Raw genomic sequence first — 72,089 nt, 5'->3', positions numbered from 1 at the left:
GAAGTTGAGTTCTTGTCTACGAAACAGATGAAACAGCTAGAACGTGACGGGATTCTGATGTATTCTTTAATGGCATATTTGTCGTTAGAAAATCAAGTTGTGATTGACAGGTTGCCTGTGGTGAATAAATTTCAAGAAGTGTTTCCTGATGAGATTCCTGATGTGCCACCAGAGAGGGAGGTTGAATTTTCAATTGACCTTATTCCAGGAACAAAGCCGGTGTCGATGGCACCTTATCGTATGTCAGCTTCTGAGTTAGCTGAATTGAAGAAACAGTTGGAGGACTTGCTTGATAAGAAGTTTGTAAGACCAAGTGTCTCACCTTGGGGAGCGCCGGTATTGTTGGTAAAGAAGAAGGATGGTAGTATGAGGTTGTGCATTGATTACCGTCAGTTGAACAAAGTTACGATAAAGAATAGGTATCCACTTCCGAGAATTGATGACTTAATGGATCAATTGGTGGGTGCAAAGGTGTTCAGCAAGATTGACTTGAGGTCTGGTTACCATCAGATTAAGGTGAAGGATGAGAATATGCAGAAGACGGCCTTTAGGACACGATATGGTCATTACGAATACAAGGTGATGCCTTTCGGTGTTACTAATGCGCCTGGAGTGTTCATGGAGTATATGAACCGAATTTTCCATGCTTTTCTGGATAAATTTGTTGTTGTGTTTATTGATGACATCTTGATTTATTCTAAGACTGAAGAGGAGCATGCAGAGCATCTGAATATTGTATTGCAAGTATTGAAAGAAAAGAGGTTGTATGCTAAGTTGTCGAAATGTGAGTTCTGGTTAAGTGAAGTGAGTTTTCTGGGTCACATTATTTCTGGCAGTGGTATTGCAGTTGATCCATCGAAAGTTGATGCAGTATCACAATGGGAGACTCCAAAGTCAGTAACTGAAATCAGAAGCTTTTTGGGTTTGGCTGGTTATTACCGTAGGTTCATAGAAGGTTTTTCAAAGTTGGCACTTCTGTTGACTCAGTTGACCTGTAAGGGTAAGTCTTTTGTGTGGGATGCTCAGTGTGAGAGTAGTTTCAATGAGTTGAAGCGAAGATTGACGACTGCTCCTATTTTGATTTTGATTGACGACTGCACCAGAAGAACCGTTTGTTGTTTACTGTGATGCATCTAAGCTGGGCTTAGGTGGTGTTTTGATGCAAGATGGTAAGGTGGTAGCATATGCTTCTAGGCAGTTGAGGATACATGAGAAGAATTATCCTACGCATGATCTGGAGTTGGCTGCGGTGGTGTTTGTTTTAAAAATTTGGAGGCATTATTTGTACGGTTTCAGATTTGAAGTGTTCAGTGATCATAAAAGCTTGAAATATTTATTTGATCAGAAGGAATTGAACATGAGGCAGAGAAGATGGTTAGAGCTGCTGAAGGATTATGATTTTGGCTTGAATTACCATCCTGGTAAAGCCAATGTGGTTGCTGATGCGTTGAGCAGGAAAACATTACATATGTCTGCTTTGATGGTGAAGGAATTTGAATTGCTAGAACAGTTTAGAGACTTGAGCCTTGTTTGTGAGTTGACACCTCAGAGTGTTCAGTTGCGGATGCTGAAGATTAATAATGATTTCTTGAATAGCATCCGAGAAGCTCAGCAAGTGGATTTGAAGTTTGTTGATTTGGTGACTACTGGTAATGACACTGAGGATAGTGACTTCAAGGTTGATGATCAGGGTGTTCTGAGGTTCAGAGGAAGAATTTGTATTCCTGACAATGATGAGTTGAAAAAGTTGATTTTAGAATAAAGTCACAAGAGTAGTTTGAGTATTCACCCGGGGGCTACAAAAATGTACCATGATTTGAAGAAGCTGTTTTGGTGGTCCGGTTTGAAACGTGACGTAGCTCATTTTGTATATGCATGCTTGACTTGTCAGAAGTCTAAGGTTGAGCATCAGAAGCCTGCATGGTTGTTGACACCGTTGGATGTACCGGAGTCGAAGTGGGACAGTATTTCTATGGATTTCGTGACGAGTTTACCAAACACTCCGAGAGGGCATGATGCAATTTGGGTTATTGTCGACAGGTTGACGAAGTCGGCACATTTCATTCCAATTAATATCAGTTATCCGGTAGCACAGTTGGTAGAGATTTATGTTCATAGCATTGTGAAGCTACATGGAGTACCGTCGAGTATTGTGTCAGATAGGGATCCGAGGTTTACCTCTAGGTTCTGGAAGAGTTTGCAGGACGCTTTGGGTTCGAAGTTGAGGTTGAGTTCGGCTTATCATCCTCAGACAGATGGTCAGTCTGAGAGGACGATCCAATCGTTGGAGGATTTGTTGAGAGTGTGTGTGCTTGAGCAAGGTGGAGCTTGGGATAGTCACCTACCGCTGATAGAGTTCACATACAATAACAGTTACCATTCGAGTATAGGTATGGCACCGTTCGAAGCTTTGTATGGTAGGAGGTGTAGGACTCCTTTATGCTGGTTTGAGTCAGGAGAGAGTGTGGTGTTGGGACCGAACTTGGTTCATGAGACTACTAAGAAAGTCAAGATGATAAGGGAAAAGATGAAAGCGTCGCAGAGTCGACAGAAGAGTTACCATGACAAGCGGAGAAAGTCCCTAGAGTTTCAGGAGGGTGATCATGTTTTTCTGAGGGTCACTCCTATGACGGGTGTAGGACGTGCATTGAAGTCGAGGAAGTTGACTCCAAAGTTCATTGGTCCGTATCAGATTTCAGAGAGGGTTGGAATAGTGGCTTATAGAGTTGGTTTGCCACCACATCTTTCGAACTTGCATGATGTGTTTCATGTGTCACAACTTCAGAAGTATGTAGCAGATCCTTCACATGTTATTCCAAGGGATGATGTATAGGTTAGAGACAACCTGACAGTTGAGACTTTACCGGTGAAGATTGATGATCAGAAAGTGAAGAGGTTGAGAGGCAAGGAGATACCTCTTGTGAGAGTCGTTTGGGATGGAGCGACTAGTGAAAGTTTGACTTGGGAGCTGGAGAGTAAGATGCGGGAGTCGTACCCGGAGTTGTTTGATTGATGTAAGATTTCGAGGACGAAATTCTGTAATTTGGGGAGAGTTGTAACACTCTAGTCGTTGTTTTAATTATTTTAATTTGTGTAGAGTCTTATATGTGATTTTAAATAATATTTGTGGGTATGTGGTGTGATATATTTTATTATATGGTTGGTTTTAATATTAATTTGATTAGGAGAGAAACAATTATTATTTTCGAGTTTGGGGAGTTAATTAGAATTTATTAAAATTAATGGGGAGTTAAGTGAAATAATGGGAAGTTGAGAAGGAAGTTAAGAAAATAAGAAAAGAGTCAGAAAGCAGTTTACGTGAAAACTGTCAGTTTTGGGAGAAAGGGAGAGAAGAGCAAGTAGAGCCAAGATTTGATTTTGCTGTGCATTTCTTCTGCAATTTTAAGATAAGGGTGAGGTTTGCTTCAGTAGTATAGATGTTAATTTCTGATTTTGAGTTTAACAGGTTTTTGGTGAGAATTGGGAACTATGGGTTTTTGTGATGAAATGATGATTTTGGGGTAGAGATTGTTGTTCTGATGTTAGAATTAGCTTTTGGTTGTAGACAACACTTAGTTTTGCATCTGTAAATTAATTTGGGGAGTGAATTGAGGAAAAATGGGATTTTTGGGAAAAACCTGTTTTCTGCCCGTACAAAAGTTCATCGCTCGCCTCGGGAGTAGCTTGTGCTCGCCACGCGAGTGAGCAACTTCATGGCTCGCCTCGCGAGCAAAACAACTCGCTGTGGCGAGTAACCCAGTTTAAAACTTGATTTTCAAATTGTTGTTATAAGATGTATTTTGGTTAGTTTAATGTACCTAAATGATTTTAGAGAGGACTGGAGCAAGTTTTAGATTAAAAAGATGAATAGGGAGCTTAGAATTGAAGTTTGAGTGAGAAAAATGTCAAAACTTCCGAGAGCACCATATTTTCGCTCGCCTCGTGTTCGCCATGGCGAGCAACCCATTTTCTGAGTTCGCCATAGCGAGCAGATGTGCTCGCGAGGCGAGTTACCTAGTTTTTGTATGCTGATTGTTATTATATGAATGGTGATGATTGATGTTGATGTTTGAGCATAATTGTGATTAATTGTGCATCTTCCTGGATTGCTTGGATTACTGTTTGATGATGTTGTTGATGGCTGTAATGTATGTTATATTTATTAAATCATACATGTTGTATAAATTCGGAGTCATATGAAAATGTATGCATGGTCAAGTTGTATGTAGATATACACAAGTGGGTCCATAGCATATGCATAAACAGCGGGAGGATTCGTGTCCTGGAGCACTAGTTGTTCACAGCGGTGAGGGTAACTTGAAAATGTTATATTTTATTGTTGTGAATCTCACCCCTTCTGCTTGAAAATGTTGCCCTTCCTATGGGTAACTTGCAGGTGATCCTGAGTAGTCGGTGGTGGCTCAATTGTCGTGTCTATGGCTCTGATACATTCGGGATGGGTCTTCTTTGTTTGTTTTCATTCCTTATGTATCACATTTTTAGATTATATGGATGTAGCCCTTTGTTTAATTGTTGGATTTAATGTTGAGGCTTTTATGCCAAGATTTCTATTGGAGAATTATTATGTTGGATGTTGTGGTTATTTAATGTTGATGATGGATTTTAATGTTGAAAATATTCCGCTGCAAATTGATGTTGGCTTATGAATAAGTTTTATTAAATAGTACTTCCTCCGTCCCTAAATATAGGAGCCTTTTGCCAAAATTGCGGAGATTAAGAAAGTTAGTTGTAGTATTAAATTTGTATATAATTACTATTGTTTTTACAATTTTATCCTTAAAAGAGAGAGTAAATTTATGTTTTCAATATAATATTTATTGTTGATTGAAGAAAAAAAGCAAAATAAATAAGGGTATGTTGGTAAAGAAATAATTAATGTACTTGGAAACACCAAAGGGGTCTTATAAAAAGGGACAAATTATTTTTTCAAAAGGGTCTTATAATTAGGAACGGAGGTAGTATTATTTTCTATTTAAGAAATTTTGAAATGTAGTGTAGCATGCCTGTTTGGTGAATTACTCTGATGAATATTTTATATTTAAGTCCCCCATTCGTTAAAAATGATCCAAGGCATGACCTAGGGTTCTTGATGAGTCAATAATTATATGTTTTAGTTTAATATTTAGTTTTGTTTTAATTAGATTTAAGTTTATTTTATTTTAATATTATTTCCTTTTTGAGCTATTTTACTTCAATTGCATATTATTATATTTCAGGAATGAATATTTGATGGATTGAGTCTTGGAGCAAAAGAAAGGGGTTTTGAAGCTGATTCGATGCAAAAATACGAAGATTCGGAAGCTTTTATATTTCAAGTCAGAAGCTTGGCACGGCCCGTGCTAGGCTTGGCACGGCCGTGACACCTCCCAGAGCCACTTTTGCTGCTTTTGCTTAGTTTTTAAGCTACTCTATTTAGTTTTACCATAAAGCCCTTTGCTTGTGGAACATTCTAGTGATGTAATTGCTTAGATTTTAAGTCGAATGTAACCTATAAATAGAGTAGCTAGCCATCACAAATATTCATCTTTTCTTTGGAATTCAATAAGTGACAATTGTCTTTCTAATAAAAGTTCTTTTCTTTTACTTCCTTCTCATTTACTTTTATGCTTTCTCTCTTCTTCTCCATGTCTACGATGAACATGAGTGAGTAGACTTCTTCTTGTCTTGGGATTGTTGGATAAGTCTAAATGGCATAATCCTAATCAAAACAAGCTTTTAAACCTTAATCTTATGTAACCCTAATCTCTAATCTAAATTCACCGCTTTAACATGAATTAACCATTATCAAACCGTGGAAACGAAAGTGGAGGGTTTGATAATAATTGTTAATCCATCATCTCAAATATCAATTCATAAAAAAAAAAAGTGGAGCTTTGATATTCGAACAAGTGAATTTAGACAAAGATTGTAAAGGCAGCGAAATAGTCTTTACAATCTTTGAGACATATAGTTTCGAACTTCAAGGATTCTAAATTGTGATCAAGTCAGCGAAATAGGCTTGGTTGCAACTTAGGACCAAAATCTAATAGTAATCAAGTCAGCGAAATAGGCTTGGTTGCTGGAGGAACAAAAGAGAAACTTTCTTTAGAAGTTAGGTCTAACATAAGGTTATAAGTTTACAAGCTTGGTTTGTGAAGGACTTGTCAGTTAGATGAACCAATGATCCCAAGGCTCCTTTTATTTTACTACTTCGATAGAACCGTACACTTGCGGTTATATCCCATCAGCTCTAACACATCGAATACACTCGTTTCGCGACATTTGAATAAGTTATAAAATTGTTTAAAAGCGGTTTTCTCAAGATGACAAGTTTTCAACAACAACCACAATTCAATTATTCTCAATAGCTCAATTCAACAACAACAACTCAATCATAACTCATACCCAAGCCATGAAATGATATCAACAATAACAACTAACCACAACCAAGATTAATCATCATGAATTCAACCACAAATCAACAACAACATGTCATAATTCATCAATTGAGCATAATTCATGAACATACAATTTCATCATCCATAATTCAATTATCAACAAATTAACATACCCAAACATATCTATAAAAACAAGAGCACGAATTTCAACAAGCAAGTTCACAATAAGCACTTATGCATAGAATTAGAGAAGAGGCTACAACTAATAGATTATGATTGAAATCTAGTCCCCTTACCACAATAAGCAATTATCCTAGCAAAAGTTTCAATTAGAGAAGAAGCTACAACTAAGAGATTATGATTGAAATCTAGTTCCCTTACCTAAATAAGCAATAATCCTAGCAAAAGCTTCAATTTAGCTCCTAGAATCTCTATCACCTCTTAGTTCTTCAAGCTTCTCTCTTCAAACCCTCTTCTCTTCCTCTCTCTACCTCTTCTTGAAATCTTACAAAATGAATGTGAACCCTAATTCTCTTAATGACTAAGGTTTAAATAGTGTCCACACTAATGGGCTTATACCTTAAAAGTCTAATGGGCTTAAAACTCTTATAAACTAACTCCCGAAGTTTCTATTCACTTACAGTTAGAAGTTATCGAATAATTACCAGTTCAAAGCTAATTATCACTACCGAATAGTAACTTAGTAAAAATAATGGTTCCCACTTGAAACACTAAAAATAACTCTCACCATGAATTTACTAATTTACCCTCGCTCGCTAAATGATCAAAATACCCATCAGTCCAAAATGACTATTATACCCCTCTAACACCGAAAACCACTAATCCTAACCCAAAATACACATAGAGGAAATTAATCACATATAAACATATATTAAATCAATTAAAAAATAAAATCGAAAATCAGGTTGTTACACCGGATATGTCTACGCAAAATTGCATAGACTAATCCTTTAAATTTGGTAGTATTGTAATCATTGACAAACTTCTTCATCAAGAGTTAACAGAGTTAACATTGTTTAGTCCCTTTAAAATAAAATAATTATTGTTATGGGAAAATTGATTTCTTTATTTCTTTTTATTTATCTAAAATATTAGATATTTTTTGTTTTGGTTTGTAACATTCATTTTAAGGCAAATAAATGATATTCATTTTGTCTTCGTCAGCTTAATTCAATTGATAGAGACATTACATAATATATGTATATGTCGGAGTTCGAACCACCGATCTCCTATTTATTCACTTTAAAATATGAATTTTTAATCACTACGTAAAAAACATTAAGAGTCGCATCACCCATCATAATATGACACCATAAACATTGTTTTCATTGTTTTTAAAAAATCATTCTTTCAAACTTGGCTTCAATTATCTCTAGCACAATAATTATTACATATATTCCATTTACTTAATAGCAAATTAATATAAACATAAATAAACACATGAATCTTTAAAAGCAAAACACTTAAAAACATAATGCTTTTTGGATTTATTTCAACTTCTATTATGATAAAATGTGGTACCTCAATTGATTCTTTCCTTACTGATATGAATTGCTACGTACATGATTTTCATTGCATGGTATCTAAATTTCGTTGTTCCTCATAACTTGTTTTCTCATATGAATTGTTGGATGGGGGAGGAGAGGGGTAAGGCATTATGTAAAGGTTTTGGTTAGTGTGGCATGCGACTATATGGGTCATTTGGTGTGCGCAGAATAACAAGGTGTTTAATAATATCTTAAAGGGGGGAGAAGAATTGGTAGAGGAAGTGAACGTTCTCTCTTGGACTTGGAATCTACATCGGCTGAAAACATCTTCATGTATGTTCTAAGAATGGTTTTGGGATCCGGGAAGTTGTCTCAAGAGGTAATGCTTTGGAGTTTGGAAGCAAGTTCATGTTGCTGTCAGCATGCTAGGCACTGCTTGTTTTCTATTGTATGATGTTTTGATGTTTGGAAGTTTAAGCATTTTGCTTCCTGTATTGCTGTCAACATGTTTTGTCTGCTTGTTTTATGTTTTTTTACGGCTCTGTACTGCTATTGTTCCTAATAGAATTACGAAATTTGAGAAAAATGGAGTAAGCTTGAGATTTGTTTGTAATAGGAAAAGTCCATAGAAAATTCGTAAAATCATCTATAAACAAAATATAGTAACGATGGCTACCAGAACTTAGTGTTGGTGATGTCTAAAGATCACTATGCACAATATCAAATGGCAATAAAGTTTGTGAAAAAGACTCATAAAATGGATGTTTTACTTGTTTTCCAAGTTGACATGACTGACAAATAAAATTGTTCTAAAACTTATTATAGACAATAAAATTATTGCGATGAAGAGAATTCAAAATAGATGCTCCGTGATGTCCTAAGTGATTATGCCACAAATTATTGGATAAAGTGACGAAAGTGGACGAGGTTGTGCTTTGAGTGGATGGTCTTGAAGTAAGAGTATAAATTTTACCCGAGCTATTACATCTCATTAACGGTATCCATGTCTAAAAATCATTCACAAAAAAAACCAAAGGGATTAAACTCAACAATATTCATTATCAATGGTAAATTTGCACACATAGATAAGATTTTTAATTAATTTGGGTGCATGCAGAAGATTTTTCAAGGTTAGGGGAGTATGGGAATTCGTTAGTGATAGACAATTGGCTTAATCTCAATAATTCCAGTATGTAATTAAATAGGATATATAAAGGTTATTTTGATTTGCCACTAGGCAGTTGATTTGTTTGATTGCATAAAAGTAACAGCTGAAAAATAAAGATTGGTTGTAAAGAATAAGAGAGATATAGGCTTAAATGCTCTTTTGGTCCCTTAACTATTTAATTGGTATCACTTTGGTCCCTTAACTAAAAAAAAGATTGTTTGAGGATTTTAAGTTTTTTTTAGTCTCGTTTTCGTCCCTTCTATTAGGTTTCTGTTAGTTTCAATAAAAAACGTTAAGTGTGGACACGTGTCACCTTGTCATTGGCTCTGAAATTATTTTTTTTACAAAAAAAAATTAAATTTTTATTAAATATATTTTTTTGTTTTTTTGTAAAAAATTCCTAGAACCAATGACAAGGTGACACGTGTTAACTCTGGGACACGTGTCACTTTGTCATTGGCTTTGGGATTTTTTTTTTAAAATAATAATTTTTTTTTTGTAAAAAAAAAAAAACGCAGAGCAAATGACAAGGTGACACGTGTCCAGGAATTAACTTTTTTTAAAACCCTAATGGAAACCTAACAGAAGGGACCAAAACGAGACTAAAAAAAACTTAAAATCCTCAAACAATCTTTTTTTTAGTTAAGGGACCAAAGCGATACCAATTAAATAGTTAAAGGATGAAAAGAGCATTTAAGTCAGAGAGATATGAGATCAGATCTTTCGAATCATCTATGTTCCCCTAATTGGTATACTGCACCTATTTTTATGAATGATTCTCTAGTTCCACGATAGTTAACAAAATAGTCGTAATCAATCCCTTGAGTTAGGACCCTCTTCTCAAACTGCAGGCCCTAATTCCTTAGGTGGTCTAATAATCTTTGAAGGTTTAAGCACATTAACCTAGTATCACTAACAAATGATTATCAATTGATGAAGTATAAGTTGTTAAATGTTTTTGATGAATTATATGCTTATTATTATTATTGAATGTGAAATCTCACCCCTTCTGCTTGGAAATGTTGCTCTTCGTATGAGTAACTTGCAGGTGATCGAGATTAAGTTGTTGTAGTTGCTGTCGTGAGTGGTTTCCTCCTCACGTGTGTCTCTAGGTGCTCTGATATGTAACGGGATGGAACTTTGTTGCATGTTTTTCTATTCCTTATGTATTGCTTAGGATTTTACATGACTATGTTTTAGATTGGATTTTATGAGACGTTATGATGAGGCCTTTGTGCCAAAGACTATCTAGATGTTGAAATAAATTCCGCTGCAAAGCATTGAATATTTTGTTATTGAATTTTGATGGATAATTAGTTAATTATTCCGTTTACGATTTTTAAGAAAAGAAGTGTAGCATTTCGTTTATGTGGAAAACTCTGATTATTTTTATGAAATTTTTATGTTGGGAAATGATGAGATAAAACCGCAAGTGCACGGTCCTATCGAAGTAGTAAAAATAGAGTATCGTTCCGACAGGGAGTTATGAATTCAATTATCTTTAGATAATGATTAGACTGAATATTTATAAGGTAGAAATTTTTGGGTTTTTTAATTAAAAGTAAATAATAAAAGAAAAGATAAAAGCCTTGGGATTATTGGTTCATCTAAATGACAAGTCCTTCACAAACCAAACTATAAGCTTATAACTTTATGTTAGACCTAATTTCTCAAGACAGTTTCTCTTTTGTTCCTCTAGCAACCAAGCCTATTTTGCTGACTTGATTACTATGAGATTTTGGTTCCTCTAACAACCAAGCCTATTTCGCTGACTTGATCATTATTAGTTCCCTTGAAGATCGAAACTATATGTCTCAAAGATTTCAAAGACTATTTCGCTGCCTTTGAAACCCTTGTCTAAATTCACTTGTTCGAATATCAAAGCTCCACTTTCGTTTTATGAATTGATATTTGAGATGATGGATAAACAATTATTAAACCCTCCACTTTCGTTTCCACAATTTGATAATGGTTGATCCATGTTAAAGCGGTGAATTTAGATAAGAAATTAGGGTTACATAAGATTAAGGCTTAGAGCTTGGTTTGATTAGGATTATGTCATTTAGACTTATCCAACAATCCCAAGACAAAGAGAAGTCTACTCACTAATGTTCATCGTAGACAAGGAGAAGAAGAGAGAAAGCATAAAAGTAAATAACAAGAAAGTAAATGAACTTTTATTAGAAAGACAATTGTCACCTATTGCGTTCCAAGAAAAGATGAATATTTGTGATGGCTAGCTACTCTATTTATAGTTTACATTCGACTTAAAATCTAAGCAATCACTAGAATGTTCCACAAGTAAACTAAAACAGAGTAGCTTAAAATCTAAGCAAAAGCAGCAAAAGTTGTTCTGGGAGGTGGCACGGCCGTGCCAAGCTTCTGACTTTAGGGAGATATATTTTTGTCTCCGAATCTTCATATTTTCGTACCGAATCAGCTCCAAAACCCCTTTCTTTTGCTCCAAGACTCAATCCATCAAATATTCGTTTCTAAAATATAACAATATGCAATTGTAGTAAAATAGCTCGAAAAGGAAATAATACTAATATAAAATAAACTTAAATCTAATTAAAACTAAACTAAATAACATATAAAAATATATAATAAATGACTCATCAGGAAAACGGGGTGTTACAGGAACAAGAGGAGCAAAGGGTTAGAGAGAAGAGGACTTGAAGAATCAAGGGTGAAAGAGAGCTAGGAGCAAAATTGAAGCCTAAGCTAGGGAGATTAACCTACTAAGGTAAGGGGGTTAGAATTCATCATAATCAGTTATTGCAATTTTCAATTATTTGTATGAAAAGTGCTTAATTGGATGAATTAATTAATTGTTCATAAATGATGTAATTCGTGCTCTAATTATGATGCCATGTTTAGATGTATGAAGTTATGAATAATTGAATTGTTGTTGGTTGAATTACATGTTCAAAGTATGAAAAATGGGTATGTGTTGAAAATATGCTCAATTGGTGAATTATGCATTGTTGTTGATGAATTGTGGAAAGTTTCATGATCAATTGTTGTTGTTGTTGTTAAGTCATGTTGTTGATGATAATTCATGGTTTGGGTTGCATGATTCATGATTTTGTTATGGAGAAATGAGACGTTGTTGGTGTGATGGGATAAAACCGCAAGTGCACGGTTCTATCGAAGTAGTAAAAATAGAGTATCGTTCCGACAGGAAGTTAGGAATTCAATTAACTTTAGATAATGATTAGACTAAAGGTTTATAAGGTAGAAAAGTTTGGGTTTTTAATTAAAATCAAATAATAAAAGAAAAGATAAAAGCCTTGGGATTATTGGTTCATCTAAATGACAAGTCCTTCACAAACCAAACTATAAGCTTATAACTTTATGTTAGACCTAATTTCTCAAGACAATTTCTCTTTTGTTCCTCTAGCAACCAAGCCTATTTCGCTGACTTGATTACTATGAGATTTTGGTTCCTCTAACAACCAAGCCTATTTCGCTGACTTGATCATTATTAGTTCCCTTGAAGATCGAAACTATATGTCTCAAATATTTCAAAGACTATTTCGCTGCCTTTGAAATCCTTGTCTAAATTCACTTGTTCGAATATCAAAGCTCCACTTTCGTTTTATGAATTGATATTTGAGATGATGGATAAACAATTATCAAACCTTCCACTTTCGTTTCCACAATTTGATAATGGTTGATCCATGTTAAAGCGGTGAATTTAGATAAGAAATTAGGGTTACATAAGATTAAGGCTTAGAGCTTGGTTTGATTAGGATTATGTCATTTAGACTTATCCAACAATCCCAAGACAAGAAGAAGTCTACTCACTAATGTTCATCGTAGACAAGGAGGAGAAGAAGAGAGAAAGCATAAAAGTAAATAACAAGAAAGTAAAAGAACTTTTATTAGAAAGACAATTGTCACATATTGTATTCCAAAAAAGATGAATATTTGTGATGGCTAGCTACTCTATTTATAGTTTACATTCGACTTAAAATCTAAGCAATCACTAGAATGTTCTACAAGTAAACTAAAACAGAGTAGCTTAAAATCTAAGCAAAAGCAGCAAAAGTAGTTCTGGAGTGTGGCACGGCCGTGCCAAGCCTAGCACGGGCCGTGCCAAGCTTCTGACTTTGGGGGAGATATATTTTGTCTCCAAATCTTCGTATTTTCGTACCGAATCAACTCCAAATCCCTTTCTTTTGCTCCAAGACTCAATCCATCAAATATCCGTTCCTGAAATATAACAATATGGAATTAAAGTAAAATAGTTCAAAAAAGGAAATAATATAAATATAAAATAAACTTAAATCTAATTAAAACGAAACTAAATAACATATTAAAATAGATAATAAATGACTCATCATGGTGTTTTGATGAAAATGGTGAATTGGTCCAATTGTCAAGTGTTTTCAAGTTTGATAGAATCTTGTGAGTCTTTCTAGTCATATTGACCTATAAACATGTTCTGGAAACACATTTGGGCAATGAGGGATCAAAATTGAGGATTTTGGGTGAAAAGAGGTCCAAACCCGTAACATTTTCTGCAAAATTGTGAACGTTCGCTTAGAAGTTCGCTTAAGCGATCTGGTAAGCGAACATTCATACTGATTTTTCTGGGTAGGTCGCTTAAGCGACCAGTTAGCGTGCTGGTAAGCGAAGTTTTCTGGTTGCTACTCGAACTCGTTCGCTTAAGCGAACATGTGGTCGCTTAAGCGAACTGGTGAGCGATCCGTCAACGGCCAGAAAGCGTGCAAGGTGGGTTGCTTCTGTAACTCGTTCGCTTAAGTGAACCAGGGGGTCGCTTAAGCGAACAGGTCCAGTTTTCAGCCACTTTGATCCTTGTTCTAGGTCTTTGGGGGCCAATCCGAGCTTTGTAAAATGATCCTTTAAACATGTTTAACTACTGTTAATCTCCTAAAACCTACTCGAACAATGATTTGGTTGCCTAAACTTGAAATTCTTAAATTGAGTCTTAACTTGGGAAGTTTTGGAACTTTAGACTTTTGTCGAAAACAAACTTTTGAAAACATTGGAACTTATAAGTTGAACCTACAGACTTAGGTAAAACTTATAAGAGTGTTAAACATCTTAATAATGTAAAAAGTGATATTTCGGGTGGAAATGTGAAAGGTTATGAAATGGGGTTTTTCGTATGAACTTAGGTTGTTCTTGGATTAATGTTTAATGGTCCGGAGGCAACTTAAATTCATGACTACATAAATGATTAAGGTTGTTTGAGAACTTTCAACTTGTCTATGTTGTTTGGTCTTGGGAATTATCAATGTTAGCCGTTTGCCACTTGACACGGTTTTTGGTCGTAAATGTTTCTTGAACCAATTGTCTTAAGAATCGTGGTGACCATTTTTACATAACTAAGTGAAGTTGTATGAATGAATGATTGTATTTTGGATATGATATTTATCATGAGATGTGTATGCTATCTTACTTAGGATGTAAGAAATGCTTGAATTGGTGAAACTATATGTGATAGTTGATGTTGAATAACATTGTTGATTATTGATGATCATGTTGATGTGGTGATGATGAATGCTATGATTTAATTGTGTATGGACATGTTTTCTTGATAATGCAAATGATGTGGAGATGAACAATATAATTGGGTGTTGTCCTATATATTGTGGTGGAAATTGTGATTGTTGTCGCATTATCGAGTCTTGTTACATGTCCATGCATCATAGTCGTGTTGAGATTGTAGTTGTAAAAGGGTTGAACTCTTTTACTTCGGAGATTATGTAAGACGGGTGTGAAATCTTACATACGATGTTTTTGTTGCGTCGAAGGTGACGACCTTGAGGTGATCCGGTACCACATGCATTTATGTGTCAATAAGTGCATATCATGACATGAGTCTTATTTGGAAATGTGATTGGTGATTGGTGATTGTCTATGAATAACTGTGGATTGATGATTATTCATGATATATGTGATAAGTGATTGGTGATTGTGTATGAATAATGGTGTATTGATATTTGTTCATGACACATGTGATTGGTGATTATTGATGTCAGATATTGGGGTTCGATGTAAGTATATGTATGAGAATATTATTATTGATCAAGTGCATGATGTTTGAATTGAAATATTCATGTTAATTGTTATTTGAATTATGATGATGTAATACTTATCCCTAGTGGTTTTGACCGCCTACCTGTATGTATGGATGGGTAGACGCTGTGCAGGGATAGTTGCTTGGTTAGTCTTCATTCTCCGATATCGGTGTTTAGAGTTTAGTCGGCTCTGATCTAGGCTTCGTGGTGTCGGTCTAGATTACCTTTTATTTTGGACTTTTGTTATGTTTGGAGATTACCCATATGTTGGGATTTTGAGATGCATCTATGTTGATGTAATTATTGATTCATGCCATGTATATTTGGATTACTCTGGTTTATATTCCGCTGCGACTGTTGAAGTTATATACATGTTTGTGGTTTTGAATTTTTGTATGATGACGTAGCCTCTACTTCTTGAATAAATGTATTATTCGCATGTTTAATTGCATTAATAGAAATAGGAGTGTTGCACACAACATCCACAACCCACTGGCTCTTGTCATTGAAGATCGTAATCCTCACCAAGTATAGCAAGTATATACGGACAGCCTGGTCCCGCAACCTCTCCACCTCCTAAGTCACACCATACTCGGCCTCCAAATCCCTCTGCTCCTTCAAACACTCCTTGAAGATCCCCTCCAAGTAGGCAAATCGGCAATGTGCACCTTTGATCTTTTCGACCTCTTTAAGAGCATCACCCGTACTAGACCCCAAGTACTCCTCCATCAATTCCACCGCCGCATCCCGTGATATGGACCCTTAGGACAGGAGCATGCCGTCAATGGGGAGATGCAGCAAACAGGCCACATCATCAAGTGTGAATGTCATCTCCCCAAATGGAAGGTGGAAGCTGGAAGTCTACTCGTGCCACCTCTCCACAAAGGCACAAATCAGACCATGGTCAATCATGTTGTAGCTGGTATCCTGGAGCCAACCAAGGCCGATGCCATGCAATCTGTTCTCCCACCACCGTGCAGCGATGATAGGTTTGGTTTCTTTATCATGCGTCGCTACTATCTTCTTTCTGTTGATGATGCATATTAATTTTCCACGCCACTGCAAATAAGTAAAATTAATAAAGTGAGTATAAACTCATGGCTTCACAAACAGATTTAACATTACATAAACACGCTGTTTCACAATTATCAACATAATTTTCACACAGATTAACATTAATTAAGTGAGTTTAAAGTGAATTTAACATTAATAACTACCTCGCCAACAGCCGCCTTCCTGGCCACGTCCACATGGTACTTCCACAGCAGACCAGTCTCGTGTGGGCCACCGGGATAGTCATCTAGTGGCTCAGGGTCCACCACTTTCTCCTTCTTCTTTCGCCTTTGTCGTGGCTCGGCATCTTCCATCTCCTCGTCCATAGCCTGCAACTCCTCCTCAAGCTCCTGCTCCTCCATATGTTGCAAGCCCACATCAGGTTGCTCTTGCTGCAAGTCCATATACTCTTGCTGCACCGGCTGATGCTCGACATCAGCACGGTGTCCTCTAGCACCCCGACGCCTCAGAGGAACACCACCTTCATCCTCCAGCTGTTGGCTACGCGCTCTCCTTCGAGAAGCATGTCCTTCCTCTCTTATGCGCCGAGTATTAGAGGTTGAACTTTCTGTAACATTCAAATTAGGGTAATCAAACATCACAATCAAACAACACAATCAAACAGCAAAAAGCAGAAGCAAAAAAAACATTTTGGGTTTGTCCGGATTTCAAATTTCGGACATCAACAATCCAATCCGGATTAAGAAATCCGAATTGCACCCGACCAGAATTCCAAAAAAAAAAATCAACCAAATTAACCATGCAAATGTACAGAAATCGAACTTACCTTCCATGATGTTTGACCAGGGTTGAAATGCGGTGCTTTTGAGCAACAAAACTCCAAATTTGGACAAGATTTGTGGTGTTTGGAATTTGGGATAATGTAGAGAGAGAGAGAGAGAGAATGGTGAAAGTGAAACATTAAAACTGTAAAAATAGGGGGTGAAGTTCCTTTGATACTTCGCAATTGTCCGGATTTTATATTTCGGAATTCGTATGCATGTTCCGGATTATATAAACTGAAGGGCATGTTGGTAATTTGAATAGGGCGCGCGAGAAGGCCAAAGGATGGGAAAAAGTAAATCTCTTTTTCTGTTTAAGAATTATACTATAAAAGCACATGAGACACTCAGTTGCGGAGGGCCTAATTTTTTTTTAGTTTTAGTTTTATTTTATTATTTCTAAAGAACCCTAGCTACCGCACAGTTTTAGAATTTCAAAACCTAGCCACCGTACAATATAGTTTACCTGCAGTATAATTTCAATTTCAGTTTTGTTTGGGGATTTTCTTTTAAATTCAACCGCTACTATTGTTACTACTTTGCTGTTAGTACTTTAATTTAAATTCCAATTCATTCAATTGAGTTTCATTATTTTATCTTGCTATATTGCTACTTTCTTTTGTAGCATAAATATTTTTTTTCCATTAACTTGATTTCAATCTTCGGTTTGGTTCCATAAGTAATAAAAGATCCGTTTAGATCCCTTAACTTTATTTAAAGTATCAGTTTGGTTTTTTCTATTAATTTAAAGTTTTTTGAATTAAGTTAACAAAAATAATCAAACTGATGTTTTAAATAAAGTTAAGGGATCTAAACGGATCTTTTATTACTTATAGAACTAAACCGATACTTGAAATCAAGTTAAACGATCAAAAGAGCATTTATGCCTTCTTTCTTTTTTATGATTATTGGATTTCGATGCATGAATTTGCTGCTATCAAGTTTTAGATTCTATCTATTTTCCCATTAATTCACGCTGCCTCTTTCCAATTTGTTGTTGCTTATTTTCACTGTGTCATATCAATTCAATTGCCGCCGTGTCACTGTTCAGCTCTAGTTACAGATGCAAAGAATTGATGCATGCCGTGGCCGCTTATTTCTTCTTTGTTTAAAGTTTCCAACTTTTCACAGGTTCGGTTCTTTCGTTATTTATTTGTTTTCTCTTTAACTAGTTACAATGAAGCACAGGTTGCGTTATTTTTTTAAATTTAGTTTCGAAGAAGACATCTTATAAATTTTAGAAAATTGTTGTCCTTTATAAATGTGAAAATCAAAGCTGCTTAAACCAAAATTTTGCAACACAGAGTCTAAAGCACTACATAAAAAATAACATAACAACTATTATATATCTTATCTTATCTTATTATTCCTTAAAGTTAACCCGAACGCAAAAATTTTCTCTAGATTTAACCTAACTTCTTTGCTTAATTTTACTGTATTAACCCTATTAAATTATCCCTATTTAATTTAATCAAAATGTCAATGTTAATTGTTAGAGAAATCAAAATAAACAAATCGCTCCTAATTTTTCTCCATAATTCTACTAAACAAATTAAATTAACCCTAGATTTAATTTATGCAAAATGTCATCTCTTATTTATAAACATTAACCCGTGACGCAATATTAACACTAGATTTAACCTAATTTTTTCGTGTGACTTTACTATATTAATCCTAGATTTAATTTATGCAAAATGTCATCTCTTATTTCTAAATGTTAACCCGTGATGCAATATTAACCCTGGATTTAACCTATTTTTTCGCGTGACTTTACTATATTAACCCTAAATTTAATTTATGCAAAATCTCATCTCTAATTTTAACCTAATTTTTCCCTCCACACTTTTGCATTTAATGTTTATCTAAAGTAAAATAAAAGTATGTTCCCAATTATATGTTGTTTTTTTGGAAAGGAATAACCGTTAACCCGTCTCGCTATACTTAACATAATTTGTTACTTATAAATGTTAACTCGTCTTGCCATACTTAACCTATTTTATTTCTTAAAGTAAACCTGAACGCAAAATTTTGCCCTAGATTTAACCTAACTTCCTTGCTTAATTTTACTGTATTAACCCTATTAAATTATCCCTATTTAATTTAATCAAAAATGTTAATGTTAATTGTTAGAGAAATCAAAATAAACAAATCGCTCCTAATTTTTCTCCATAATTTTACTAAACAAATTAAATTAACCCTAGCTTTAATTTATGCAAAATGTCATCTCTTATTTATAAACATTAACCCGTGACGCAATATTAACACTAGATTTAACCTAATTTTTTCGTGTGACTTTACTATATTAACCCTAGATTTAATTTATGCAAAATGTCATCTCTTATTTCTAAATGTTAACCCGTGATGCAATATTAACCCTGGATTTAACCTATTTTTTCGCGTGACTTTACTATATTAACCTTAAATTTAATTTATGCAAAATCTCATCTCTAATTTTAACCTAATTTTTCCCTCCACACTTTTGCATTTAATGTTTATCTAAAGTAAAATAAAAGTATGTTCCCAATTATATGTTATTTTTTTGGAAAGGAATAACCGTTAACCCGTCTCGCTATACTTAACATAATTTGTTACTTATAAATGTTAACTCGTCTTGCCATACTTAACCTATTTTATTTCTTAAAGTAAACCTGAACGCAAAATTTTGCCCTAGATTTAACCTAACTTCCTTGCTTAATTTTACTGTATTAACCCTATTAAATTATCCCTATTTAATTTAATCAAAAATGTTAATGTTAATTGTTAGAGAAATCAAAATAAACAAATCGCTCCTAATTTTTCTCCATAATTTTACTAAACAAATTAAATTAACCCTAGATTTAATTTATGCAAAATGTCATCTCTTATTTATAAACATTAACCCGTGACGCAATATTAACACTAGATTTAACCTAATTTTTTCTTGTGACTTTACTATATTAACCCTAGATTTAATTTATGCAAAATGTCATCTCTTATTTCTAAATGTTAACCCGTGATGCAATATTAACCCTGGATTTAACCTATTTTTTCGCGTGACTTTACTATATTAACCCTAAATTTAATTTATGCAAAATCTCATCTCTAATTTTAACCTAATTTTTCCCTCCACACGTTTGCATTTAATGTTTATCTAAAGTAAAATAAAAGTATGTTCCCAATTATATGTTGTTTTTTTGGAAAGGAATAACCGTTAACCCGTCTCGCTATACTTAACATAATTTGTTACTTATAAATGTTAACTCGTCTTGCCATACTTAACCTATTTTATTTCTTAAAGTAAACCTGAACGCAAAATTTTGCCCTAGATTTAACCTAACTTCCTTGCTTAATTTGACTGTATTAACCCTATTTAATTAACCCTGTTTAATTTAATCAAAATGTTAACGTTAATTGTTAGGAAAATCAAAATAAACAAATCGCTCCTAATTTTTCTCTTTAAATTTACTAAACAAATTATATTAACCTTTGATTTAATTTATGCAAAATGACATCTCTTATTTCTAAATGTTAACCCGTGATGCAATATTAACCCTAGATTTAACCTAATTTTTTCATGTGACTTTACAATAGTAACCCTAGATTTAATTTATGCAAAATATCATCTCTTATTTCTAAATGTTAACCCTTTATGCAATATTAACCATAGATTTAACGTATTTTTTAGCGTGACTTTACTATATTAACCATAGATTTAATTTATGCAAAATGTCAGCTCTAATTTTAACCTAATTTTTTCCTCCAGACTTTTACATTTAATGTTTATCTAAGGTAAAATAATAACCTTAGATAATCATGGCATAAAATAAATTCTTCGAAAGAAAAGATGTTAAAACAACGGAACATTGTGATTCATCATAAAATATGTATGAGCTGACTAAGTTTATAAATTCAACAATTGGCCTAACTTAAGACAGATTGGAAAAATCGTTGTACGAAGTACATTGAGAAGAAGCCGAACTCTGACTTAAGTTCTGACTGATGTTTTGACTCTAAGCTTGAAAAGTGTTAAGGTCACGACAACAATTCAAGAAAAATGGTCAAAAAACAATCAAATCAGATTGTGAAATAATAATTTACTCTAACACTGTATTGTGAAATCATAATGCAAACTTACTAAGTCTTAAACTTCTCAACAACCGGAAAATGTAGGTTGATGAGCAGCCTCGAACCTGACCAATTGTTACATATATTTGGGTTGTCATTGACTACAAAATGGAAGCAAAGAACTCAAGGTAAATAAATGGTAAATGATAAACCTACGAAATATTTTTCCCATTTGCTAAAACAATTGATATGAACATGGTTGTACTCTAACCAATTCATACCTAGAATCACATCCATACCGCTCAAAGGTAGACAAACTAAATCCATTTCAAAATCACGACCAAACATAGACAAAGGACATCGCAAACATACGAGAGAAGTAGTCACCGAACCCTTAGCTGGAGTTTCGACAACCATCTCTCCATTCATATCAGACAAATCAAGACCCAAAGCAGAAACACAATCGAAAGCAATAAAGCAATGCGTAGCACCAGTATCAATAATAGCAACTAAAGGAGTATTATTAATATAGCAAGTACCTCTGATCAAACGATCCTCGTTCTCTGTCTGAGTACCAGCCAGAGCAAAAATTCGTCCCGTAGTAGGCGCCCTCTTCGGCTGCTTGCATTGGGAACCAATATGACCCTCTTCGTTGCAATTGAAGCACACAATATCATTAAGCTTGCAATCAGCTATTATATGACCCTTCTTGCCACACCGGACACATTTCTTTATCTCTTCTGGACAAACATTGCTCTTGTGGCCTTTCTCACCACAATTGAAACAAACAATCTCCGCAGGAGCATCCTTCTTTTTAGGCCGCCTATCATCGACCATTCTCTGTTTGCCCTTATCAGCAGGGGCACTATAGGGCTTAGGGCGACTCTGCTGGTCCTTAGTCTTCCTCTCATTCACAACCTTGTAATGAGCCTTGGTATCCTCCTCATAAATTCTGCAGCTATTAACCAAATCAGGAAAAACTCGGATCTGTTGGTATCTGATCGCCCTCTTAATGTCAGGCCTCAAACCATTCTTGAACTTGATGCATTTCGAGAACTCAGCAGTCTCAGCAGTATAGTGTGGATAGAACTTTGCCAACTCCACGAACTTGGCAGCATACTCGATCACAGACATGTTTCCTTGCTTCAGCTCAAGGAATTCGATCTCTTTCTTCCCGCGAACATCTTCCGGAAAGTATCTTCTCATGAACTCTCTCCTGAACACAGCCCAAGTCATAGTAGCTCCATCTTGCTCAAGGTTAGGAAGTAGACTAATCCACCAATCATCAGCTTCCTCAGCTAAAAGATGCGTACCGAATCGCACTTTCTGGACCTCAGTGCACTGCATCACTCGAAAAATCCTTTCGATCTCCTTAAGCCACGTCTGGGCTCCATCAGGGTCATATCTTCCTGTGAAAGTTGGAGGATGATTCCTCATGAAGGTCTCCAACATCCTGGTCTTAGCATTCACACCAGCATTCGCGTTAGGTTGTTGTCCCACAGCTTGGGCAACAACTTGTAGAGCAGCAGCTAACGCAGCATCGTTCCTTCCAGCCACTTCTGATATTCTACAACAAGTAGCAACAACAACATAAGATAGTAATACAAATATTATTAAGACTCGACAAGACTCTTCTAATTGACCAGACGAACCGACCTGCTCTGATACCAATTGTAACACCCCGTTTTCCCAATATGAAAATTTCTAAACATTTATGAGAGTAAACAACATAAATAAACGGGATATCACATTCAAACATAATCCAAATCAGTTAAATAACAATTTAAGAAAATAACTTAAACATTGCATCTTTGATAAACAGTTATCAAGTAATCACAGCATTCAATCATCATCAATAACATAACATCTTAGACTCGACAAATGCGACAATGCAACTTAGACACTCTTTATGCATGTGGTACCAATCGTCATCATAGTATTAATATACTTTAATCGTGTAGAGGACAAAGCTCCGATCGTGGTGAGGCAAAGCTCAAATCGTGGTGAGGACATAGCTCAATGTATGCTAATGCATGGACTCTATCAACAAAACACCTTAATCATCAAATCACTTATACATCCAATAATTTGGAGTTCATCATCAACTTATTCAGACTCATGCAACTTAGTTAAATAACAATTGCAGCATAATCAGATCACATCAAGCTTAATAACAATTCATTTTCAACTATTTCTTGATCATTCAATAATAATTCAAGTAAATGCAATCAATCAATAAATCACTATATAATCACTTAGCATTTCATAAAAACTTCACAGTTCTCAGTTAATATCTTAAGTAGGTCTCATTAGTACCTAAGGTTCCTTTCCTAACCAATCCAAACAACTCAGGTCTCACAATCCTCAAATGCACTCAGTTCTGGAAGTGCTCGCGAGGCGAGAGCATCTGCTCGCCATGGCGAGTACAAGCCAGATTCCCAACTAAGGTTGTTCCAGGTTCAATCTTGTTCTAAAACATTCTCTAATCTTTAGTAGACACCTAAAGGTACTCAAAGGCATCTCAGGTTCAACTCAAAAATCAAAAACTCAGAATTCGACATGCTCTCTGGTCAAGCTCGCTATGGCGAGTAGGGTTGCTCGTTGTGGCGAGCTACAACAAGTAACTCGCGAGGCGAAGGGTTATGGCTCGCGTGGCGAGCGATGAACATTCATCACTCGCGAGGCGAGGATCATTGCTCGCTATGGCGAGCGATGAACTTAGGCTCGGGCAGAATGCAGTTTCATAAAAATTTCATGATCTCACATGGTTCTAAGCCTAATTTCAATTTCAGAATTCATCCTAAACATATTCTAAGGTTATAGGATGGTTTCTACATCAATCTAATCAAGTTTTACCGTTTGATCATCAATTTTAGGGATTTGACCTAATTTCAAAACTTTTCTAAATTAATCCTAACTTTGTCAATTAATCATCAGAATTATAACAATGAACATTACTGAATTATTAGTCTCACCCTTACCTTGTATGAAGAAATCGCAGCTTTCCCTAGGTGATTCTCTCTTCTCTGGCTTTTTCTCCCTTTTCTCCAAAAACAGTCGTACGTACTAACTTTTCTAAAACTAGGTCTTTCTCTTTTATACCTCTTCCTAAAATCTTATCTTATCTCACTTTCTCCTCCAAAACTCTCTAAAATCTCAAAACAGCCCTCAACTAAATATTTTATTTTCTTTTCAAATCTTATTTTATTTAACAATAAAAAAAGTCTCATAATCTTATCAAATCATCAAAATCATTCAAATCATCTAAATCAACAAAACTCACACATATATTATATAAATATAATATAATTGCCTAAACTCGATTAAATAAATAATTAAACGAAAGTGGGCGTTACAATAATCACAGCATAAAATAAATTCTTCGAAAGAAAAGATGTTAAAACAACGGAACATTGTGATTCATCATAAAATATGTATGGGCTGACTAAGTTTATAAATTCAACAATTGGCCTAACTTGAGACAAATTGGAAAAATCGTTGTACGAAGTACATTGAGAAGAAGCCGAACTCTAACTTAAGTTCTGACTGATGCTTTGACTCTAAGCTTGAGAAGTGTTAAGGTCACGATAACAATTCAAGAAACATGGTCAAAAAACAATCAAATCAGATTGTGAAATAATAATTTACTCTAACACTGTATTGTGAAATCATAATGCAAACTTACTAAGTCTTAAACTTCTCAACAACCGGATAATGTAGGTTGATGAGCAGCCTCGAACCTGACCAATTGTTACATATATTTGGGTTGTCATTGACTACAAAATGGAAGCAAAGAACTCAAGGTAAATAGATGGTAAATGATAAAGTTACGAAATATTTTCCCATAGTGTTACATCAACTATATTTTCACTGCATAAGGAAAGACATTTTTCAGGTCGTTATCAAACTTATACAAAATCCTATCATCTTATGCTGACAAATAAGAAAATATTACCTTTTATCTTTCAACACAATGTTCGTACACAGTTTCTTTCTAGTCCCAATTGGTGTCTTGACAATCTCATGAAGAAGCCCGATGATTTCTCAAAAAAATTACTATTATAAATGTTGGAATTTATACTATATGATATTATATTTGTTGGTGTCATAGAAACATATATGTTTAGTTTTTTTGAATAAGAAAAAGATATTGAAATATAATATTAAAAAATAAAGAAAAGGTTCCCAGCTTGAGTTGAAAAGAGGTGTTTGTGAAATAAATTGTGGAGAAGTACTTTTTTAAAGTAACATTCAACAACTTCTGGTCAAAGCTCATTCCATTCAATTTTATGCGTTCAAAAAATGTTCTTTTTTTAGTACGTACTTAATTGATATTGTGTTTGGCCTAAATTCTCCTTAAAAATGTAGAGAAGTTTGAAAAAAGTCGAGTCAAACGATACCTTAATCTCCCACAACGGCAATGTCGAAGCAACTGAATTTGAGAGAAAAAATTGAAAAATAGTTAAAAATATAAAAATTGGAAAATAATTAAAAGTTATTAAAAATATAAAAATTAGAAAATAATTAAAAAAATTGGTTAGGATATTTGTGAGGTTGTGATGATTAAACAATATTGAAATTAAATATAAAAGTGATAAAAAGATAATAAAATTTCTTTGAAAAAAAGATAAAATTAAATGGAACCTCCTTAAAAACTTAAATGGAACGGTTGAAAAAAATAAAGTTAAATGGAAGAAAAAAATATATTGAAATATAATATTAAAAAATAAAGAAAAGGTTCTCAGCATGAGTTGAAAATAGGTGTTTGTGAAATAAGTTATCGAGAAGTAATTTTTTAAAGTAACATTCAACAGCTTCTGATCAAAGCTCTTTCCATTCAATTTTATGCGTTAAAAAAATGTTCTTTTTTTAGTAAGTACTTAATTGATATTGTGTTTGACCTAACTTCTCCTTAAAATGTAGAGAAGTTTGAAAAAAGTCGGGTCAAACGATACATTAATCTCCCACAACGGCAATGTAGAAGCAACTGAGTTTGGGAGAAAAAATTGAAAAATAGTTAAAAATATAAAAATTGAAAAATAATTAAAAAAATTGGTTAGGGGCAAAAATGGAAATTCATAGGCAACTTAAAAAAAAAAAAAAAAAAAACTTAACCAATTAGTAATTTACCAAATTGCCCCTTATAGGGGCAAAATGGTAAATTCAATGGACATTTCTTTTAATATAAGTATATAGATACGAATTCTGCAGAAGTAATTTTAATGTATAATTTAATCATGTTTGAGTAGTCCAAAATGAAAGGACCGCCGTACTGACGGACCTCGTGTAATTGTGCGCCCTTTTTAATGTAGCGAGAATAAAATGCATTTGTTTTGAAAATTCTGTTTTGCAATTTAAAAAGTCTACTATGAAAGTAGAGACACAGAGATATCGTTTACGCGTCGAAAGAGCGAAAACGATATCGACTTACAAAACTCAGATTTTTAATTGAAAAGGTTAATGCGAAAGCACTTCTTTTAATTTTAACTAAGAATTTATTAAATTAAGAAAAGGGATTTTTTAAGCATGTAATTATACAATACGAAAGTAGGGAGTTACGCTTTTAAAAATTCCGACATGTATTGTGAAAGCAAATGGTGTCTCTTGTTCAAAATTTTCTACAAACGTTTAATTTTTCTCGTTGCTATTTAATTAGCGCAAAGTTACTCGAGTGACGAAGGTTGACGGAAACCATCGTTTTAGTCTCTACCCTTTAATTAATTAACTAAAATTTATTTTTATTTTCTGCGCATTACCAAACTAGTTTGATTTCTCCTTAGATAAACAAAGTAACAACGAAAAACGGTACTTGTTAAATTGGTCTCTGTGGATACGATACTTTTTATACTAAAACCGACACAGCCGTACACTTGCGGCCCTGTCACTTATCAATAGCAAAACGCGGGGGCAAAGAGTTATCTTTAGCATTTACAATTTGTCGAAGGTATAAATTTCTTTGATTATATGTCCAAATAAAGGCACGTGCTAAAAATATAAGCTTGTTGAGTGAAAATAAAAATAGCACAAGCAATTAAAGTTCGACAAGAAACAAATATTCGACTTTGGATTAACCAAATAGTATGAGACATAGCTGAAACATTACAAAATGGGACATTGTTATGTTACAAAGTAGAGCATAACAAAACCAGAATAGTAAATTTGAAAAGACCAACTATTGGGCCAAAATACACCAAGTCGAAAATCCAAAATGGTCAAATCAAGTTGTGTTCATTCAACACATAACAAAATAGTTTTTCAGACCTTTACAACAAAAAGTCGAGATCAAAAAAGGGAAAGTGCTCTAAAAACCAGGCGAGTTCGACATCAAGACGGCAACTGAGACAGATATTGACCATGTCATAATCTTCATCTGCACCTAGAGATGGCAGATGAGCATTGCGGATCGTATTGCTCAGCACGCAAGCCCCGTCGGAAGGACAAGTGAATCTATAAATCAAATCAGGGGGCATTAACCGCAACTCATGTTGACTCCAATCAAAGAGAAGGCCATCAGCGCTAATGACGTCCCTACAATGAGCAAGACGTTGTCGAACAAAAAGCTCATTGAAGAGGAACAAAATGTCATCCCTGTTGAAACCCTCACTGGCCAACACCCTCAGCATGATCAGAAAATATGTGGCTTCATCCGACTCTGCGAAGAAGGCATTTCTCAACACAAATCGAATCCTTGGTAAGTTGGGATGGGATGGATGAAGCATCTGGGCCGCTCTAACGATGCAGAAAAGCGCATGGCCACTGAGGGTGAGTTATTGCATGAACCTCCTATGTCCCACGTTAGGCGAAGGAATGGTAAGAAGGTGTAAACGGTCAGCAGACACAGCCCTAAGAACCTCAACGTCTTTAGATAGTTGGCGGTGGAGCATTGCAGATGCCCTAAAAGACAACAACCCTCTACTGCTCGAAGCAGCAATCTTTTTGGAAATAAAGAGTTGGTGTTCCAAGGGGAATACTTCCATGGGTTGAAATTGGTGCGTTTTCCTTACAAGAAAAGGGAAGATATGAAGAAAAAGAAGGTTTGGTGAAAAGTAAGTAAAGGAACGAAGCTTCTTATAATAACAAACTCGTTTGATGAAGCGATCTCCTCATCTCCTCCTTCCATAAATTGCCACGAGTACAAAAGAAGGTAAAAGTGCTTTGATATAGTGGATAATTAATGGTCTTGGGAGACAAAAATCTTGGAAATCTTGTGAAGAAAGGAACAATGTTGGTGAGCATTGAGAGTTGTGAAAGGGTGCACCTAAAGAAGTTAAATCAATTACAAATGGCGCCCTAGAGCCATAAATAGACTTCTAGGCGGTTTAAGTAAAAAGACGTGGCCCCTCGAAAGCCTAAAATGATCAAAGAAAAAAAAACTGAAAAGATCATTTATGGAAGGTAATGAGTGGGATGATGTCATCGTTTCAAAATAACTCGAGGCATTATTAATAAATGTCAGTTCTCCTCTGGATAATGTTTCATCGAAAATGGCATTTTTGGGGGCATCTTGGTAGCCTGTAATTTCGACAGGCTCATTTAATATGGTCAACATTTGGTTGACCTTTAACTTTGCAGGAATCGAAGGATTTCTCATTTCAAATTGAGGATTTTGAAAGGATGGTAAGCCTAGCGCACATAGTCAGAAGTTCGACAGAGCAAGGCTGAAAGAGGGATCGCATCGAAGTCAAGTATTCAAGGCAAGAAAACATGATTTCAAGCTCAAGAGTGGTTCCCTTAGTGGAAATGTGGGGACAAGCGATTGTCCAAGATGGAGAAATTGTTGATCATGGGATTAGTGTTTTGCTAGTTATTTTATTTGGGTATAAATAAGAGTTTCCAAGTCGGAAAATGGGTCGCAAATCATTTATTGAATTCTACAACACTCAAACTATCGGTGTCTAAGGAAACGAGTTATATAGAATGTATGTAAACTGATTTGCAGACCACTTTACTTTTAATGCAATGCATTTTACCTTTTCCTTTAAGTTTATGCGTTTAAACTTTTACTCTTTCCTTTGATTTTGTCTTGCTTTTACTTGCAATCTCAAACCTGTCAAGAGACAGTGTCTTTTTATTTCAAAACTCGTCCTTCTCTCTAAGTAACCTGAGTGCATCTCGTGGCCTTTTTAAAACCGTTTTCGATCAAAACATTTGCACAACATGTCTTGAGATTTCTAGTTCGGTCTCGCTTGTAATAATCAGAACTAGCCCGTTGTTTGCTGAAAACACCGGTAAACAATATTATGCGTAATTGATGAGTTATTTAATGAAGTGTAATTGATGAATTATTTGACTAAGTGTAATATGAAAATTATTTGGTGTGGTGATTATTTGAAGCTGATTTATACAATGAAGATGATTATATGATGATGTGGTTATTTAATGATGTGTATCTAATTATGTGGAGATATTGTGAGATTCTAAGATGTGAAACTAAATGAGTTATATGATGATGTGAATATTGGATGATGGTAACATACCTCTCTTATCAAAAATATTTGACGATGATGTTATTTATAGATGTGATGATATGATGATGTGTTGATATGTTGTATTTAATGATGGTGCTATTTAAAGATGTGTATTGTCGAGTCATTGAATGATGTGCATTGTTGAGTCTTTACTTGTGTTCATGCATTCATGGTCAGTCCTATTTCAGGATGTTGTATTTGACGATGGTGTGGACAAAATCAGTAACATACCTCTGATGTCCAAAATATTTGAAGATAGTGATAGGTTTGGTACCACATGCATATAGAGTCGAGTTAGTGACATTGCATACATAACTGCAAGTATATTTGAAGTTGTTAAATTTGATGATGTATTATACGGCGATGTGAATATTTAAAGATGTGTGATCTGACGATGTTAATATTTGAATATGTGTGATCTGAAGATGTAAATATTTAACTACGTGTGATTTAAATGTGTTGTTTAAAGATTTATAACTATTTAAAGATGTGATATTCTTCTATTTTAGTCATGCGTGAATGATGTGTATTTAGCTAAATATCAACTCGAAGTTCATAATTGCTATTGATATTTGCATATTATTGTAAGATATTGATTGATAGCAATGTCCACCTTTCCATTCCATTATGTCTTGTCTTATATCTACGGCCCCTACCCACAAACTATTGTAACTAAATAATTTTCGTTTCACTATTTTCTTCTGGGTAGCAATGTCCCATCCACTATTTTCTACTTTTGCTTTTTTATTTTGTTTTTTACAAACTCCCTCCATTATATTGATTACCTTTGAGATTTAATGAGTATTGTCAAGCAGTTGAGGAACTGGAATTTCAGTATTTTAAAGTGAATAAATTAAAAATTTAAAGTTTGAACAGTAACATTTATATATTATAATGTATTATCCTTAACAACTGAGTTATGTTTACAAATACTTAAGATTTAAACTTTTTTTTGCCATATTGTGACAATTTAACTTCTTACAGTAAACTTTGAGAAATTAAATGCATAGTGTCTAAGATTTTTCTACTTGATTTCCTATTATGTGACAATAAAACACTTGTTAATATTTTATATGTAGCTCCTGCTTTTTTCTAAAAACATTATTTTATCTAACAAAAATATATTTCATTAACAAACTACCTTTCTTCAAGAAAAACTAGATATATCTTTACAAACTACTACTCTGTCTACAAAACATCTCATTTATCTATGTATTGTTTATTTCTAATTTTTCTTTTTAAAGATAATTTATAGCATATTTTTTTGTCGTTGTTTTTAAGTGTAATAATATGTGTCCATCGTATTTTTAAATGATTTTTTAAAGTAATATTTATAATATTATAATAATCTTTCTCACAAAAATTGATTTATTTTTCTAACAAAGGATGAATTAAACATGAATATTGAAGCGTTAATGGTTTAATAATTTATATTTAATTTATACTTTGATTAAAAATTCTAAAATTTTATTAATGATGTTTTTATAATATTTTAAACATGACCCTAAAAACCAAATTCAATAATTGAAAGGATACACAAAAAAATTTAGAAGGACTTAAAAATAAATTATGACATATTTATATAGAAAATACAAAAATTACTTATTATCAAGAAGCCCGCTCAAAATATAAATGTTTTTGATAATTTTAATTTTATTATATAGACAGTTTTGAATTTTGAAAACTACTTTTGAAGTATGGTGCATGAATGTGATTTAAATCAAATGAATTTGGTTTTTGTGTATTTTTTCATCACTTCAAATTAATTTGTATTTGATCACCGTGAGTTTAGCTTAAGTGGCAAAAATATAGCATATTATATGTAAGGTCGGGGTTCGAATCTCAGACACGCACTTCTTCACAATTAAATTGTGTGAACTCTAGTCATTAAACTACTTGACCAATAAAAATAATAATTTGTATTTGTGTGTATTTCTATAAAGGAAAATAATACTCCCTCCGTCGCATTTTAACTGAGTTATTGGCTCATTTCACACTTACTAAGAAAGAGTGTATAAGAGAGAGAGAGAGAGAGAGAGAGAGAGAGAGAGAGAGAGAGAGAGAGAGAGAGAGAGAGAGAGAGAGAGAGAGAGAGAGAGAGAGAGAGAGAGAGAGAGAGAGAGAGAGAGAGAGATGGTTTTGAGTGTCCTTATCAACTATTTATGCAATCTTCTTTATCATAAATGCAAAATAGAATATATTGAATTGAGAGTGGTGAAAGTAATGTTATAATTGGAAAAAAGTAAATAATACTGTATTGAAAAGTAAAATGTGTCAATTTTTTTGGAAAAATATTTTTTTATAAATGATTCAGTTATTATGGAAGAGAGGGAGTATTTCTTACGAAAATCCGAGCGACGAAATGCAAGAATCGCTTTTTATAGCAGTTAATTTCAGTCACTGCCTCCTTCTTGGTGTTAAAAGACAAACCGAAAGTTTTGTTCATTTGTTATAAATGCACTACTAGAAAAAGCAAAATTAGCGACGGAAATTAGTGACGGAAAAAATGAAATTCCTCACAAATTTTTTAATCGCAAAATTTAGTAACGGAATTAGAGAGGGATTTCATGTTTTCCCTCACTAAATATCTCTCACTAATTTTTGTTTTTTTAGTAGTGATGGTTGAGATTGTGGGATAGAAGTGGAGGGAAGAAATTTTATGTAATTGATCCATGGTAGGACTCAATAGAACGTCAATATTAGATTAATCTTAGGACTAAAAATTGTGGTCTTGTTGGACCAATTTTTTTACCGGTCCATATTATACGGTATCCCTCTCCTATATAAATTAACCCCATTCATCACTCTTCAAATCAATCCAAACACATGATCGATCTCATATAAATGGGTGGTTCTTCCGTTGTCTTGGCACCTTCAGTCCAAGAGTTGGAAAAGCAAGGAATTACAAAAGTTCCAGAACAATATCTTCAACCAAATCAAGACTCTATTCTTGTATCTAACACAACATCATTACCGCAACTACCGGTTATCGACCTTAGTAAACTGTTTGGTGAAGATGCAACTGAGCTAGAGAATCTAGACCATGCATGTAAGCATTGGGGTTTCTTTCAGGTTTGTTGGGCCAATTATTTGCATCTCTTCTTTGATTTTAGAAATTGCTTTTAGGTCAAAAAACCTTTGGATTTATTGGATCGTAACTCTTTATCCATAAAATCTATCGGAATTTATAACACACTTGACTTGGTATGGTCATGTTGACTTGGGATCTTAGGTTGTGCTTCCCTCAAGGTTTTAGATTCAATTCTCTCTGTGTCAATTTTGATAAGTTAATTTAACTTCTTAAAAAACAATTATAACATGGTTGTTGATTTTTAGATCTAATCCTAACTCTCAATAACTTATTTCGGAGGTTAAGAATTATGAGACGTCTAAAAAGCAAATCACCTGAGTTATATTAAGTTTTTCTTAATACATAGTGGGCCTAAACCCTAATTTATTTTTACATTTGAAAACAAGTTCAAAAGCTAATAGGATTTAATTCAAATCGTCATTTAAAGTCTAAGACCATCCACAATAGAACACCTCATTTTAGTGCTTAAACAGATCTCAACTGTACGTGTCACTTGTTTTATAACTAATATACAATAAGCACTTAATATCTCCAACCCAATACCCGAAAAAAATTATTAAATGGATCCTAGTAATAACTATATATCATTAAATTTTAACAAAAAATTATCTATTCATTATATTATATAACTTTAAAATATTGCATTAATTTCATTATAAACTATAAAAAAAAGTGAACAATTTTTAATTTTATTAATAATTCAAAAAAATTAAAACTTGAAAAAAATCAAATTAGAATAAATTACACACGCTTGATTTCTTTTTTAACTTTAAGATGAAATGATGTAGTAAAAAATAATCTTTCGTTGAAAATTCAAAGTTGATAAATTAAATATAACACTTGTAAGTATTATTTAATTTATTTTTCTACAATTAAAATAATATAATAATTGAATAGAAAAAATAATTACAATTAATTGTGGGTTTAAATGCTCTTTTGGTCCCTTAAGTATTTAATTGGTATCGTTTTGGTCCCTTAACTAAAAAAAAGATTGTTTGAGTACTTTAAGTTTTTTTTTAGTTACGTTTTGGTCCCTTCTGTTAGGTTTCCGTTAGGGTTTAAAAAAAAGTTAACTCCTAGACACGTGTCACCTTGTCATTGGCTCTGAGTTTTTTTACAAAAAAAATATATATATATTTTTTTATAAAAAAAAAAATTTAATATATATATTTTATTTTTTTGTATAAAATCGTAGAACCAATGACAAGGTGACACGTGTCACTTTGTCATTGGCTTTGGAATTTTATTTTTTTTTAAATATTTTTTTTTTTTGTAAAAAAAAAAAACTCAGAGCCAATGACAAGGTGACACGTGTCCAGGGGTTAACTTTTTTTTAAAACCTAATAGAAGGGACCAAAACGAGACTAAAAAAAACTTGAAGTAATCAAATAATCTTTTTTTTAGTTAAGGGACCAAAGCAATACCAATTAAATACTTAAGGGACCAAAAGAAGCCTTAATTGTGTATGTGGTGGGACCCACATATAATAAGAGAGATAGTGTACCTATAATATAAAAGCACCCAATTAATTAATGTCACACTGTGGGTACTTATTTAGCTTGGTGCTAAATAGGGAAGAACCCCCATTGTAGATGGTTTGAGACGAGATATTGCATTTAGTTAATATTAAATATATGTATGCTTTAGAGTAGGAAATAATCTATACATTGTGTTCATATTCTTTGAATTTTTGTTGAGTCTAACTCAACTTTACAAAATCAGAATGTAAGGTGGGGACCAACCCAAATTTATAAGTTTATGTTCAAATTTCATCTCATTCAATATGTTACGCTTAACACATTCACCTCACGTCCAAGATGGAAAACTAAAGTGTGACTTGAGTGGAGCGATACCGGTGACCTCATAACAAATCTTGAATAAGCTCTTATGTCATCTTAAAAATTTAGTATTCCTTCCGTTTCAAAATACAAGTCGCAATTTTACAATGTGCAATATTCTCATAACTTATGTTGACCATATTTTTTTAAGTAATATATAAATACAAATGTTAGCATATAAGATGTTGTTTGATTTGTCTCAATGAATATTTTCAAAATGTCAAATTTTTATAATTTTCTATTATATATATGATTAAAGATATGAATGATCAAAGTTGTGTATTGACATGTCTGTAGTGGTTCACTGCGACATGTATTTAGGAACGGAAGGAGTAATAACTAACTCAAGCTTACAAAACTAACTTTTGAACTGAGGGTTGCCGACACTTATTTACTTATTCTCGTATCTTATCTCATCAAATGTAGAACTTTTTAAGCATGTTTAACTTTCTTTGCTTTTTTGATTTTTTTTCATGGAATTCAATTACAGCTAATCAATCATGGAGTCAACCCTTTATTGGTAGAGAATATTAAAATTGGCGTTCAAAAATTCTTCAACCTTCCAATAGAAGAGAAAAAGAAGTTTTGGCAAACAACTGAAGAAATGCAAGGGTTTGGACAAGTTTATGTTGCATTGGAGGAAGAAAAGCTAAGATGGGGAGATATGTTCTTCATTAAAACTCTCCCATTGCAGAGGAGGCATCCCCATCTAATTCCCTGTATCCCACAACCATTTAGGTGTTATTCCTTCTTTAAATTTTGACAAATTATATTTGTGCTCTTTTACAATACATCATCGAGTCACTTTTATAAGCAAAATTTAACATTTTAAATTAATTCATTAAATGATGTATGTCGTTTATAATAAAGATCATATGCATCATTAATTAAATGAATTTAAAATATAAATTTTTGTATATAATAATAACCGGAAGGTGTATATTCAAGTGGTTCAATTTGTGGACCATACACAAACTTTCTACTTGCAATTGACATTAACACAATATATTATTTTTAGTTGGTAACAACTACAATACCCATAAACAAAAGGTGGATAAAACTTGCTCATCAGATTTAAAACCAATCAAAATCATTCATTTATCTGTTTATGTTAATAACGTAAATAGTGGAAGAAAAATGAATGGTATTTAAACACCAAAACATAAATTCATATTTAATTCATATTTTACAACAACAATAAAAATCTTTTTTTTTTTTTGGAAAGATTCTTATAATATTCTATACATCATTGAGAAGAAGAAAAAATCAAAAGTTTGAATGATGGAAGAGTTATCGATTGACTTAAAAACAGAGACCATAAATGGTGATGGAAATTTTTTGAAGAACTAAAAGTAAAAAAATATAAATTAAAGAGATATATATAGGGATAAAAACATCTGAACCTACACTACTAAAAAAGCAAAAATTAGTGAGGGAAAACGTAAAATCCCTCTCTAATTCCGTATTTGCGACCAAGGAATTTGTGAGGAATTTCATTTTTTCCGTCGCTAATTTCTCTCGCTAATTTTGCTTTTTTTAGTAGTGCTAAAAGCCACCCTCCAAACACTTTTCTTTCTTAATTATAGATTTTTTTTTTCAGAGAAAATAACTTATATCATTTCACTAAAAATCAGATCAGTAATACATGTTGGAATATCATCAAAGACATGGAAGCTAGTACTAGATCGTTGAAATTGAAATTATTAGCTATAACATTTTGCTTTTGTCCATTGCAGAGATAATCTAGAGAGCTATTCTCTAGAACTGAATAAACTATGTGTGACACTCATTGAATTTATGTCAAAAGCATTAAAGATCAAACCAAATGAATTGCTAGAGTTATTTGAATAGGGAAACCAAGCAACGAGGATGAATTACTATCCTCCATGTCCTCAACCAGATCAAGTCATTGGACTCAATCCTCATTCTGATGGTAGTGCCCTTACCATTCTTCTCCAACTCAATGAAATGGATGGCCTTCAAATTAAAAAAGATGGAATGTGGATTCCAATTCGTCCTCTTTCTGATGCTTTTGTTGTTAATGTTGGAGATATGTTGGAGGTAAGTAGCACACAAATTTTGTAGAAAATGGAAAATGAGAATTGTTGTACTAATGACCAATGTATTAAATCTGGTGTGCCAGGTACAGACCAATGGAATTTACCGAAGCATTGAACATCGAGCAACGGTGAATTCGGAGAAGGAGAGAATCTCTGTTGCTGCATTTCACTCTCCTCATATGGGCAGATATATAGGTCCAACACCCAGCCTTGTTACTCCTCGAAGTCCTGCATTATTCAAAACAGTGGCTACTTCAGATTTCCTCAAGGGATACCTTGCAAGCAAGATAAAGGGGAAGTCATACTTGGATGTTCTTAGGATCAAAAACGAGATTCATGAATAGTAATTTCAGTTCATACTTCATAGCTTTGCCGATCCTTTTATATCCTATACTATATGAAATAAGAGGAATTAGGCTTTGGTCCTATATATAGAATTGTAGAGACAAATCCTTTGAATTTAATAGCACCGTAATAAATGGCAAAACTCTAGTCAAAAGAGTTGTTTAGTCCTTTTATAATAAATTAATTATGGTTTTGGTAAAATTGATTTCGTTGTGTTTTATCTATCCTAAATATTAATTTTTTGAGTAGGCAGGATGGGAACTTCTACGGTACACCTCATAAATTGAATTGTACCGGTACTCCTGCTTCAAATATTTACAATTTAACGATTATTTTATGAAATAAAGAGTTATTTATCAATATTTATATTTTATAAGACATCATTTTATAAGAATAAACATCATTTTATTGTTTATAAGAATCATATTAAATTTTTAACATTTTTTCATAAAAAATAATAAATATTCTTTGTTATATGTAACAAAAATTCAAAAAATGTAAAATTTTATTTCGTCGACACTTTCGATAACTAAGATATAATTATTGTAATTGTTAATGATAGAAAACAATTTTTTTTCTTCGAAAAATAACTCGTTTCAATATGAATTTGATGATTTTGTGTACCAGTACACTCAAATTTTTGAGTGTACCATAGAATTTGCTGTATAGGATAGGGACTGATTGGAGGTGTCAATCTAATTGGGATGTAATGTTTCTCTTGATGTTATCCCTCTCTCCAAGCTAATTGAAGAAAAAACATTTTATTAATGAAATTAATAAAAACAAGGTAAACCAAATTAAAAATAAAGAATTGTTCATATAATAAGGACAAATCTAAAAAATAATTACAGAATTGTAAATTAAATTAAGGAAACATTTATAAAAAAATTCATATAATAATATATTTACAAGTATAAATATTTTGGTTTGGACTAGATCGGTTTATACGGGACCGAAAATCAATTCAATCCATTTAAAATTACGGTTCTTTTTTGAGTTTTTGGTTTTCGGTTTTGTTCGGTTTTTTATTTTTCCGATTCAATTAATTATCATATCATATCTACATTTTTTAGGAGATCACCCACACCCTATTATAAATTTGTGGTCTCTATTTCATCTCAAGTAAAAAACGCAACTTGACCATGGTGGTAAATTTGCTACTTTCCCATATTAAATGTCACCTCTTTTTGTTCTCACATGATTTTAAGTTCGAATTCACATCAAATTCAATGCAAGCATCTGTTATAAAATACTAACAAAATTCATTACATTTCAGTAAACATTCTACTCCTTAAAGAATGATGGAATGGAATAATACATCAAGGAACAAAAATGTTAAAAACCAGAGATACTGGATCACAATTTTATTGGGAAAGGCCCCACAGAATTTGCTCCTTCATGGCATATTGTTACACATGAGATATAACAATTTTCCTTTCAGCATTAAGAATCCATGTGAAAATTAAGGTCTCTCCCTCCCTCCTTACCTACTGCCTCAGTATGCATCACTCACTATATTGCCAAAAATAATAACTAATTTATGCTATTTGAGGGCTGAAGGGAAGACACCTAATCTGTTGTCCAAGGATCATTTTCTGCTATGACTTCAGAAGGTTCAAAAACTTCAGCCTCTGTACTTTCACTTTCATTTGAATCAGCCTCTGCTGGTGCATCTCCCTCTTCTTCGGTTCTACCCCATCTTCCTCCCAAGGCCAACGCCATCATTCCATAAATCTTATTTCCTAACTCAGCAGGGCTCTCAGGCTGTATAATTGAGAAACTACGTTAGCGAACAGCAGTTATTCTATATTATGTTATTGCATGAACAAAATCAAAATCTTTATTTTCTACTTACAGAAAATCCACTAGAAATTTGTGCTGTATCGTATAAGAGCTCAACAGCTCTCTTTGCTTCACTGCTGTCGGGAGCATTCTTGCAGGCAGCCTAAAAAATCAAAAAATTTATACAAGGGTCAAAGTCACAAGCAAATTCAGTTACTTGAAATGAGTCATTGGATCAATCTCCTCTATTGTACAATTTTAAAGGATAGCAAATTCTAAACCTCAGCCATTGACAAAAAAACAAAATCATGAACTTCGTAAAATATCGTTTGCTGATGTCTTCACCCTTAAAGGGAGAGCTTCCTACAAGAGAGTTAAATCCTGAGTCGCCAAAATCAACCAATAGTCTACAAATTGTTGCCATTTATCCTGAGCTTACTATTAGACTTCTGATATATTTGTCTTCAACATATTACTAGGTAAAATTACTTATATGATACACGTCCACTTCTACTACAACCAACTATTGTATATATGAACATCAGTTTTGGGACAACCGACCTGGCAATGTATGCACAGTAACCTGATAATTAAAAAAATAATAATAATTTAGATTTTCATTTTCTCACTATGTTGTTCATTTTTTTCTCTTTTTTGCAAAGCTTGTTTCTCCTTTCTCATGGAGGTTTCTCCTCCCTCTGTTATTTTGACGCCCCCGTTCTTTTCCCGTCTCATGGAGGTTTCTTCTACCTTTGTTATTTGATCTTGAAGTTAAAACCTTTCTAAGAACAATTTGACAACCAAACAAAAGCCGCAAGATCTGTGGCAGATTGACACCGGATTGGTTCACAACACAGGTCTGTGGCAACTCAGGACGGAGGAGGGTGGTTGTGCATGGTTGCACAGTCGAGAGTGTGAGGGGGGGGGGGGGGGGGGGGGGGGAGGACTCAATACTGTGCACGGACGCGTGAGAACACGCTCATTTTGAGTTAGAAGCTGAATTTTTTCTATTACAAAAATACCGCTCTATACACAGTTGTTGTTGCAAATTGAATGTTCATATATCATTTCTCAATTAATAGTTAGTTATAAATCAATGAAAACCAAACTAATAATGTGAACTTACACTTAAATCTTTGATGATGGGATGATCTGGATTAATCTCCAATATTCTCCTCCCTCTCATAAACTCCAAACTTGCCTGGTCTCCAAGAGCCTGTGCCTTCATTAATCTGAAAATAATAAGAATCACAGATTGTGTAAGCCTTATACAACTAGAATGATAAACTTCTAGTCATTTAGAAACATGGCTTCAAAAGTCGATGACTAACCTTTCCATATTTGCAGACCAACCAAACTTTCCAGATACAAGCACACAGGGAGATGAGCTCAAACGCTTAGAGACTTGAACTTTAGCCACATTATCACCGAGCTGTTGTTTTATCCAATCACAAAGTAGATTGTATTCTTGCTTGGTTTCCCTCTCTTTGACCTCATCCTCGTCACCTGATAGAAAAATTGTGATAACCACATTCAAATCCAACTTTGCTATAAGCAAAATAGTATTTAAGCATATGTTAGCTGCATAGAAAAAAAATACAAACCTAATTCCAAATCTTCCTTGCTGATATCAACAAATTTCTTTTCTTTGTATGTCTGTAGGTTCTGAATGGCAACCTCGTCTATAGGATCAACCAAATAAAGAACCTACAATAATAGACGTGTAAGCTCATGAGTAAAAATAACATGTGACGTATGTATTCAGTTAGAAATTTATAGATCATATTCAAAATGCATTTGTAGCATGAGATTATGTCTTTGATGTCACCTCAATATAATATGCACAAATTACACGATGATTATGTCTTTGATGTCACCTCAATATAATATGCACAAATTACACGAAATAATATATGTAATATGTATGACTGAAAATACCTCAATATCTTTCTGAACCAACTTCTCTAAAAATGGAGCAGTCTTTGCACTTTTCAAGCTGTCAGTTGCTAGGTAATAGATGGCATTTTGATTTTCACCCATGTTTTCAACATACTCATCTAGGCTTTTAAGTTCCTCCTCACTTTTGGAAGTGTAAAATCTTAACAGTGGTGTTATGCGCTTATGATTTCCACTGTCCTCAATGCATCCCAACTTAATAAACCTACCAAAGTTCTCCCAGAATTTCTTGTAATCCTGAAAACACAGATCATATTCTTAGTCCATAAAGACACTCAATTCAGGTTGAAAAGCTAGAGACTGAGTTGTTCACACCAACCTCCTTATTTTCACCTTCAGCAAGATCTTGAATCATATCAAATGTCTTCCTGACAAGTCTCTTTCTCATTATCCTTACCTGAAATTACAACAATAGCACAAAACATTATGGGAAGTGAAAGAAAAAGGAAAATTCATAAATGATTCTTAAAAATAGCATATTTCTCATTTATGTTCATCACATGAAAATTAGCCATGTTTGCAAGATAAGATGTAGTTTTCTTACAATTCTGCTTTCTTGAAGGATCTCCCGAGAAACATTCAGAGGAAGGTCATTCGAATCAACCACACCCTTCACAAAGCTCAAGTAACGTGGAAACTGCAAAATAACAGCAAAGTTACAGCAAAAGGCACCCGAACAATGAACGGAATCAGAACATTGTAGAACATGTGCTCTAAATTATGCATTGTTTGTGCTCCTCAATGGTTCTTGCTCATTTTTTTTATTTGGTGTACGAATACACACATGCAAGAAGCACTTTAGCACAAACATGACTTAACTTACAGCTTGCACATTTTTAAACTTGATTTGACATAATAAATGACTAAAATCAATTATACATTTACGAGAGGCAAGAGTGTGGACTGCAAAATTTAAATTATCCCTTCTTCCGCAAAGAATGTTTTAAATAGATAAAATAATATATCATGGCAATGACGTAATTTGATGTGTGTAAGACAAAATTCCGCTTTGAAGCTCACAGTAAACTCACCAGTTCACCATCAAAATCATCTGAGATGAACACACGCTTTACATACAGGCGTATGTTCTTTGTTTTAGGGTTCACTACTTCTTCATTGTTGAGAGGTCCCATACTTGGAATATATAGAATGCTTCTGAACTCAACCTCACCCTGCACAGTTTGAAACTTAGTCAAATTGATGAATGCCCAAGGGAAATGATCTTCTGCTAAGAACCAATGTTATCAACATACCTCAGTAGTAAAGTGGGTATAAGCAACTGGTTCCAAGAATTCACTAAAAGTCTTTTTGTAAAACTCATTGTACTCTTCCCTTGGAGTATCCTTTGAATTCCGCATCTACAATTAAGTTAAAAAAGCGTGTCAAATAAAGAGGCAATGCTAATTAATTAGAGGCAAAATACAGGATATTGGCATCCCGACACCATCAAAGCAGGTGTAATAGCTCGAACTAACCCATATTGGCTTTGTCTCGTTGGCTAGTTCCCAGTCCCAATACTTCTCAGTTTTAGTCTTTTTTGTCTTGTTAGTATCGCCCTGATAAGAGAGTAAAAGCACGCTTCATATTGATAACACATTTGAAAAACGGAAGTACAACACTGATATCCAGAAAGACCACAATAGTTACCTCTGCTTTCGGTTCTTCCCCTTCTTTAGGTTCTTCTTCCTCTTCCACCTGTCAATTTTCAAATTAATTAATGATGACAACTAAGAGCTAATTCATTTGTCACTCCTTCATGGTACATGATACTACTACTTCAGTGGTAATAATGAGAATAGGAATAAAGATTCAGTGTTCATCCATATAACTTGAAATCACCTTGATTAGTGCAATATAATCTACAAACGTTTTCTATTCAGTTGATAGGAAATATGGAAAGGAAATAGAGTTGCTCCCTTTCAAGATGGAAACAAATTTCTAAAACACAGTTTTTACTATGAAACATCTAACACAGTCGAACTCTTAAGTAAGTTCAGGGCAGCACCAAATCATCAAAAAGCAGACTAATAATTAGGGTTACCCAGCAAGCTAAAGGTGATTGAAACCATAACAACTGTAGAACCTAATTAAAATGAGGGTACAATATTTTGGCCCCTTATCTTCATTTTAAGTTTCAATTTGGTCCCTCTTATATTTTTCGTACCAAAATGAGCCTTTATATTACTGCAGTTATAAGAACGTAGCCCCTCTTTTTTGTTCTAAAATGGTCCTGTATTTTGTAAAAGTTAAGAGCAAAGAGGTCCTCTAAGGATCACAATTTAAACGAAAAGGACCGCATTAGTATAACTTCAAAAATAAGTGGCCATTTCGAAACCAAATTGAAACCTAAAATAAAGATAAGGGATCAAAAGTAAAATTTAGCTTTAAAGTTATATGAATCACGATATCACACCAAGCGCCTTACATATGAGAATCCAAAGAGATATATCACTGACAATAAAAGAACAAATGGGGAAATAAAACCAGTCTATCCATCATTATCAATAATAAATCATGTGTGAAATCAGAGAAGTAGCACATGCAAGAATTAGCAAAACAATTATCACAACAAACAGTATTGACATGAATCTGTAATGAGAAGATCTTGGTACCTCAACAGTTCTAGATTTTTCTTGCCATGTAAAGATGGGGAAGGACACAAACTGTGAGTAGTTCTTCACCAAACCCTGAATTTTGGTTGGCTCTGAGAATTCATACTTATCATCCGGCTGGACAGCAACAAAAAAAGGTTCAACAATTTGTGAAGACAATAACATATAATTAACTTAATAAATCTTGAGGTGACATTAAAAATATAATACTGAAAACATGTGTATGTATTGGCTTGACCAAGAATTTGGGGGATCTAACTACAAGTTTGCATTAAAATTTCCTCGCACGCATGAATATGATATGGTAGTATGTACATCTTACATTACACACAAACTGTATTAGAAAAATGAAAAATATAAAATAAAATAAATCACTCACTCTCAAGTGAAGTGTAATCTGTGTACCACGATGTAGAAGCTTTTCAGGATCAGTTTCTTCCCTTATCACATAAGAGCTGCTATCAGCTAAAGCTTCCCATACATATTGCTTATCTGATCTAGGGCTCTTTGTAGAAACAACAACCTGTTTGCCATTTACAGACATAGCCAATCAATTACAAAAAATCAGAAAAATCGACCATAGAGAACACACATATGAAATCCACCCCATACCCTGTCAGCAACAAGAAATGCAGAGTAGAATCCAACACCAAATTGACCAATCAAACCATTATCTGCTCCTAAATCCTTGTTTTCCTGAAAGATTCAAAACATAAGTGTTACAGATTTTAACCAACAAAGTATCGCACAGAATGGCATTAGTGATCAACAACACAAATTACCTTAAGTGCCTTCAGAAACTTTGAGGTACCACTCTGAGCAATAGTTCCAAGACAATCAATGAGCTCTTCTTTGGTCATTCCAATACCAGAATCGCTGCAATACAACAGTTTAATTATCACTCCACATTCCCTAAAAAAATAGAATCCACAATTATAAAGAAACATACGTTATAGTAATAGTTCCATTGTCTGGATCGGGCTTGATGCGAATCTCTAGTTCTCCAGACTCTCCAAGCAAAGAAGGCTCCGTCACACTTAAAAACCTCAATTTGTCCAAAGCATCACTAGCATTACTGAACTCCAAAAAAAAAAACAATAAAACATAATCAACAGAGTAAAACATGGATGCAAAAGTCAAAAAGAAAAAAATAAGCACAAATGAAGTTCCACAAAACACAGTTAATAATAAAGTAATAAACTAACAACAGTAAAACCATTAAGTGTGTTTGGTTTCAATTTTGGAGAGTACAAATTTATTCTAGAGGTTGAAGAACGGATTTTCCCACCCTCGAATGATTTAAAGAAGAACTACTTTTGCTTGTAGAATTAATTCTACTTGAAGCTACTAGTTGTAGCTTTTGGCTTCTACTTTTAATTGTAGCCTAAAATTTATTGTTAAATCCACTTTTACAAAAAATAAATCCAAACATAAAATCATTTTACATTCAACTCGAATTTATCCAGAATCAATTATGCAAATTGCAAATAATCAATTTATGTTACTGCAGATCCTAATGCACATTAAGTCAATTGTAACATACTTCAAATCAGTGTAAGCATAAAATGCCTGTAAAATTTTCAAATTACCTCACAAGTTCTCTGAGAAAAACTTCCTTGTGACTATACAGACTGTGAACAATCAAATCCATCAATCGGCTTACCTACAACAACAAAAACAAGTCAATTTACAAATTAACCCTTTCATTTCAATTCACAATCCAAAAAAATTGAAACTTTAACACATTAGAAATCCAAAAACCACGACCCAGAAGGGCAAAAAGGTAAATAAGTTAACAAACTCAAAAACCCACCTCGGCTTGATACTCAAACTTCTCGCCACTGGCCTCTTCTTTCTCCGCAACAGCAGCCTCACAACGGACAGAAAGTCTGCCGGTTCGTCTTCTGTCATGGTGTTTACACTTCAAACCGGTGGAAGAAAAGCGATTTCTGCGAGGTTGCGGTGGGAGAAAAGCGCTTCTGAGGGTGGAAGAAGGTCTGGAGAGTGAAAAGGAGGAGGAAGAAGGGAGGGAAGTGAGGGAGGCAGTGGCAGCTAAGCTTCTGCTAAGCACAGGAGCCATTGTTGAATGAGTGAGGTGTTTAACGTTATCTTTTAAGAGAGAGTGGAAAGTGAAATGAAATGAAAAACCCTTTTGGAATGGAAGATGAAAGTGAGTGAAAGAAGGGTTTATGGAGATATGGCGGATGGTTCTAGAATGAGAAAAATTATTTGGATGTATTTGTGTTGATTTGAATGGCCTAGATTATGCCACTTCACCCATGTAACATTGTGTTTCAGTTTAGTATATCATCGGATCATTATTATAAACAAAAATCATATCCTTTGACTTTTTTCATTACTCTATTTTGGATAAAATGTAAAAAAAAAAAAAAAAAAATGACGATTTTGAAAGGTTTTTACGGTGTTATACCCTTCAAAATGATATAATAATTTATAATGTATGAAGACCTTGCACTCTGAAGAAGTGAAGCTTTCAAATGACTCTGAAGTCTATAACGACTCGATTTTTAGGATATTATTTATTTAATTGTTTTGTATATTTAAGGTTTAATTGCATTTTTCCCTATATTTTGCTAATTGTGCAATTTTGCACCCCCTCTTATTTTTTTGAACGATTTTGCATCCCATCTTTTGCCCCATTTCCCCTCTTTTGATTATGATTTTGAACAAAACACAATTGGCAAAAGATGAGGTGCAAAATCGTTCAAAAAAAGAGGGGGTGCAAAATCGCACAATTAGCAAAAGATAGGGAGAAAAATGCAATTAAGCCTTTATTTAATTGTGGCTTAATACATCTCCCGGTCCCTTAACTTATTTTAATTTCTCAGTTTGGTCCCTTAATTATTAAACGTTTCAATTTGGTCCTTATCTTTGTTTTCGTCATCGATTTCGTCCTATTTTATTAATTTGAAATCCATAAAAAATAATACCGTTGGATAAAGGAAGTTCATCATATCTAACCGTGTATCACCAACACCTAAGTATCCGAAATTTAATTTTTAATAATAATAAAAATTATTTTATATTATTTAGAAATAAAAATTTTGAAAATTAATTTTCAAAAATAAAAAAAAATCTAAAAAATTTGAAAAAAAATCAGGATTTTTTTTGCAGATTTTTTAAAAAATAATTCTTGAAAATGGCTTTTAATTTCGAAAGAAAAGTATGAACTTTTTCGAAATATATAATTAGCAAAAATCGTAAAATCTTCATAATTTCGTAGAAAAGATTATTTTTAAAATAATCGTAATTCTGAAATAAATTTTTGAAAAAGTTATCTGAATTTTTTCTAAATTGGTATCCATATTTTTTAAAAGTTAAAATATTTTTCATTTTTTTTTTTGTAGAAAAAAATTTTAAAACTTTTTTTCGAAAAAAAATCTGACCTTTTTTTAAAAATTTTGAATTTTTTCTTTTTGTGTAATTTGAAAATTAAATTTCAGAATTTTTTAAAATCTTTTTAATTTCGAAAAAAAATCTGAATTATAATTATCAAAATTGATTTTGGCTAATTATTAGAAAATATATTCCGAAAAAGTTGAGATTTTTCTTTCGAAATTAAAGGTAATTTTCCAGATTTTTTTAAAAATAAAATCCTGAATTTTTTTTAGAATTTTTTTAATTTCGAAAATTAATTTTCAATTTTTTTAATTTAATTTATTTCTAAATTAATATAAATGAATTTATATTATATTTTGAATTTTTAAAAATTAAATTTCAGATACTTAAGTGTTGGTGATACACGGTAAGATATGATGAACTTCCTTTATCCAATGGTCTACTTTTTTAGGGATTTAAAATTAATAAAATAGGACCAAATTGATGACGAAAACAAAGATAATGACCAAATTGAAACATTTAATAATAGTTAAGGGACCAACTGAGAAATTAAAATAAGTTAAGGGACCGGTGTATGTATTAAGCCTTTAATTGTTTGATGTGTTTGAATTGTTGGGATAATTTGATTTTATTAGAGATAGAGGAATTAATGGTATTTTGATAATTTGTGAGTGAGGGCATTTTAGTAATTTAGAGGTGGAGAAATATTTATTGAGGTTAGTAGTAACTTGGTGGAATTACTAATAGCGGTAAACGGTAAAAAGAGATCATTAAGTGATATTGTTATTTGTTTAGTAAGAATATAAGACTAAGTCCAATAAAAATAAGTGAACTAAGCTCAATTGGTGGCAGTATATAAGACTAGTAGTAGTCATAACTCTGGTTTGTAGAATCATTTGTCAAGTTTACAAATTGGAGGCTAGAGAGAGAATATATAAAGGAAGAGAAGAAAGAAGAGCTAAGGGGAGAAAAGAATGAAAGCTTAGGAGAATCAAAGTAGAGAGGAAGATTGGAGCTAGGAAAGCTTAGCTTTTGGAATTATAAGGCATATGTGTGAGAATTATTCATCTCTAGGAATGAATGTTCATATGGGTAGAATCTTGGTTGTTGTGTTTATTATGATTTCGTGAATTAAGTTAATTTTCATGCTCCATTAATTATGTTAATTTTGGGTATGATAAAAGTTGTGAAATTATATTGTTGTTGTGTTCATGCTCGGATACACTTGAAGCAAATTGGGGGCAGCCAGCCAACCCCACTAACATTTCAATTTTTTCATGAGTTTTTTAATAAATTTAATTTTTTCTTAGGTAAAATTAAGAGTTGCCCCCACAAAAAATTATTGAATAATGTAAGTTTTGAAGAATTAAATATACAATAATGTAAGAGATACATTATTGAATATTTTTTTGTCAATGCTAAAGTAGTCTCAAAGAAATAATTTTACACACTTTCTAGACAAAAGTTATTTGCCGTAGTTGCTTAAATAATGTCATAAAGACACTTGTTAATAGTATTTTGCCATATATTCTTTTGGTCAATTACAAAGAGAAATATTTTAACACTGTTGAAAATGAAAAAAAATTCTGAATATTAATAGAATTAGAGACACGTGGAAACAATTATATTTCGTAGATATGAAGATACGTTAAATATGTTAGGTAGATCTGAAGTTGTTACTCGATTCGAAATCTTTGTGATGTTAGAGGGATTTATGGCTGGAAAACTCCTGAAAATCATTAAGTACATCTAATGGTTTTGGAGTACAACTGCTAAAAACCATTAAGTATATTTAATGGTTTTGGAGTACAACTCACAGAAACCATTTCTTTCCTCCTCCTCCAATTGTGTCAGTCTAAAACTGAATGATGGCAATGGCTCTAGGTCCTTAGTTTTTTTTAACCTGCTGGAAACCATTAAGTACATCTAATAGTTTTGGAGTACAACTCACAGAAACAATTTCCACAGCAAAATAGTTTTGGCATAATTTTATACAAAACATACTATAATAAGGACATTTGTGACTGTCATTGAACCAAATCAACACTCTGAAATCATCATTGAACTAAAATGATGATTTCCGCGGTCGTAGTGTTGTTTCGTTTGGTTTTGCTTAGGGGTGTAGGAAGCAATTATGTTGGGCTACCGGTTAATGGACTGGGATTTGTGCACGGTGCATAATGATTTCCTTATGCACCATAACCGCTCACGTGAGAAGAGAACCTACGTTTGTGTTTTACTGGGTTTCAAGCGCTCTTCTTCTTCCCCTTTTTATTTTAATGATTTTAAAACAAACAAAATCTAATATAAATTTTTTTTTTTTCATTTATTTAAATCAGATTAAATGCCACATGTACAACTTATGTATAGTCATCAAGTGCCACATAAGCAAAAAGGTGCCAAATCAGCAAGAAAGTGAGTCCAGGGACTATTTTAAAAAACAAAAAATTTTGCAGGGATGAATTTTAAAAAAAAAATTTACCCGGGACCAAAATCCAAACTCGTTATATTTGCAGGGACCAAAAGCATATTTTAGCCTCTCAAAAATAAAAAATCATTTTTATGCTTAAATGTTTAACGAATAACCATAATAGTCACTTAATGTATCGAAATTTCAAAATAATATTTTTTAAAGAAAATTTTATGCTTGAATGTTTAACGAATAACCATAATAGTCACTTAGTTTTTCAAAATTTCAAAATAATATTGTGTACTTTGTTTGTCAAAATAGTATATGTACGAACTGATATGACAATAAATATGTATATTGAGATTCTTATATGTTTGTATTAAGAGAGAATTTTAATGTCGAAGATTATTTTAACTAATGTAGTGCACAATCAAATATTATTTTAAAATTTTGATAAATTGAATGATTATCGTGGCTATCGGTTTTACATTCCGGAATAAAATTGACCATTTACTTTTTTTTCTTTTTCTTTTTTTACTAATATGCTAACTCAATTTCCCTTAGTACATGTTTGGTTACCCAGTGGGAAAGGGGAAACGCACGTCTGTCTTCCTCAAAAGCGCTTTGACGTTGTTTGGCTCTCCTTCACTCTTCCTCCGTCGCCGCAAGTTTGCATCATCATAATCGATTTTCAATGAAGCTGCAATTCCTAGCTTCTAAAAATCAATTTTCACAACCGTAGGTTTGTTTTCCCCCAATTTCTCTTTTTTACCCTTTATTCTCAACTAACTTCTCACCTTACATCATAACTCATGTTTATCTGAATTTTCAAAAGTTGTTTATCTGAATTTTACAAAGCTGTTTTTTTCTCCTATATCATAACTTCTTGCTTATCTGAATCCTAATCTCCTGTCAAACAACATTGAAGACAAAGCTGTTTTTTCACCCATATCATAACTTCATTAAACTCTAATTCCTTTCATCATATTTAATTTTACAAATTTACAGATCAAAATCAATCGGTTAACCTACCTCAAAACTTCTTTATATATGTTGCCTCATCTCTCGCCCTTTTCATTCTCTCAAACACGCAAGAAAAGGAAATTAAGCAAAGTTCCAAATAGCAGCACTGTTGGATAGCTCAAGGTAAGTTCAAATTCTCCTCCCGTATCCATTAATTCAGTTATGATAACAATGCATTTGATGTGTTCGATAAAATGAATGAATGAATAAATATTGTTTTCTTTGTTTTCGTTAAACTTAATTATGATTGCTTCTTTGTTTTTTTCTTTGTTTTGCTTTTAAAATGATAATGATATTGATGGAGTTTGAAAATAAATTTTAAGTTTTTCTTTAGTTTTGCTATTATTATGGTTTAGTTTTTGGTGCATTTTTGTGTTATGATGTTTCTGTTATTAAAGTAATAAGCACTTCTAATCCAAAGGTAATAAACTGCACATATATACAACAGTGATAAAAGCATGTGTACAAGAAGCAAAATATTTCGCTGCACATATAATTTAAAGTGTTGACAACTGATTGTAAACCTTAAGAATGATATACAATTAATAACAAACCATCTAATGTAGGAAACTTCATCAAGACATATCAGGTTTGCTTGATATATGCAAATATGATATTAACGCTTGGTTATTTGACTTTGTTCTCCAATATTTTGGTTCAGTTTTTACTAGTGTTTTGCTGTCATTGATTGGTGCATACTTTAGTTACTCTTTTCACCTCATAGATAAGTGGTTATTTGAATATAGGAAGTACTATGTAATTTGGAACCTCTGTGATTAGGAAGTAAGCTAGGAAGTACTATGAATTAAGAAGTAATCTAAGCTAGGATGTACTATGAATTAAGAAGTAATCTAGGAAGTACTAGTAACTATGAAGTACTGTTATGTTTAGTCTTTAATGTTGTAATGTTCCGTTGTCTTTAAATTAAGAAGTAATCTAGGAAGTACCTGTAACTATGAAGTACTATGAAGTACTGTTATGTTTTTCCTTTCAATTAGGAATTAATCTAAGAAGTGCTAGTAACTATGAAGTACTCTTATGAAGTACCAGTAACTTATGTAATGTTTCTATCCCTTAATGAAAGCTTATGTTGTGTGATAATTATGCTCGTATTTTTGGTTCACTTATTTTGTTTTTTTGCTTCGGATTTGTTGTTCACTTATCCTCCATAAACTTTATATTTCAGTTTTAACTAGTTATATATAAGCTATATTTGCAATGCCATGATTTCTTATGTTTTTTGTGACATTCAAAGCATGTTTCTTATGGTTTTGCGGCTGGTTTGGTTGCAGCTTCAGGTGCTGTTCCTGGCCTGCTAACCTGCTACGGCTGGGGGTAGTTTTTTGGCCAAGGGTCTGGTTGGTTTTTGTTGTCTCTGTAGTTGCTTTCTAGACTTTCTAGGCTTTTTTTATGTTAACTGGACTGCCTCTTCCTTCTGGTGTTTCGGTTTGCAGACATCAGTTGGGCAAACATGTTTAAGGTGCACTCAAGTTTCAATATTTCATCGTCTTCAATAATGATGTATTCAATTATTATCACTCAAGTTTAAGGTGCCCAATAGAAAGAACTTTTGGTGTATGGAAGAATAGATTTGCAATTCTACGACGCATGCCTAAATTCACAATTATGACACAGGTTCAAGTGGTTATTGCAACAATGGACACAACTTTATTAGAAGGAATGCTGATATGGATGTTGATTTCAGTCGGTATGAGGATGAAGACATAACCCTTGATCTCGATGATTATCGTAGACCAGTTAATTTGGATTTATCTCAAAATTTAAATATAGCTTCTTCATCTAAGATGAATCATGTTCGAGACTCGGTTCGAGATCAAATTATAGAGTTCAGGAAAAATAATTAGTACTGTATTAATGTTTCAAACTTGTACTACACTTTATATTATATTCTCTATTTTTTGTCAAAAAAATTATATTATATTCTCTATTTGTAATTTTAATTGAGTACTTCATGTTTAACATATATTCCCTACATGTATTTTTATTTGGATACTGTGTGATTAACAAGTTATGTTAATCTTTCCCTAATTTTTTTTATGTTAATCTTATAATTGTATTGTCAATTAATAAAAAAATGGATGAAAAAACTAAATAAATGTAAAATTTTATAACTATATACACAAACACATGTTGAAGTCCATTTTGGTCTTTTACACTTCTAAAAGCAATTCTGACACAAAACATCCAAACAACATTTTTCATACAAAGCACTTATATTTTGAAGGTAACCAAACATAAATCACTTTACGTTCAACTCACTTTTAACCAAAATCAATTCTTTCCACCGCACAACCAAACACACGTTAGATTTTTTACAAACTCAATTTTCCTTAGATATCTGTGCATTGTTTCGGCGAATAAATGGCTATTCACTTTTGCGTGCAAATGGCTTGTCAGATGTGAGCAAGGGTTCCCTGATAAAAAAAATTAAGGGAATATTTTTTTTTTAAGAAGCCAAAATAAAATATGACTAATAAAAAATGATTCAACTAGTATAAGGTGTGTCAAGAAAAACCATCGAAAACAAGTACAAAGTTAATATCCTGCTGCCATAAAGCTCAACGGCAGACAAAAAGAAAACAAAATAAACTACTCCCAAATCTTTATACTAACAATTTAGAGTTTTTAGAAATAGCCTATTTCAAAATCCTCTCCTCTAAAGATGTCCACATCATCATAATCCTAATTGGCATTTGTTCCAAAAATTTCTTCTAATTTTTAATACAAGCTTAATAATTATAAATAAATATTATTAAATACGTTTTTTATTAATCATTAAATTGTACATAAAATACACAGTTGGTTACAATCAAATCATTATTAATATAATAATTGTTTCGATTAAAATTTATATGTTACATTAAAAATTTGTACGTTACAATCAAATGATTATTAATATAATTATTATTCGATTAACATTTATATGGTACATTAAAAATTTGGTAGGTTACAAAATTATAATAATTAACTTGAATAAATTATATTTTGAATTTTGGTCCGTTACACTATAACAGTAACCTACTAATTAAAAATTTAATTGTAGTAATTAGTTTTTAAGGTTATATAATTAATTTTTATTCGTTACAAAATTATATTACTTAATATTAATAAGATATTATTGAATTTTAAATGTTATGAAGTTAATTTTTTGTAGGTTAGATGAAATATAATCTAATCATTAATGCACATTTTATAATATTAATTACGTTGATAATATTAATTTTAAAACGGTCAAATTAATAATTAGTAGATATTAACCGTTATGGTACTATTTTTTTGATATAAATAGTAGCGCTTTTAGGTACGAGTACACAACAATCACAAAATATAGTTCTTCTTTTTCTATTCTATGGTTCTCTGATATCTATATTCTAAGTAATTTCTTTAATTTTTTCTATTGCAAAGAAAAACGTCTACGAAACACGACTTCATCTCTAATGTTTCGCCAAGAAAATAATCGTGGACATTGGTTGTGAGGGTTGTTCGTGCTTGGTTTGTTCAAGACTACAAAAATAAAAAAAAAACTACCATTTTCTATGGAGTTGGTTCTAATGGATCGAAATGGACTTTTTTCATACCGTTTTTTGTTTTGCTTTGTTTAAAGTATAGTATTTTAATATTTGTTATCTAGGGTGATCGAATATGTGTGTTTATACGAAGAACATTGATCTACAAGTTCAAGGAGCAGCTCCAAGAGGGAATGGCGTTCACGATTTCCTTATTTGATTTTGCTTGCAACAGTGGTTTGTATAGACCATCACACAACGAATACAAACTGAATTTTACAATTAACACAAAAATCAAAATATTTAAATCTTCTTTGGTCCCTACAAACATGTATTCGTTTACACTGCATATGATGTTTTCAATGATTCTTACGACATGAAATGTAATTTGAATCATATTTTTATCATCAAACTAATTTCAAACCCCCATCCCTTTCTAACAACATGAACTAAATTATATATTAATGTAGTTGGTGTCTTGACTGAGGTGGATTTTGTTTTAATGAAGACCTCAAATCAATTATATTAAAAACCCTTCAAGCACAAGATGTACCCAATAAAGGAAAATACAAAGTTCAAGATGCATAGATACAAAAGAACCAAATCATGAGGTAGAATAACCAAGACAAGTAGAAAGATTATTTCACCAACATTTCAACTCAAAATACATACATGATTGCTTAGCATTTTGTATCCAGTAAACAAGAAATATAATTTATCTAACAACACCATAAACTGGTTCTTGTGACAAAAATGTAAGAATTTTTGTCTTTCCAAATAATCCAAATGCAAGTCAGCAAAATCAACTGAAAACTAAAACAAACTTTTTTTGGAACAATTGAGAACCACTGAAATGAAGAGTACCCTCCATAATTAATTGGAAGAACACAATAATTCCAACCACTTTAGAATATTATGTCATATGCTACCAAAGAATTCACACTAAAAATAAAAAAGATAATTTTCCTCTTTTTCACATCTGCCATAACATAAAAATAAGTCCATATTTTAAATACTCCATCAAGCTAAGTTGCCATTTATTAGAATTCAGATATTCAAGAGCCTCCGCGAAAAGAGAGAGGCATTTAGAGGAGATACTTTGTTCCTAATGAGATTTTTTAGAGCCATAGGTTCATCATGCTCCACTTGCAACTAGATGATATACCCCTTTGTCAGAGTAACTTTCACCATGATCAACTTTTAAGAAACTTATAAAAAAATGCTAGCCTGAAAAATAATGTTGTCCACCAAATAACAACAATATATCCCCTGCACCTCATTCCAAGAAAAATTCTATGACATCGTCTCCAACCCTAACCTACGTATCTCCTTAAATGGCATAGAGTTATTCTGATATAACTCAAAAGTTCTTCTAAATATATCACACAAAGGACCACTCTACAACCACGAATCATTGCAACAAAAAAAAAAGGAGTATTTTTTTCTCATTACTCTCCACTATCATCAAGTTGTCATCAAACCAATTTCTAATCCCCATCTCCGCCCCTATTTTAACATCATGGAAGTAATTTTACCACACACACTCCTAATTGTCCCCACTCTTCACATGAACTCACCCAACCTATTCTAAGAAGCTAAAACTCTAAAATGCAAACTCATTGATCCATATCAGCCTCTAAAACTATTCATGTAACAAAGATAAGTTAAAATTCTACATTATATGAACCCTCAAGCAACAACTATATCGACCAAGACACACCTTATCTCACTTAAACCAATTGACTTTAATAGCTTCCGCACTCTCTCCACACTAAAAATAATAAGGATTCAATAAAATAATTTTTACTTAAGTAAGCCTTGAAGAATGAAAGAAATTAAACCAATTGTGGTGGATATTGAAAGAGAATACAAAGATACATTAGAAGAATATTGAATTGAATTCGAATGGGTGAAATCGATTTATTTTCATTTTTAATATATAATACATTACGATATTTAATTATTATTTTAATTATTTGTCAAATAATTTTTAAGAGATATCAGTTTGAACGTACTCTTTTTTCTATCTTCTGGTAAATTTAAAAAGGCGAATCTGACAATTTTGTTGCAAAAGTTAAGTTGTTCCTAAGTAAGTATTTATAACTATCAACTTGATTATTTAATACCATTAAAAACTACATATTTATTCATTTAGTTGAACCATTTTATTTGTTTCTTTAGAGATTGGAAAACGATGTTACAAAATTCTTTTCAATCAACTAAGATCAAATTCAACCATTAAATTATGGAGACAAAAAGAACTAAAGAAAATGTATGCTTATTTTGATGAAGGAGATTTTTTTTCCACAATCCTTTTAGTAAATACATTTTCTAATAAATGGTAAAACAATTACCTTTATTTTTAGTTGCCTGATCTATCCCACATTAGCATACCTGAAGAATTTTTTACTCTTACTCTTAGGATCACCATTGGAGTTAAAGAACTTGCATGAAATTGAGTGGGTTGACATAGATCTCCTACCTTTTTCTTCCCCATGTTTGTGGATTTCGGTTAGGAATATTAAGAAGGAGGAAATGTTTGCTTGGAAAAAAGGGGAAACGATGAATTGGAAATCATAACTACACTAAAATATAACGAAATTAGGTTAGATTGTTTTAATTAGGTTAGGGACTCTCTCCAATCTTAGATATAACAAATAAACAACTACATTTTATTATCTTAAATTAAAAAAAAATATATAACTTACTTTGACTCTATTTAATGTTATTTATCCTAATATACATTTTAATTCATGTAAGTTTTATTTTTAATATTTTTTTATTCTCATGAAACAAGTTCCAATAGATGGTACTTTTCATAATTTTATATTTTTTTAGAAACATTCGAGAAAACTAATTGCATATAAGTAAATTTTTGAACTTAGATATTTTTTTTATAATTGAAATCCGAGAGAGTGATTAAATAAAAAAAGTAATAGCTTTATTCAAAGTGGTAGGTTTTTTATTATATTTTTATAAGACAAGAGCAAAAAGAATAATCTCAATTAAGTTGGTACCCTACTTTAATCGATCACCAGTTGCTCATATATATTATTAAAAAAAGGAAAAAATTATATAAAATCTGGGATGACAAAAAATATGATCCAGTCAATCCAAGTGGATCCACCCTAACGAGTAATATATAAAAAAAAAGATCAACAAAGTGGATTCAACCCTAATTAATTCTAACAAACGAATACCATTAACGATAGACGTTTGTGAGGGCCAATCGGGTCTATAATTTGGCGAATTGATCGATCTTCAACACAAAATCGGATCACGTGCTATCAACTCCCTGCAACAACGACAACAAGCATTAACGACTCTTTCAAGTCCACACAGTCTCATGTCAATCAAGGATTAATGGGATACGAAACACATACATATTCTTGAGAGTGGGAAGTAGATTCAACCGCCAACACGGTAATTAACAAATTCACACGCACTAACTGTTTACTGCTATGATCAACATCAAATTAACAGTCATTTATGGCCCAATATAGAACCTCAACCACCTCCAAAGAAAGGGAGGAGATGGCGGATTCGAATGACCCACCATAACCAATCCACACGGCGGCGAAAAATGTCTAAAACGGTGGCAAAATAGAGAATAAAGAACGGACCCTTTCGGGTTTCAACCAAACCAATGCGGGGTTCTGCTATTGAGAAGCCAACACACAAAACTAAACAAGATTGCCGGTGACAACCAACAATTTACGAATACCAACAACTAAGCAACCACCACCCGTAGCAGATGCGGTACTGGTTGAATCGGAAACGAACGACACGAATTGTTGCGGGAACCGGAGAAAGGGTGGTGCGGGGGGACGACGCCACTCATCACACCATCGTTGAATGTTGGTACATCGTAAGTGATGAAGGTTTCAAAAAAAAGGGGGCGAGGTGGCGGAAGATTTCTAAAGAGAGGGCGGAGCCATAATGGTAGATTATAGCAGGGGTAATCATACCTCTTATTAATTAGATATATTTTTAAGAATATACTAATTATTTATAGTATTTTTATATTTTAAGTATAGTTGTACTTTTTCTCAATATTTTAAGTAGAGTTGGCATGTCCCTGCCAACTCTGTCTCAATTTTAAATATGAAAATAAAGCACTACATAATATCAAAATTCTAAATGAAATCAAACAAAAAAAGTCAAATAATATCTAAAAAAACTTATTTATGTGTAAACCCTGTTAAAAAAAATTTAAATAAAATGTATCCCGTGCTTGGCACGGGGCGTTACACTAGTACCCATACATAATAAAGGATTCCGCCACCGATCATTGTAACTGAAAGCAGTAGAGGGCAGCTTAGCTATTAACCAAGAAAAAGACATAAACTTGAAACAAATTCTGAGCTTTGCTTTTAAAAATCATGTTGTTTCACTCCTTCCAAAAGGCCCAAACAATGGAGTGTCAAATCACTTGAAGATAAATGTGTGTATATCGTGGGAAACCCGCCAAATGGCCAAAGTGGAAATGTTAACTAGTGGTTAAGGAGACTAATTTAGAAATTTTACATTGAAAATTGTAAAAAAATGGTATGTTCAACTTTTTAAAAGTCAAAAGTTTGTTGTTTTCAAATAAACATTTCTATTTTTTACTTTCTTAACTAATACCTCGGAGACACTAGTTAACACAACCCAAAAATAAAAAATGTGAGCAAGAGAATAAAATCCACTCCTGCCGGCGACTAGTTAGTAATAATTTATGAGTTTGTCTAACATGTGCAATATTGCACATGTTAAGTGTAACACCCTGTTTTCCCAACATAAAAATTACACATATAATCAGAGTTTTTCAACATAAACGAAATGTCACACTTCTTTTCTTAAAAATCATAAACGGAAATAAATAACAATTTATCCTTCAAAATTCAACAACATATTATTTAATACTTCGTAGCGGAATTTAGTCAATGTTAAACAATTTTTGGCACGAAGGCCTCATCATAAAGATCTCATAAAATCTAATCAACAACTTATTCATGAAACTTCATAAAGTAATACGTAAGGAACAGAAAGCAATAACAAATTCTCATCCCTTATGTATCATAGCACCTAAGACACCCGTGAGGGAGAGACCATTCACGACAGCAACTAACAGCAACTATTCTCGATCACCTGCAAGTTACTCATACGAAGAGCAACATTTCTAAGCAGAAGGGGTGAGATTTCACAAACAATAATATTAAGCATATAATTCATCAATTTATATTTAACAACATAACATCATCAACACATCGGCTTTGTTTTGTAAAAATAGTGGATAGCTTATAAGCTAGCTGATAGCTTATAGCTTATAGCTGATAGTTTATAGTTTATGACTGATAGCTGATAAGCTGGTTAAAGTGTTTGGTAAAATTAGCGGTTCAACTAGCTGATAAATGTAAAATGACATAAAAGGGTACTCCTAATTAATAATAAAATTTATATCAATTGATATTAAAAATATTTAAAATTTAAAATTTAATATATTAATTCAATATTTCTTCCATATATTATTTTTAAATTAATAAATTTGCTAATGTTTTAATTAAAATTTATTTTATTTCAGTTTTTATACTTCATAAAAAAATTAAACAAAACCCTTCATAAACGTGATTATTTTCTTTCAAAAATATTAAACAATAAGTATGTAAGGGACGTCCTATATTTTTTATTTGATAGTGATTTTGTAAGGGACGTCCTATTAGCAGAGTTGCTAGATAATAATAAAAATAATAAATATTATTAAAAAAATCATAAATAAAAAATAAGTACGTAGACGTAATCAACTATCTTTATGTTTTAAATTAAGTCAGGTACATACAAACAAAAATATTAACCATGCCCAGTATTTTATTTAAAGGGACGTCCTGTGCCTTTGCCAAATAATAATAATTACATTGTCATTTAAATATAAGGGTAAAACTGGTATTCAAATAAAATAACAAGGGTAAAAGTGGAAGAAAAAACAATAAGCTATAAGCTATAAGCTCAAATGCTACTTGGAATAGCTTCTCAAAAATAGCTTATAAGCTCGTGAAATAAGCTATAAGCTCATGGTGAAAAAGTATTACCAAACAGAGCTTTTTTTGTCATACGAGCTTATAAGCTATAAGCTATAAGCTCATTGACATGTCTTACCAAACAGACCCATCATATGGATTATCTAAGGTTTGTACACACTTTCTACATCAATTCAGCAGTTTTTCATCATCTAAGCATCAATTATCACTCTTAACCCTAATTTCAAATTCTCAAAAACTAAACCTACAACATGTTAAATCTAATTATCAGAATCATAGGCTTAAGAAGATTGAATGTTAGTCCCACCCTTACCTTAGGATTCGATTGGGCAGCCTCTTCTCTTGATTCTTCTCCCTTTTCTCCAAAATTGATTGTACGTGAAAATAATTCTAAACCTATTTTCTCCTATTTATCTCTTCCCATCTATTTTATCTTATTTCCTCTTTTCCCACAAAATTCTCTAAATTTTCAAAACAACCCCTCATCTCAATATTTATTTTATTTTCAAATCTTATTCTATTAATAATAAAATAAGGTCTCTTAAATAAAATAACACACATCAAATAGTCATTTAAATCACATCAATCATATAAATCATATAATAGACTCTAAACTCTATAAAAATAATCAAATAATTAAAGATGACGTTACATTAAGCCAACTAAAAGTGGTAATTTTTCATTGAAAACATCCGATTATTTATTAAAAATTATATATTTAATATAAAATACACAATTCCAAGACAAATTTGTCATTTTAAATTTCTTAACATGTGCAAATTTGCACATAATAAAAAAAACCCATAATTTAATAGTAATAATTAGAAATCATTAGGAAAAAAAATAAACATTTTTTTATAATAAATAAAAAAAATTAATAGTAATAATTAGAAAAAACACAAAAAAAACTTGATTAAAGTAACAAAACAGCATATGCTGATGCTGTATAGCTCAAAGTCAAACTAGTTAGTTATAAAAGAAAAAAGTGTTACTTTTACTCCCAATTATTCTACTTGCAAAATAGTCCCCCACACACCCGTGACCATCTATCTATGGTTGGCTTGCCCATAGATAGGAGAAATTGAAATGGTTTCCATTTTCCACCAACTCTACCACTTGTTACAATTTTCACACTTCACACGGTTGACTTATATATGAAAAGAGAAATGATATGTCTACATCCACTTTATGATAATTTTTTGACAACTTTCTCTCACATACTCACGTTATACTTTTATTCTCTATCCTTTTTCTCTCTCCATTGTTTTTGACCAATAAAAAATGAGAAAAAAGAAATTATCACAAAAATTGTTTCAAATAAATATTCAAATATCACTAATTATATGAAAAGATTCCAGCAACTTTCATTCTTTCAATCATTGGTGCTTCTATATATAGTACTATTATTTGCAGAACGGCTCATACTACCGATTTTAGTGCATGACAACACAATATACCCATTTGATAAAATACTCATAATATTGGTAATAGATTTAGATTTAGATTTATATGAAACAATTCATTAACTTTTTTGTGTTTTGTTTCTTTCTTTTTTCTTTTTAAGAGAACCTGTTACGTTTTTATCTATGATCGTTGTGTTTTTTTTTTTTTTTTTTTTACAAAAGAAAACTTGGTGCTTTTTATTTAAAATAAGAGTAGATATAAGATGAAATTCAAATGACGATATGAAAATAGCATGACATGGAACTACCCTAACTAAATTGTGAACAACTTCATTAGTTTGTCTCATGATAAACCTCACATTATATGTTATTAAATAAGAAAGTAGGCGGTGACAATCATTAATAATTGAAGCAAAATTAGAGACGTCATGAGTTGGACCATAGATACTATCTACCACCACCTTAGAGTCCAATTCAATATCTACATTAGCCAGTTGGAGATCATGTACCCGTTGAAGAGAAAGCAACAATGTGAGTGCCTCCGCCAAATTAACATCAAGTAACAGTGATAGGCACTCTGATTTAGCCAAGAGAAAATGACTCTCGTCATCCCAAATACACATACTAAGGCAAATTTGTTTAGCAGATGAGAGAAAGAGGCATCTATATCACATTTATAGCGACCCACGCTTGTTAGTGTCAAACAAGCGTCTCATTGTGATTAGCTTGATTAGGGGCATGTATCTTGATAAGTTGGCCTTAACTCATCTATTGAAGAGAGTGCTCGCCCTCTCACAAATACTCAAAAGTGATTCGTTGGTATTATTCCAAACCTTCGGTAACAAATGGAACAAATTTTGGTTCAACTAACCAACCATTCTCAAATTTAAAACGACGGGGGGTCTCTTACTTGGCAAATAGGAGGAGAGACAAATTTAAAATGAGAATCTAGTTTTTGTAAAAGAGATTACAAAAAATTGATAAAATCAAACAAGGTACAATTTTTTTTTGACGGTCAAACAAGGTACAATTTGTCAACTAATAAAAGACACTCTCCTCGTGAACTTAACTCAGTTGGTATGGACAATGCATAATAATATGCAAGGTCTTTTTTTTTCTTCAATTGAGAGTATCTTTTCCCCACACTTACAAAGTCTAATTTTCTTCTAGAAATTTACAATTGCTTCATTTTCAGAGTTGAGTTCAAACCACAACATTAAGCTACAAGAAGTCTTAACTTAATTAAATTTTAAAAAAATAGTTTTGAGGAAATAAATAAATAAAGTAAAAGTACTTAATATTCGGTACATTTTAAAATGAGAATAAAATAAAATGAAGATTCCAAATGCTTTATTATTATTATTTTTCCCATAACTAAAATACAAGTACTTGATATTCAATATATTTTTTAAATATAAAATTAAAGTTGTAACCTAATTCACCTTAGCCAATAATATTTTGTACCTCAGCAACTTTTGACTACTTTAACCAAAAAAAAGTAAGGAAAATGTTAACGAATATCCTCGGATACTCTTTAATGACCATAAATAATAAGTATTTATGAAAATATGTGTAATTAATGTATTAGAAATAGAAATATTTAACTTTTTTAAAGAATAATTGCTTATTTTAAAATGCTTAAAGAGTGTTCCGGAACACCAGTTAACAGGACCAGAAAATAAACTAAGAAAGTACATAAATTTAAACCAATAGTAACTTGATAATCATTCCTTAACTGAATCATTATAATCCAACACAATTGTTAAGCAGTGGATGGATAAGAAGGAAAGATCCACATACATTACATTCTATAAATAAATAGTTTCAATGTTTCAATCTTCTCCTTTGATTGCTAATGTAATGTAGTCTCTTAACTTCTTTATATATATAACTAAACCTCTCTCTCTCTCTCTCTCTCACACACACACTCTCTCTCTCTCCCTATAATTTTGCTAGAGGAAAAATGGGTGTTGAAGCAAACGTGGATGGTCCATCCAAATATCCAGGAAAACTCACCTTTAGGGTGATTATCACTTGTATCATGGCTGCCACTGGTGGATTAATCTTTGGTTATGATCATGGTGTTTCAGGTAATTCATTTCTGTTATTTCTTATGTAAAAATTTACATTTTTTTGTTTGTTAAAATTGATTGCTTCTATGCTAGTTAATGTCTTTCTGAATTCATTACACCCTATCATGCACGGACACTCCTCGGATTAGGCGTGTCCTGGTGTCGGATACGACACCGACACTTGTTATTACACTGTGACTTTTTCAAATTATTAGGAGTGTCCGTGTCTGTCCGTGCTTCATACACCCTTTTTGGCTCTTGTTTTAATCTGAAAATAGGTTTTGATTTTTGTTCTTCATTTTCCTTAATTTGTTACAAACAGGTCAATTTTTTTTATTTTTTTTAATGTTGAAAACAATGTAGCTTTAGTGTGTATAATGATCATGGTGTTTCAGGTAATTAATTACCATAACTTTTTATTTATAAAAATTAATTGATTAATTAATTTTTAGAAGTTCTTGGAATTGATGCTAATGTCTTTTTGCATTAGTTACACCCTTTTTGGCACTTGTTTTAATCTGGTTTTATTGTTAATTGTCCCTTAATTTAGATGTTAATTGCTGTAAAAAGGGTTAACTTTAATTTTTTCTGTAATCATGAAAGAAATGTAGTTTTTTTGTGTTTTTGTTATGCATATGTTATGATTGATGAAATTCCTGACTTGGTTTTTTTTTTCTTTTCTTTTTCATAGGTGGAGTAACATCAATGGATTCTTTCTTGAAACGATTTTTTCCATCTGTTTATGAACAGGAATCAAATTTGAAACCTTCTGCAAATCAATATTGCAAATTCAACAGTCAAATACTGACATTGTTTACATCTTCCCTTTATATAAGTGCTCTTGTTGCTGGTCTTGGGGCATCAAGCATAACAAGAGCTTTAGGTAGGCGAACAACGATGATTTTGGGTGGAATATTCTTTGTGTCGGGCGCATTACTCAATGGATTAGCCATGAACATTGCGATGCTTATCGCTGGAAGGTTGTTGCTTGGTTTTGGTATTGGGTGTGCCAATCAGGTACATTTTCTTTAGATCTCAATATTTTGTCATTCCTTTTGCACGTGTACGCTAGAAAATTTAACGAGAGTTTTACGTGCGTTTGGTTCAGATCGTTGTTTATGGTATGTTTATGGTCTTCTGCTAACCGATTGTTATTTTTATTTTTTACATTTGCAGGCAGTTCCAATCTATCTATCAGAAATGGCACCTTATAAATACAGGGGTGCTCTAAACATGTGTTTTCAATTGTCAATTACCATTGGTATTTTTACAGCCAATATGTTCAACTATTACTTTTCCAAGATACTAAATGGTGAGGGATGGCGATTAAGTTTGGGGCTAGGTGCGGTACCTGCAGTGGTTTTCATTATAGGCTCAATTTGTCTTCCTGATTCGCCAAACTCGCTTGTTACACGTGGTCGTCACGAAGAAGCAAGAAAGGAGCTTGTGAAAATCCGCGGTACTGATGATGTTGATGCTGAGTTTAGAGATATTGTTGCTGCTAGTGAAGCCTCGGCTAAAGTGAAACACCCTTGGAAAACCTTGCAGGAGAGAAAATATAGGCCACAGCTTGTTTTCGCCATATTGATTCCTTTCTTCCAACAATTCACTGGATTGAATGTGATCACATTCTATGCTCCTATACTGTTTAGAACAATTGGTTTTGGAAGTCAAGCTTCTCTCATGTCTGCCGCGATCATTGGAAGCTTTAAACCTGTTTCCACTTTGGTTTCAATTTTTGTTGTAGATAAATTTGGACGGCGCGCCCTTTTCCTTGAGGGTGGTGTTCAAATGTTGATTTGTCAGGTACATGTTTCACATTCTCCACACGAAAACCAATGTTATAAATTGCATATTGCAGAAAATAACAATTTGTTCAAATTCCACAACGTAAAAGTATTAAACCGTTACTTTAGTAGTTGTTTACAATATGTACTAAATAGCGTATTGCTGCAACATAGTGATTTGTTACAATATTTTGTACCAAATAGTGTATTGCTACTATTTAATAACACTAACAAAACCCTTTTGGCTTCATTGTTTTTGTTCATTTTTAATGTTTTTTTTTTTGTTTCTTTTTGACGACAGATTATCATGACAGTTGCTATTGCTGTCACATTTGGAACAAGTGGCAACCCAGGGAAACTACCTCATTGGTATGCAATCACCATTGTTGGGATAATCTGTGTATATGTTTCAGGTTATGCATGGTCTTGGGGACCTCTTGGATGGTTAGTACCTAGCGAAATTGTTCCACTCGAAATTCGATCCGCTTGTCAGAGTATTACAGTTGCTGTCAATATGACTTCAACTTTCTTCATAGCTCAACTCTTCACGGAAATGCTTTGTCACTTCAAGTTTGGTTTGTTCATCTTCTTTGGATGCTTTGTGATCCTCATGACTTTCTTCATCTACAAGTTTTTTCCAGAAACAAAGGGTGTCCCGCTCGAGGAAATGCATATGGTTTGGAGGAAACACCCCTTTTGGGGAAAGTTTTTGGAGGCAGAGGATCAAAAAATACAATCTTCTAAACTAGACACCTAATTTTTAATTTTTAACTGTTAGTTCTGAGTATGTAGTACAAAGAATAAAGGCATTTAGTGTCATGAATTGAGAAGATATAGGAAATAGAACAAAGTTACATGAAAGTTACATTTCATGTCAGTTAGTTTTTTTACTATGTGAAGTAGTAATCTTGAATTTTGAATTTGTGTATAATTTTTGTTTTCTTCATTTAATATAGCAATGATTTTTCAGTAGTTATAGTTTCAAGATCAAGACATAGATGTAATATCAGCCTGATTTGATTTCAAATATTGACCAAATTCACTAAATGCCAAGGACTAAACTTGTTGAGGAGATGAAACCCATTTGCGGAATCAAAGCATAAATTCAGGATCAGCTAAACCTTTTGTCTTCTATCACTTTTATTTTTTGTTGTAAAAAAGCTTACTTTATTTTCAGTTTGTTTTCACAGATACACATACAAAATTTTAAACACAAAAAGTAGCATAAAATATATGTGTAGTCCTGTGAGCATAGCTCAGTTGGTAGGACAAAACATTATTATATGCAGGGGCCGAGGTTTGAACCCCAAACATCCCACTTATTCATCTTATAAGGTGAATTCTAGCTACTAGGCTACCTGACAAAAAAAATAAATATAAGTGTAGTCCTTGTATTCCATAAGCTATTTTTATTTACAATTTTTACTCCTTTTTATATGTACCTAATGGTTTGACTATGAGGACGTTTTATGCATGTGCCCAAGTTCGATTTCATCTTGTGTGTGGCCATTAGGCACTCAACCTAAAAATATATATATTTTTTTTTATGAAATTCTAACTTTTTTTTAAACAGATTGTAACTTTTGGTACCAACCACTTTAAATTTGGAAGAGGAACAGTAAAAGTATTTGGTAGTTAGTCATAGTTTATCCTGTCAAAGAAATCACAATCGAGGAACAAATGATTAATTGTCTCGTATTTTCTGCTACCTCTTGGATAAATCGAAAAAATTGAGAAGCACAAGACAACGACGAATTAAATTATCCTTTGTTGGAATTGATTTCTTAAAAATCCTCCAACCAAATATAGAGACTTTCAGAGGGACCGCCTTGTTCCAAATAAGATTTGAGTAGATATCGATGTTGGGTTGCTCAGTTTGGGTAGAATATAATAAGCACCTTTAACTGAGTAGCAATCATCCGAGTTATGAAGTCAAACCCATTTGTCAACCACAGTGTTAGCTAACTGAAAAACACAATGCGCCAACTCCTCCTCCTCCCAAGCAAAAAGTTGTCTTTGCCACCGCCACCCATGTCGTCAACACCCCATCCTTGCCTCCTCATCTCCCCCCTCTACTATCAACATACATGTTAAAAAGATGACAAAATCTAGACCGCAACCACCCCGTCGCCGCCCCTCTAGCCATGGATGACTCCATAAAGAAATACACTTTTCATCCCCAATTTGACCGCCCACACCCTCGTTAAACCAGCTCATCTCTCCTCATCTTCCTCCCACCTCTCATAATGCACCCATTTTCAACCCCATATTTTGCCTTCAAAACTTTAAACAACAACCCACTTTGATTAATGTACAACCTCTAACCCCACTTTTCTAACAATGACAAATAAATTTCCTAAGCTTTCTTACCCTAGCCCTCCAAACTCCTTATCTGAACAAACTATATTAAAAAACAAGATACATATTTTTAATTGAAAATATCTAATTGGTTTGTCATCCAACCTTGGATATTTTTATGATAGTAACTTCATATAAAATTACTAAATAAAACAATTTATACAAATAATCTTTGAGATGAGAGCTCTATGCGAATGCACACAATCAAATTCTCGTTATGAAGCAATATTTGCAAGGGATAAAACTATTTTCTAACAAGTAATTTAATTCCCAAAAAAATTATTAATTTGTTGCAAAAAATGATTATAATAATCCTTTTTTTTTTTTGTCAACATTAATGTTTTTATGAGCAGTCAAAAAACATTGCTACTTGAGTAACAAAAAAGTTTTGACTATATTTTTTGTCACCCTACTCTCTTCCCATGCATCCTATTTACTTATTTATGGAAATACCCTCTTTCAGATTATATATATAATCCAAACCTATTTTGAGAATTGTCCGATTATATAATTCAAAATATGATTATATATAAGTAACAATATGAATCCCTCCTATTTCTGAGAATTTAAAACATTAGAAAAATGAAAAATGGGTCTAAAGTAAACGATGAAAATTTGTTTTTTTAAGAGGCTAAAATGAAATATATTACCACAACAAAGATTCTCAATTTGAATTTGAAAATTTGAATTTTGAGAGTGTGTTCGGATTATATAATGCGAAGTACTTATGTTTTTAGGTTCAAAAATCTGAATTGGTGAAAAAAGCATTTTTCCATTAAAAATAGGGGAAAATTTCAATTCCAATTATATAATCCAAAAATCTCAAGGACATTTTCAAAATTCGGTAGGACACATGAGAAGAGGGTAGAGTTGAAAAATAAATAGTCAAGAGTTTTCCGTCAATAAAACAACAAGATACAATTAAACCGTTTTGTCATTAGTCGATTGACATTCATCCATTGTTGACCTAAAAAGAGACTCAACACGGACTAAAAATGTCCAATTATATCCGTATAGTTGATATATTTTTTTTTTTAGGGAGAAACTTTTTCTTTTTGTACTAGTTGAACCTTTATTTTAAAATTAATACAAGTTGAACCTTTATTTTAAAACAAATATTTGCTTTTTGAGGAAGACCTAAAGTTTCTTTATGTATGTACATTAAATAATAAGGAGATCTGATTCTAATTTTTATAATATATTCTACAAACATACTTCCATATTAAAGAAATATAAAAAGCTATACAAAAAACAATCAAATTTTCTAAATTATTTATTTAATTAATATTCAGAAATAATGAGAAATAAAAAAATATCACTATAAGACTACTTTCAAAATTAATTATTTAATTAATAAATATTCTGAAATAATGAGAAAATAAAAAATATCACTATATCACTATAAGACTACAAATAATAATGGGCAGATTATGTTCAAAATTAAATAATATCACTATAAGATTACAAATAATAATGGACAGATTATGTTCAAAATTATATAATATCATTAAGATTACAAATAATAATGGAAATATTATGTTCATAATTATATTAACAGAAAGTACATATAAAAATACATTGCTACCTTTGTCAAATATATAAAACACATCTCTAATAACAAACGATCAAAGAGTTTGCCTGGAAATTTTACTTAGGGCATTGCTAATGTCAAGTTTTGATGTCGAAACCGCCGTCGAAGTATTTGGGGTGTTTCTAATAATCTGTCTAATAGCTGTTTTGATTCGTCAATGGTTAAGATGCATTTTTTATTTGTTCCCCTTCCTCTCTCGTGTTCATGATAGTAAAGGTTACATTCATCTCTGTTAACTACTAGAAAAAGTAAAATTAGCGAGGGAAATTAGTGACGGAAAAAATGAAATTTCTCACAAATTCCTTGGTCGCAAAATTTAGTGACGGAATTAGAGAGGGATTTTACAATTTCCCTCACTAATTTTTGTTTTTTTAATAGTGGTTATTTTAGTAGTAATTGGTCATTAGAATTACATTAATCATAGTTTTTTTGTTGCAGATCGTTCACAAGACTTGGAAGCTGCTCAAAGGAGTTGGAAAACAACACCAAGTCATTGGAAAACAACCCAAGTCATTGGAACATCGTAACTAAATATGTTGGAAAATTGTTTAGACACTTTTTTCTTTTGAGTTTTATTTTGTTTTGTTTACTTTAGAAGGGTTTTGTTTTGCTAATTCTAGGTATAACGTTTTTTGCCCTAGATTTTGTTGTGAATCCGGCTCAACTAATGAACCTTCACACCAATGAGAATAAATCAAAGATGTGTGGAGCAAGAGATAGAGGTAATCTATGAGTGCAAATGGCCTCCAAGCTAATCAACAACAAAACAGCCTAAGCCTAATGTAAGCAAATCCACACTAAGAGCTAACAAGCATACAAGATAAAACGATAAAAGAAAACGAACAAAACACCGAGCAAGATTGTTGACCCAGTTCAGCCAATGTGGCCTAATCTGGGGGAGAGAGCAGCTCTCCAATCCAATATGTGAATGTGTTACAAAAGAGTTACAAGAATCTAGTTTATCAAGCTTTACACAAGACAAAACCCTAGACCTACCCTTTGGTAATTTCCCAACCTCACACTATGAACCCATAATCCCAAGGTGATTACAATGTTGTTTTCCCAACCTAAGATACACTCTCATCAAAGGAACACACCCCAAAGGATCCCCTCTTTGATCTCCAAGTTATCTCTCTTCCAACCTCTCAAGGTTGTCTTAAGGTTGTCTCTTAAGGTTTTTTCTTCAAAAGAGCACAAGAACACTTTAAATACTAGTCCTGTCCTGAGGAAATCGTGCCACGATTTCCCTAGATCGTGTCACGATCTGCAACGGTCCCCAAGTTGACCAGTCCTTATCAGAGATACTTAACCAGCAAGTTTCTGAATCGTGTCACGATTTCCCAAGATCGTGCCACGATTTTGCTTCCAGCAAACTTAGCTCACTGCCTCCCTGATCGTGTCACGACTGCAAAATCGTGACACGATTCCTCTGTTCTCCCAAACCACTAATTTGAAGTCAATACCAACATTTCTCCACCTTGACTTCTAAATTGGTGGTGATGTCAATTTAACCATCAACCACCATGCTGCTCTCTCCAAAAGGGAATTACTCTTCGACAAACTTGATCAAGTCCAAGCAATGCTTGAATCTTGATCGAGGCAATGACTTGGTGAACACATCCGCCGGATTCTCCTCCGATGCCACTTTCTCAACCACAATCTCTTTTGATTCAATCATGTCTCTAACAAAGTGCAGGCGAATGTCAATGTGCTTTGTCCTTTCATGATACACTTGATGATTTGCCAAGTGAATGGCACTTTGACTATCACAATGTATCTTCACACATTCTTGAGTAATTCCTAACTCACCAATCATCCCTTTCAACCATATGGCCTCCTTCACACCTTCAACAAGTGCGATGTACTCCGCTTGAGTTGTAGATAATGCCACCACGGATTGTTGATTTGCCTTCCAACTAATCGCCGTGCCATAGAGAGTAAACACAAAACCCGACAAGGATTTCCTAGTGTCCACATTGCCCGCATAATCCGCATCAACATACCCCTCCAAAGCGTCTTCATCTTGAGCTGCCCTTGTGTACTTCAAACCGCCCTTCAACGACCCATTCAAGTACCTCAACACCCACTTCAAAGCTTGCCAATGCACACTTCCCGGATTTGCCATAAACCGACTCACAATGCTAACCGCATAAGCCAAGTCCGGCCTACTACAAACCATTCCATACATGATGCTTCCAACCCCACTTGCATAGGGAGTACCTTCCATCAATTGCTTCTCATCCTCGGATTGGGGACATTGTTGTATAGACAACTTTGTGTGGTGACCCAAGGGAGTGCTTACGGTTTTAGAGTTTGACATTCTAAACCGCTCCACCACCTTCTTCAAATAACCATGTTGAGATAAGAAAAGTTCGCCCTTGTCACGATTCCTCTTGATATCAATCCCAAGAACTCTCTTTGCCGGACCAAGATCCTTCATCTCAAATTCACCATTTAGTCTCTCCTTGAGCTTCATAATCTCATCCTTGCTAGAACTTGCCATCAAGATATCATCCACATATAAAAGAAGATAGAGAATGACTTTCTCATTCTTCTTCAACATGTACACACAAGAATCATACCCGCTTCTCACAAAACCGGTCTTCAAAAGAAACTCATCAAACCGACGATACCATTGCCTAGGGCTTTGCTTCAACCCATACAAAGATTTCTTCAAAAGACACACCTTAGACTTGTCCTCCACAAAACCTTCCGGTTGCTCCATGTAGATTGTCTCTTCAAGGTCACCATGTAAGAAAGCGGTCTTCACATCCATTTGTTCCAACTCAAGATTGAATTGATTCACTATAGCCATAAGTATCCTTATGGAACAATGTTTCACCACCGGTGAAAAGATCTCGTTGTAGTCGATCCCCTCCACTTGAGTGAAACCCTTTGCCACAAGTCTTGCTTTGTACCTTGGACCTTCAACACCCGGAATGCCATCCTTTTTCTTGAAGATCCACTTGCATCCAACTACCCTTTGGTGATTAGGTAGCTTCACAAGTTTCCAAGTTTGGTTCCTTTCCAATGAATCCATTTCTTCATTCACCGCCTTCAACCAATACTTGCTCTCTTTGCTCTCAAATGCCTCCTTGAAGTTTCTAGGCTCCGAGTCTTGCACATCCTCCGCCGCATTTAGAGCAAAACACACCAAGTCCGCATAACCGAATCTCTTAGGAGCCGTAATGGTCCTTCTTTCTCTATCTCTTGCCAATAGATACTCAGGATCCACTACCGGTTGAGTTCCACTTGTATCCGATGTTGAAGCTTCATCTTCTACATCTTCTTCTTCTTCATTTGGAAGCTCCACCTCAAACTGAGTTCTCTCCACCATAGTTTCCGGTACTTGAGTCTCTAAGTCTTTACACTTCATCCCCATC

At 32.9% G+C, this 72,089-nt stretch overlaps 2 protein-coding genes, 1 long non-coding RNA gene and 1 pseudogene across 4 annotated transcripts; 3 read left to right on the top strand and 1 right to left on the bottom strand.

Moving 5' to 3' along the window:
• Positions 1-32,299: 32,299 nt before the first annotated feature.
• On the top strand, positions 32,300-36,953 carry LOC25479544 (protein SRG1-like; annotated as a pseudogene).
• A 1,097-nt stretch (positions 36,954-38,050) lies between these two features.
• On the bottom strand, positions 38,051-45,350 carry LOC25479542 (heat shock protein 90-5, chloroplastic). The gene is made up of 19 exons (XM_013588061.3): positions 44,972-45,350; positions 44,748-44,821; positions 44,108-44,233; positions 43,941-44,034; positions 43,771-43,854; positions 43,538-43,681; positions 43,159-43,275; positions 42,194-42,241; positions 42,022-42,102; positions 41,800-41,904; positions 41,578-41,718; positions 41,091-41,183; positions 40,866-40,943; positions 40,529-40,783; positions 40,195-40,297; positions 39,922-40,096; positions 39,717-39,822; positions 38,664-38,753; positions 38,051-38,572 (listed from the first exon to the last, which is right to left on the bottom strand). Exons 1-19 carry the CDS (start codon positions 45,236-45,238, stop codon positions 38,378-38,380), a joined length of 2,376 nt encoding a protein of 791 aa, XP_013443515.1. The 5' UTR covers positions 45,239-45,350; the 3' UTR covers positions 38,051-38,377.
• A 4,146-nt stretch (positions 45,351-49,496) lies between these two features.
• Positions 49,497-51,845, top strand: LOC25479541 (uncharacterized). The gene is made up of 3 exons (XR_003008660.2): positions 49,497-49,670; positions 49,937-50,074; positions 51,244-51,845. It is a non-coding gene; the product is annotated as an uncharacterized lncRNA (long non-coding RNA).
• A 10,780-nt stretch (positions 51,846-62,625) lies between these two features.
• Positions 62,626-65,735, top strand: LOC25479540 (sugar carrier protein C). Of its 2 annotated transcripts, XM_039834547.1 has the most exons (5): positions 62,626-62,755; positions 62,855-62,988; positions 63,662-63,987; positions 64,147-64,776; positions 65,059-65,735. In XM_039834547.1, exons 2-5 carry the CDS (start codon positions 62,862-62,864, stop codon positions 65,512-65,514), a joined length of 1,539 nt encoding a protein of 512 aa, XP_039690481.1. In that variant the 5' UTR covers positions 62,626-62,755; positions 62,855-62,861; the 3' UTR covers positions 65,515-65,735. The 2 variants fall into 2 exon arrangements, with proteins under 2 accessions (XP_039690481.1, XP_024630576.1); XM_024774808.2 differs by lacking the exons at positions 62,626-62,755; positions 62,855-62,988 and adding an exon at positions 63,217-63,365.
• The last annotated feature ends 6,354 nt before the right edge of the window (positions 65,736-72,089 follow it).

Source organism: Medicago truncatula, chromosome 5 (genome assembly GCF_003473485.1).
Source record: "Medicago truncatula cultivar Jemalong A17 chromosome 5, MtrunA17r5.0-ANR, whole genome shotgun sequence".
Taxonomy (NCBI): Eukaryota; Viridiplantae; Streptophyta; class Magnoliopsida; order Fabales; family Fabaceae; genus Medicago; species Medicago truncatula.
Note: the sequence above shows the minus strand (reverse complement) of the source record. Positions and strands in the feature narration are given on the sequence as shown.

Bases quoted from the DNA above. Each gene is read 5' to 3' on its own strand.
- LOC25479542 (XM_013588061.3), bottom strand. From the start codon at position 45,238: ATGGCTCCTGTGCTTAGCAGAAGCTTAGCTGCCACTGCCTCCCTCACT. The intron at 41,905-42,021 runs GTTAGTTCGAGC...ACTTAATTGTAG, and splicing joins ACGAGACAAAGCCAATATGG to ATGCGGAATTCAAAGGATAC. The intron at 38,754-39,716 runs GTAAGTTCACAT...TTGATTTTTTAG, and splicing joins CCATCATCAAAGATTTAAGT to GCTGCCTGCAAGAATGCTCC.
- LOC25479540 (XM_039834547.1), top strand. From the start codon at position 62,862: ATGGGTGTTGAAGCAAACGTGGATGGTCCATCCAAATATCCAGGAAAA. The intron at 62,989-63,661 runs GTAATTCATTTC...TCTTTTTCATAG, and splicing joins TTATGATCATGGTGTTTCAG to GTGGAGTAACATCAATGGAT. The intron at 63,988-64,146 runs GTACATTTTCTT...TTACATTTGCAG, and splicing joins GTATTGGGTGTGCCAATCAG to GCAGTTCCAATCTATCTATC.